Genomic DNA, 72,089 nt, shown 5'->3' on the forward strand with positions numbered 1-72,089 from the left:
CCAGGGAGAAATTATAGGGTGTTACAGTCACTGAATTGTAGTATAATAAAAAGGAAAGAAATTATCGATACAACAGAAAAAAATAGATAGATAGATAGATAGATAGATAGATAGATAGATAGATAGATAGATAGATAGATAGATAGATAGATAGATAGATAGATAGATAGATAGATAGATAGATAGACAGACAGACAGACAGACAGACAGACAGACAGACAGACAGACAGACAGACAGACAGACAGACAGACAGGGTGGGGAAGCAAAATTTACAATGAACATTTACTTGTTTTTTCTCAGCAGGTACTACGTCAATTGTTTTGAAACCAAACATATACTGATGTCATAATCATACCTAACACTATTATCCATACCTTTTCAGAAACTTTTGCCCATATGAGTAATCAGGAACGCAAACGTCAAAGAGTGTGTGATTTGCTGAATGCACTCGTCACACCAAAGGAGATTTCAAAAATAGTTGGAGTGTCCATAAAGACTGTTTATAATGGAAAGAAGAGAATGACTATGAGCAAAACTATTACGAGAAAGTCTGGAAGATACTATTAAAGAAGAATGGGAGAAGTTGTCACCCCAATATTTGACGAACACTTGCGCAAGTTTCAGGAAGCGTGTGAAGGCAGTTATTGAGAAAGAAGGAGGACACATAGAATAAAAACATTTTCTATTATGTCAATTTTCTTGTGGCAAATAAATTCTCATGACTTTCAATAAACTAATTGGTCATACACTGTCTTTCAATCCCTGCCTCAAAATATTGTAAATTTTGCTTCCCCACCCTGTATGTATACCAAATATACATATTAAAACGCTCTATTAACCCATAAAGACCCAAACATCCACCATCGACCAAAACCATCTAACTATCTTTTCATGGTCATCAGATATGACCCATTTGGACATTTAGAGGCTCCGTAGTGAATGTGGAAACACTGTCATCTTCAACAACATTGATTCACCAGTAAAACCCATGGATTTGGATCAGTGACACTGGATGGAGACATTTGGTTGATATTGAATTAATGATCTATTTTTTCTGAAAGAGTCGCTTTTTCTTCAATTTTCTCTGTTTTGATATAATAACCCTCTGCTTTAATCTGAGCTTTAAGGGACATCTATATGATTAGTAAATCAAATATAGGAAAATATCTGATTTTCACTGAAAAAACACAAAATAAAGAAGATAATATTTCAGTAAATGGTGATAATTCCCTTGCTAAAATGTTAAATGTGGAGAAAAATCCATTTGGAAACTGCCAGAAAAGTAGCACTGGGTTAAAACACAAATTGAAATCAATATGATGAAGAAATATACATACTAAGTGTGCAAAAATATAGTTGTGTGTGAATATTTTTATGTGGCTATGGGGTGTTATACTTAAACAGTCTGATGGATTTCCTGTGTTGTTCAGAGGTGCATTTGAACTCCGCAATATCCTGGACGCTGATGTGCATGAAAACAGTCAAAGAAGAGGTGAAAAAAGCTTATTCTGTAAATTATAACATCAACGTTGCAGTGTGAAAAGTAGATTTAAGAGTTTATTAGCAGTGCAGTGCAGCATTCTTTTCTTCTAAATAACTGCAAGAACTGTATGAGGACTGGCATGAAAAGGCAGATGTTGCAGGATAATAGTCTACAGCACAAAACTCAATGAAAATACATGAGTCCGCTGCAGCCTACATGTTGACAGGATAGACCTCTTTAGTGAATCAAAACTCCCACATTCTGTCTGCACCCCTTTATTTAGCTCAACTCAGTATTAAATGACGTAAAAGCTGCCTTCAGTGCACATGTTTTTCAGAGCTCCAGTTAACTCAGTACTAAAAGGACAACAAAGGAGAGTTTAGACCCGCTGTTACTAAGGTCATCAACATGGAGCACAGTGGTACAGTGTGTGGGCAGATCTTCTGTTCAGGAAAAGTGAGTCATCGTTGTTGTTCATGATTTATTGTCTGTTTATGTTGAATGCCAAAACCGACAGTCTTTTGTGAACAGTTCTTCTTGTTGTTGTGCAGGGATACTTACTGACACATCTAACACTTAAAGACGAGGCCATTGAATGAAAAGGAATTTTACAGAATTGTACATTTTCAAAGAGCTCTGATCTGGTTCACATGTAGGCGGAGGATTTGTTTGTTGGATTACATTTTTTCTTTCACCACATATTTTCCTTCTTGTCATGATATGATTTGTAATCTTTCTGATTAGTTCTAACATCACAACCACACTCATAGATCTGTACTGTGGTGTTGTGGTGTTGTAAATGGAAGGGTCAGCATTAAAACTGATGTGTCTGTTGTTCCTGTGTTGCGTTTAAGGCCACGTCCACACAAAATGGACGACTCCATTTCCATTCTAACATGCCTGAAACGTATATATCATGTGACGGGGGGAACATGGAAAACAACACAAACTGTTAAAATAACAGCTTAGGAGTCATATTCACATGTTGACCTACCTGCTGATAGTTGTTTCCAAAAGTCTCCATTATGATACCATTTTAATTTGGTGTTGTGATTTCCACTCCTAAATTTGTCTTGCCATTTTCGTATGTGAGTGATGTCTTAATAACCATGTTCTATAATCAGGCCTGAATGGGCAGATACAGATTTTTTTCTGACTTTGACAGACATGGGCTTGTGAAAGTAAATGCACAGTAGATAATAATAATAATAATAATAATAATAATAATAATAATAATAATAATAATAATAATAATAATAATAATAATCATTGTAGGAGTATAATCCCTTTTCTTCCATGAATATACTTTGCTTTGTTTTGTTTTGCTTTGTTTTGTTTTGCTTTATTTTGTTTTGTTCACTTAACCCTTTATCGGGCACTCATTTAACCTCCTAAAACCCAGGAAATGTCAGCAAAGTACAAGCTTTTTTTTTGTTTTTTATTATATAAGTGCCTATATTGGAAACATCATGATGCAACAGTTTTTTCAGATGCAGTTTTTACAGTTTTTATGGAATGTCCTTTGTGGTGGACAGTTTTCTTTTCTTTTCTTTTTCTTTTTTTTTGTATAAAGTTGTGAAACTCTTGTCCACAAATATGGACAGAAAACCCATAGCTGGGTCTTAGGAGGTTAAATACTCTGAAATTCAAATTTTCAACCTTAGTGTGTAATTGGACATCATCATCTCCCTCCTCTTGCCATAAAACCTCTGAGCAGCACCAAGGTTGTTATCGTTAACGAAAATTAACAAAATGACGAAAAATACAATTGTAAAAACATTTTCGTTAACTGAAATAAATAAAAACTATAAATAAAAGAAAAAAAAAACAATAACTAACTGAAACTGTATTGTGTGCTTACAAAACTAACTAAAACATACAAAAATTCTGGATAAAATTACCTTCGTTTTCATCTTTGTCAATGTCGGATTGATATGAAATTGATTTATTTCCCTCAAGCAATTTTAGCTGCTGGCACCATATGATATTTAATGGTCCGTCACTTCTTGTCACTTGTTGGTTAGTCGTCTTCTGGTCCCCACTCTACCTGGAGAATTCGAGGATGAAGAAGAGAAAAGATATTTTTAAAAAAAATTAAAACTAAGCATTTAGAAAATAACAAAAACTAATAAAAACTAGCAAACCTGCTCTAAAAACTAATTAATACTAACTGAATTAGAGAACAAAAAGTCAAAACTAAATAAAATTAAACTATAATGAAAAATCCAAAACTATTATAACCTTGAGCAGCACTTGCTAAAAGTAAACACATGCAATAAAACAATTGTTATAAGGTCATAAACTGACAAAAATCACCCATCTTCATTATTTACAGCTCCAAAATGTCTATAAAATCTCTCTGAATCACAGTATAATGTTAAAAAAAACCAACATGGTTCTGGACCTCACTGATTGGCCCCATATTTAATGCTTGAGGAAATTACTAAAAACATTCACTTGCCTGATAAAGGGTTAAAGTTAAAGCTAAAGGGAAGTACAGGGGTTGGACAAAATAATGGAAACACCTTCACCTCAAGATGATAATGCCCCAATCCATACAGCTAGAATTGTTAAAGAATGGCATGAGGAACATTCTAATGCAGTTGAGCATCTCGTATGGCCAGCACAGTCCCCAGACCTCAACATTATTGAGCATTTATAGTCAGTTTTAGAGATTCAAGTAAGATGTCGATTTCCACCGCCATCGTCTCTAAAAGAGTTGGAGGGTATTCTAACTGAAGAATGGCTTAAAATTCCTTTGGAAACAATTCACAAGTTGTATGAATCAATACCTCGGAGAATTGAGGCTGTAATTGCCGCAAAAGGCAGACCTACACCATATTAAATTATATTTTGTTGATTTTTTAAGGTGTTTCCATTATTTTGTCCAACCCCTGTATATTATTACGCTTCTCCACATGTTTCTATCTTGAGTCTTAAGTGTCCACCTATAGACCTATGCAGTATATACATGAACTACCATGTTCTAGTGAGGACCACATTACACCCAAAGTCATGATGAATGTGATAAACATATGTGTAGATATAACCCAAAGTAGTGTCTGAGAATTTTTTAAAAACTGAATTGATGTTTTTACAATGCAGGTAATTCATGTGTGGTGAACCAGAGCACACCAAAAGGCTCAACCTTAAACTGGAGTCAACCGTCTTAGGTATAATATTACACAAACACCACAAAGGCAACAGTATCAGAGTTTAGAATGAGGCAGCTTTAACAATCGTCAGTCTGTCCCACAGTGATCACCGTGAAAACATCCCCTGCAGTGTCTGTGATACAAGCAGAGCACCTGGAACAGCTGGAAGCACTAGACTGAGCCTCCTCTGCAACTGCTTGACCTATTTTCCCCAAGTTGTGTTTTTTTTTTTTTTTATTTCTTTGCCAGATTTTCAACATTTCTCCATCACAGAACAGTCATATACAGGTGTGTAGAGGCCAATAATGTAATAACAACCAATAACGTAATAACAGCCGATAACGTAATAAATTTGCCATTTTTAAAATATATTAAGGCAGTAACGTAATATCTGGACAATAACGTAATAAAAGTCCTGAACTGATAACGTAATAACTTATTACGTTATTGGCTGGCTATGACATTATTGCCCTATTAAATGCAAATGTAAATGCAAATGTAATAACTAAGCCAAAAACATACTAATATATTAATATCACTGTATTTAATTTTCATTTATTAGATATAACTGTGATAAAATCTCTCTCTCTCTCAGTCTCTCTCGGCCTCTCTTTTTCTTTCTTTCTTTTACCAGGTCAATAATGTAATAAGTTATTACGTTATCAGTTCAGGACTTTTATTACGTTATTGGCCCACTACATTTCAAAAATGGAAAATTTATGACATTATTGGCTGTTACTACATTATTAGCTTCTACAAGGTGCATCTAAAAAAAAATCTACAGAGTAATAAGTGTGACCTTTTTTGTTCTAATTTTAACTGTCATGAAAATAAACCCAGTATCTCAAAATATAAGAATATTTCATGGGATCTGTTAGAAAATGATTTATAATACAAAATGTTAAACTTCAATAAATGAAAATACATACATTTTTCATTTTTTGAAATAACTGACAAAAAATATTTGAACTTTTCCATGATATTTTAATTTTTGGATGTACGCCTGTAGTATTAGATGCAGACTCAACCTCAGTTTCAGAATCATCATTGAAGTTGGTTGGATTGAGCACCTGAGATTCTTTGTGTATTAGTTTTCTTGGCATTATAAGATGTTTTATATTCTGAAACTAAAGCCCTGTGAACTGCTCTAAAAATCCTCTTTGTTTTACTTTAGAGCCTGATTCTGTTTCTGCAGAATGGAGCATCAGAGCAGAAAAAAATGTTTGACATTCTATTAGTTCCAAAAATGCAACTTTGAGAACAAGTACAGATAAATTGTTAAAATTTCCTGTTACTTCAAGAGCCTTTGTCCTCTATTTTTTTCCCCATTGAAACTAAATTTAAATCATCACACCAAACAATGCAACATTTATTTTTCTTTCTTACTATTGTGCAAATACTTATACTGTATTATATGTATAAAAATCCACATTCATTTATTAGTCCAGAACAAAAGACGCAGTTTAATCTCCACTTTACGTTTTACTCACCTGGATGGACTTGGATGTGCACAGTCCATTGAACATTTTAAGTCTCTTTTAAAGATGAACCTATTTGCACTGGCTTTTAATACAAGTGTGTGACTTTTATTTGTTTTATCTTGTTGTGTTTTTAGCTACTATTTATCCTATCACTGTGTGTCTGTTTTATCAGTTTTAGTCGATCTTATATCTGTGTAAGTAACAGAGTCAATTATTTTGCAGCAATGTGGGTATGCAGATGGTATTGTGTATTGGTTGTTATAATTAAACAAAATCTGTTCATTTTATTTTCATTCGTTTTGGTTAATGCCTAACATTATAGGCATCTGAGTATGTGGAAATTTTAATTTGAGTCTGTTCCCCAACGAGTACTTTGTAGTGTGACACTACCCTCTATAAGTAGCATTTTTGTGCCTTTACCTCTTCCCTATTGTTCCTGATCTCTATGGGAGAGGTAAGCAGCCATGCAGTCGGGGGAAATTTCTGGTTTAGCCTCTGCTAATTTAATTTTTAAATGAACTGGCTAGTTCAAACTGTGTATGAGGCGCTTATGATGTGCTGAAACACAGTTCTGTATCATTTGGTTTGTGTAGGGGCATGTTTTGTGGGGTTCATTGACCGGAGGTTTTTGTGTCTGTGCTACTTTTGTCAGGAGCGAAAAAGAATAAACAGAGACTGCCTCCAAAGCTGTACGTGCGGGTCTCATCCTTAAACACAACACAGACACCCCCAGTTACATACATATTTTTATTAGATTTATCATATCTTGTATTTTTACCAGTATCTTTGTACAGCACTTTGGGCACTTTATGTTGTTGTAAATGTGTTATAGAAATAAACCTGACCTTGACTTCTTTGCAGTCAAGCATAAATCTTGTGTTATACCTGAATAAAGCTCTACAGCTGAAGTTCCCTTATGACCTCACTCATTTACATGGATCAGCTGTTACATTATGACTGCTGACAGGAGAAGGTTTAAGGTTCAAGGTACCTTTATTATCCTCGAAGTGCAATTTGTTTTGCAGCCAGCAGAACAATCATCAAGCAGACAACAGACAAAAAAAATACAAAATACAACAAAACAGGTATAAATAATTAAATGGTGTTATTAACCAGCCGGATAGCAGATGGAATAAAGGACTTTTTGAACCTAATGGTTCTGCATTGTGGTTGGTTGTACCTACGACCTGATGGAAGCAATCTGAATTTTTGATACAGGAAAGCAGGTATGATTTCAGAGGTGCTTGTTTGTTTACCGTACAAAAAGCCATTAAATGTATTAAAAGAAGATGTACCTCTGTAATTGGAGTTACATTATGGAATGACATAAATATATATTTAAAGATGTGTAAGTCATTAAAGGTTTTCAAAACATTGGTTTGTAAAGATATTTTTGAGGGATTCAAGTAAGAATGATTTTTGATGTTTTCATTGGTGCCTGAAACTGATTTAGATTTGAATGTAGGCGAGGTGAATATAAGCGTTTAGCTTCTACCTAAGCCTGTTCGGTCTCAACAGAATTCACAGTTGACTTAAAATCAACCTCACTGATTATATGTTTTGTATTGTGGAAGATGACTGAATAAACTTAAACCCTCATCAGATAATGGATGGCAATGGAGAATGGAGAAGTGGCAATGTGGCAAAATCCAATGGCACCTTTCACTGGGTTGCATATATACACTCACAGTCAGTGAAAATTTTGAGACCGTATTTTTCGACATAATTTTTATTCTGAAACCCTGAATTGGAATTTTTTCATATGAATCATTTGTTTAGGATATTGGCATACAGAAACAAAAATCTAAAGTTTCAAGAATAATTTCAAAACAAAAAACGTAACAAAAGAAAATGGCACCTGCCAAACACAAAGTCACAACAGTAGCGGTCCTGGTCTGCAGTTGTCACTCTCTCTCTCCTTGGACGTGGTCTATGGTCAACAGAGCCTGTGGTGTTGTGGCGTTCAACCAGGTTTCTGATCGTGGGTTTGGAAACAGCCCATACATAGGCCTGGCTATACCACTGGAGCTCAAACGGGCGTCCACCATACCCAGTGCCTGGAGATGTTGTTCATGTGATAGACGTGGCATGATGCCGTTCACTGGACTAACAATGATGGCCTTTTTTGGGCCTTTATATACAGGGTGGGGAAGCAAAATTTACAATGTTTTGAGGCAGGGATTGAAAGACAGTGTATGACCAATTAGTTTATTGAAAGTCATGAGAATTTATTTGCCACAAGAAAATTTACATAATAGAAAATGTTTTTATTCTATGTGTCCTACTTCCTTCTCAATAACTGCCTTCACACGCTTCCTGAAACTTGCGCAAGTGTTCCTCAAATATTCGGGTGACAACTTCTCCCATTCTTCTTTAACAGTATCTTCCAGACTTTCTCGTAATAGTTTTGCTCATAGTCATTCTCTTCTTTCCATTATAAACAGTCTTTATGGACACTCCAACTATTTTTGAAATCTCCTTTGGTGTGACGAGTGCATTCAGCAAATCACACACTCTTTGACGTTTGCTTTCCTGATTACTCATATGGGCAAAAGTTTCTGAAAAGGTATGGATAATAGTGTTAGGTATGATTATGACATCAATATGTTTGGTTTCAAAACAATTGACGTAGTGCCTGCTGAGAAAAAAACAACTAAATGTTCATTATAAATTTTGCTTCCCCACCCTGTAGGCCTTCAAAACCAATCCTCAAATTGTGCAGATACCCACTGAGTATTGCTCAATGTGTATTTGGTCCATTTTTCAAAGAGACCAAGCCATGTGCAATGAACCGTGACAACATGACAACTCATCATTATGTCAACTACCCAAGCACTAAGTCATCAATAAATCCACAATGAATAATTCCAACCCCCCTACAAGTAGAAATATGCAGACATTTCTACCTCAAAGTTTCTATTGACTGTCAGTATATATTATGCAACAGCTGAACATTTAGTTCAAGGTCCATACTGTAATGGTGAGGACTGGGTCAGAGCATCTCCACAACTGCAGGTCTTGTTGGGGGGTCCTGGTCTTCAGTGGTTAGTACCAAATATGAACTGAGGAAGGACATCCCAGTCTCAGGTCTATTGATCATCTGTGGGAGGGGTTGGACAAATAAAAACAGATCCATGGGGGTCCACCTCTTTACTTGCAGGACTTCATGGATCTGCTGTTAACATCTTGGTCCAGATACCACACACATCTTCAGAGGTCTGGTGGAGTCTAGGCCTCGAGTCAGAGCTGATTTTGTGGAAAAAGGGGAAACTACACAATATTAGACAGGTGGTAATGTTATGATCCATAAATGCTCAATTGGTTGTTGTTCAGATACTTTTGGTACGTACTAACTACTTTACACTGGGAATGAACAACAACATCTGGAGATACTCTGACCATCAAATGTTCTCTCTTGTCAAAGTTGCTCAGATCCCTACTCTTGCCATTTTTTGCCGTTTCCAACACATCAATGTCTGAGGTCTAAATGTTCATTTGCTGCCAAATATATCCCACTGACAGGTCACATTATAATGAGATAATCAACATTTTCAGCATTTTGCCTGACAGTGGTCCTAGTATTATGGTTGATCAGTGTAAATCTATGTAGTAACCAGTCGTTTATCTAATATTTCTCGTGTGAATGTGGTTCAAGCTGGTTTCATATGTTGTTGTTTTTTTAATTAATTCTTTTACATTTGTGTTGCTCCTTTGTGCTGATTATGTGATTGTGGTTCTTTTTCTGGTTCATTTAGAATACCAGAATAAACTATGATTAAATAAAGAAACATATGCATAAAATAGATAAATCATTGCCTTCATTTTAATTAACATCAGCTCAAATCATTTCCATGAATAAAACTAATTTGTTAGAATTTTAATTAATTTTCAATTAGTATTAAATTAATTAGTTTGGGGTCATGAGGTCTCTTTACAGTAACTTTGATCACACTGTCATGCATAATTGTTGAAAAAAACAAAGCTATAAACTACTAAATGTATCATATAAAAATATACTATAAATAAACTACTGTCTTATCAATCACACAGACAAAGCGTAGCCATTTAATTAATGTGAGAAAATACCAAATTGTCAATGCTGGTCAAGTTATTTGGAGCCCACAACATCATCATATTAATCATTTATTCATACATGTAAATGAGATTGTGTTTTACTTTGTACAAGGCTTTATTGAAACTAACTGAAAATACTGCTGGACGCCAAGAACACACATATAACGGAACCACAAGGTCAGAATAATTGTACATACAAGAGGATACTTCATGTTAAGCAGAAAATACATTTGTGATGACATTGGTAAGAATCTCATACATTCTACCATCCTAATGTACAGTAACGGAAAAAAAAAATTATTAGACCACCCTTGTTTTCTTCAATTTCTTGTTCATTTTAATGGCTGGTACAACTGAAGGTACATTTATTTGACCAAATATAATGATAACAACAAAAATAGCTCATAAGAGTTTAATTTCAGAGCTGATATCTAATCATTTTCCATGTTTTCTTGATAATAACCAAAATCACTTCAGTTTTTACATCAGTAGCTATGGCATTGTACTGACAAAAACAGTGCTTTTAGGCATTCCATGTTTTCTTTTCTGTCTGTTTTAGTCACATGAAACACACAGGAGTTAGTACTTGATTGCATAACCATTGTTTTTGATTACTTCTGATATTCTAATATTTTTTTCCGTGACTGTATATTGGTCAATGTGATAATAATGAATAAATGAAGCACATTCAATAGCAACAAGTGCTGCGAATAGTGATTATCATGACTGTCATTTCCTTTTATTGAAAGCCCAATGATTTCATGCCCTAATAAATAAATTAAAAAAAAACCTTTTGAATCCAGTGACATTAGAGGTATTTTTATAGTACTAGAAAAACTTGTCATGTATTGTGGCACATTATGAAGTCTATCTACCATCAACCATGATGACATTCTATTAATGTGAGTGCCTTAGCTGCAAAATGTTCAGAAATGTTACTTTATTTAACTGACTTCCTCTTTATTGGCAATTTATGGCTGCTTAGGATGGATGGCAAAAAGCCCTATGATTTTCCTTGCACAGCACTTTGAATAGAGCCTTGATGACAGTATCTACAGTATCTACAATTCAAATGAGATATGTTCCATAGAAAATCTGAACATGCATAAGTGAAATTATGATTTTCAGTCTGCACAGGATGGACACAAAGTGACTGGGGATTTAGCAGGGGTTATGCAGACGTATTGACATTAATGCAAAGTACTCACATTGTCAAAGATCTACTCCCTGAACAGGCTCTGCTTTAACCCTTTCATGCATGAATTATGAGAACTTTAGTCAAGATTTTTTTTTTTTCTGGAGTGTTTTTATACCTCCTTAGGCATAAAAAAAATTGCGATCGGGTTTTTTTTTTCCATGGAGTTACAAAAATGTCCATGCATTTCATTTTTTAAGTAAAGAAATATGTACAGGGTGTCCCATAAGTCTCCATAGGAGGGCTGTTCAATAAGTTCATGGCCTCACCCAGAACAGAACAACACAGACTGATAATTTATATTTTATTTTTCAACATAATCTCCATTTACAGCAATGCACTTGGTCCATCGATGTTCAAGCATCACTATCCCATCACGAAAGAATGTAACATCCTGTATTATAACAACCAGTATTTCTGGGTGAGGCCATGAACTTATTGAACAGCCCTCGTACATAGGAGACATAATACATATGGTTCTAACATGTATTTCTTTATATTTCTTCTTTATAGTTCTTCAGCAGTGGAGGACACACATTGAAATGTGTTCCCGACAAAATGGCAGTCATATAGAGCATATTATATAAATAAAAATGGATTATGTCAAGAAACGTTTATTTTTCCTATGTATGGAGACTTATGGTACACCCTGTATTTAAAACCCAATATCAGAAAGTAAAATGAAAACAATGAAATAAAAACATTTTTAAGGCTGCTAATTTGATGTTTTCTCACATTTTACCATACTCTAATGCTAGTTATTACCTCATATAATATGCAAAAAACAACTCTTTTTGTCTAACAAATAACAACTGATTTACACTCAAACATGTCACTGCGGATCAGGTTTATCAAGAACAGCAAAGTTACAGTAATGGTATGAATTGCAGTGTATTATGGGATGTTGCATAAGTGTCCACTGTGTTGGCTCATATGGAACTAAAACAACAAAACCTATGAATATACAAGAGAACAGCTGGAGAAGAACTGTGCACTGGAGTGACCACAGTGCATGAAAGGGTTAAAATACTTTGTCACAGGGCGAAGACGACACGGGTCATCTCTACAAATTGTTATGTTCAGGAGGTTTTCAGTGAAGGTGTGTTCCTAACAAACAACACCTGGACTCTGTGGGTAAAAGCACGTGTGTGACTGTTTGCATGTTTCTAAAGTTGAGTACAAAAGTGCATGTCAGGGAACATTGTGAATGTTTGTGTGTTGGACACAAAAGAAAGGCAAACACTATTTTATGCTTCGTCATTTTTAACCCCCGCTTTAACCAAGATCACACACATCACATTTAGCAGCAGAAAACTGGATCCTAGCTTGTTTTTGTTTGAGGCTCACTGAACTTTAACCCTATGTTACCCTGAGCTAACTCGTTCATAGCTGGTAGGATGAGGCAAAGAAGGAAGAAAAAAATAAATAAATTGAATTTTTTTGGACATCAGCTCTTCCTGACCTCAGTCACAGTTTGTTCAGTTTGTTGAGAAAGACAGCGATTAGGTTTGCTGCACATTTTTTCTATTATAAATTTTGCACTGAGCAACAAGAAAAGAGGGAAAACACGAGCTGGGGATTAGACAGAAAAGAAATGTTGCCATTGTAAGTTTCTGCAAAACTATAGAATGGTTTATCTGTGTTTTTCAACCAAAATTCTGTTTCATAGCAATATTTGTGCATAAATTGGATATCCATGTTTTAGTGTTTTACCTGGTTTCAACAGGCAGGATGGTGGACTTACAAAACCTGGGATCTTCTGGGACCAGACACGAGAATTTATATATCAATAAAAACCGTCATGATACTGTTGTCATTCCCCTCCTCCATTTCCCAACACGGAACTCTGTGGAGTGGGAAATATAGCTACAGGTCTGTATCTCAAGTGTTTACTGTAAAAAACTAGATCTTTCAGTCACTCCTGCCTCCTCCATTCTGCCCTGTTTTAGGATTCTCTACAGCATTTCAACTCTTTTTTTTTTTTTTTTTTTTGGAGAACCTACTTTTTACTTGGTCAGTCTTTTACAAACCTCTTCACCATAACCTAAGACACTGCTGGGTAATGGCTGGGTGGAATATATTAACATTAGAATGGATGAAGGAAAACCAAGCCTGTGACCATCAGTAGATCATCCTCACTGTGTTGTTCTGTGTGTTTTTAGGATGTTTTGCATTTCTGTCTACTGTCTTTTTATGATGTCTTTTACAATATTTTGCCTTTTTGTCAACTGTCTTTCTTGTCACCTGCCTAGGGACTACAGATGGAAATTAGCACTGCTGCTACAATCTGGTATATTTACAGCTGCAATTGTTGTAGATGTTCATTAATATGCACTGTCCCTATTAAATAAATTAAATAAATAAATTATCTCGCCCCCCCCCGAAGGGGAGGCAAGGGGTATTGTTGTTGGTTCAGTTCATTTCTTTGTTTGTTAACACTTTAGCAGCAAAACTACTGGTTTAATTCATACCAGATTGGGTTTACAGATTGCCAGAAATGCAGAATAGATGTCATTACATTTTGGGAAAAGTAGATCAAAGTTCACATTTTTTATGAATTTTTTAAAAAATTTTTTTTTTCCTGTTTACTTATAATGGGCGAAATTTCACATGTCTGTAGCAGCAAAACAGTTGGTTGAATTCAGACCAAATTGGGTTTATAGACTGCCAGTGACCCACAATAGATGTGGTTACATTTTGGGAAACGTAGGTCAAAGTTCAAATTTTTAATGAATTTTTTCAATTTTTTCCCCCCAATTTACTTATAATGGGCAACATTTCAAATGTTGATTAAAAACATCAATTTTGTTTCAATTTACCTCAAACTTGGCACATATATAGAGGCAACTGATATGCTGACATCACCACACGCATAGACATGATGACATCACACTGACTGATGCCAAAATAAGCTACAATATGTGCGAGGGGTGGGGTTTGTTGTGCCTGGCACCACTTGTTTACAATTTCTTTTCAGTGCTTGGCCTTTAAAAGGAAGCGTTCCAGTTAAATGGTCTTCTTTTGTATAAGTTATAACTAATGTCTATTGCTCCTCACCAGGAAATGAAAAACACTGTTATCTAAAACCATATTTAAGAAGAATAGAAAATAGTAATTGGGCTATCCATGTGCAGTTGCAAAATGGAGATGATCCCCCCCGCTGTGTGAAATAGAATGGAAAATCCTGAGATGCAGACCTTTTTTTTTTTTTTTTTTTTTACCATGTATGTTGCTATTTATTATTCCGTGGTTTCTTGAAATTGAAAAACTGGAGTTGTCAAATGTATCTACAGATGCCCTGGAGATTCATTGTGAGTCATATATTACCACGTCTTTTCAGTGTCTATCAAGTGTTGACGGTGCCTGAATGTGACCGTTAAATCACGTATGAATGCAATAATTATCTGACAAATATAGAAAAGATGATATTTTGGTTCGGAAACATTGAGATTATGTATCCATGGTGTGCAGAAATGTACAATAGTCACACTTATTTCTGGTGTTTGGGGAATGATTAGCTGAGTTTACAAGCATAGAATTCAACATCCATTATACTTGAATAATGCACTTGAATAAACTAAACCACATCAAATGATGGAATATATTTCATATTTCAAATATAGTTCAGTAGCCTTGTACGAGTATTGTGCATTTATGAGGCTGTGAGAGTTTTGGACTATAAATCCTCATATGTGTGAGCATAAATTACCATCACTGTTCACATGCCAAGTAGTTAATACCAAAGCTGCAGACCTTATCAGCCGTCACCTTACAGGTAGTGGCAGATAGTTTCTTTTTTGATATCAGCTCTGTGAGTCTGTCCTGTTATTTGGCAGATCAGTGGGTGATGTTTTGTGCCAACACTGCCTGGCCTTGGCAGGGAAAGTGGGTTGCACATCACGCCAAACACTCCTAGGGTCCATTGATTTAATGAGTCTGTGTTTCCCCACCTCAGTGTGTTAATTAGATGTATTTAATAACATAAATAAAACATGTCTGCCAAACACAGCACGTCCTTTTTCAGATCAGCCAGTTGCTCTATTAACACTTTCGCACAATGAACCCTGGGCCGACACATTAATTCTCTTGATACAAAGACGCTTTTCATTTTCAGTCATCAGATTCAGTTCCCCCCGTGGTTATTGTTGCCCTCCTCCGCGGCAACAAATTTGATCTCAGCATTGGCAGTCCTGGAGGCCATGCTGCTGTCTCTGACCTTGTGTTTAAACAGAAAAGGGAAGGTCTTCCTGAAGGACTTCTGGAAACTGGCTCCCATGAAACCATACACTATGGGATTGACGGAGGAGTTGGCGTAGGACATGCAGTTGGCCCAGGTTTTGATCTTATAAGTGGCGTAGTTTGGCCGGTAGTTTGGATAGAAAGACTGGAAGAGGACGAAGATCTGGATGGGACCCCAGCAGATGGCAAAGAGGAGGACGATGACCACCACCATCTTGGAGACTTTACTCCTGATGCTGATTGTTCTCTCAGACAGAAGGTTTACCTGAGGAAGAAATAGGAATATTTTTACAGAAAACACAAAACTGATTGAAGAAATGTGCTCCAGAACATTAATTCCCAAAGATAGTGTTATGATTCATACAGGTACGTGAGTTGTAGGAGATTTCGTTTGGGTTGCCAAAGAAATTTGCATTTCAAGGATTTCAGAAAGCTTTCATCAAGAAGCATGTTTTTGATTGAACTGGGGTGAATCTATTATAGAAGGTGTAGGTGTTCTTATTGTTTTACTGAGAGAGCCTTTTAGGTCCTATTACATGTATTTATTTTGTCTCATTCTGACAGGTTTTCATCACATGTGAGTCCCTTTGAAATGTTTAGTTTAACTATTCAACATAATCCTCTTTAAAAGTTTGTGGAATAAAAACAAGTAGGAGTTCATAGACAGTCGACATCAAATGTATTATAAAGTGGAATCCAAGCTCAAAAGAAGAAAAGAAGAAAGAGTCTTTTTTAACTTTAATTAAATGAAAATAAAGGCTCGGCAGTTGTATTTTGTCAAAGATAAGTCTTGCAATTAAAGCCAATCCGTGTTCTTACTTGATAGTTGTTGTCTACAGGTTCGACGGTGGGCTGGCCCACTCTCTTCACCATCAGAGTGTAGCAGAATGAGATGGTGAGAACAGGCAGCAGGTAGGCAGCAATGAACTGGTAGAGGATGAAAGCCCTCTCATGTGTCTTAGATGGAAACCTCTCCATGCAGTACTGCCTCGGGCCATACCAATAGCCTTCTTCAATCCGTTGGTACATTAAAATTGGAGTAGACAGGATAAGGGAGCCTGTGCAAGATATAGAGTCTTGTTGGTAAAAGATTTTCAGGTGTTTTTTTTTTTTATGCACTCAGTATGACTCAGTGATGAGTGGTTGAATAAAAAAAGTAATGGATGCAGTGTAATGTAGTGTGAACCCTTTCGTGCATGAATTAAGAGACCCTCAATCAAGATTTTTGTTTTTATTCCTCTTTAGGCATGAAAAAAACATGCCTAAAGAAAATTTGGTAACACTTTACTTGAAGGTGTAGTTTATAATGCATGAAGCGCACATTCATAAGACATTATAATGCATTTATAAGCCATTATAAAAGTCATTACAACAGTTTATGATAATATACAACAACTTATACCAAGGTTAATAAAGTATTATAAGTGTAGGTATAATGTATTATAAATTCAGCTTTCATAATGTTCTATACATCCATATCAAAGCAGTGGGAAGGAATTTATTTTTTTAGGTGGAGAACTTTTGTTAGGTTTTGTCATTGGTCCCTATACCCATCTATTTTAGGGATTTCATATTTATTAAAAAAAATAATAATAATAAGTATGTGATTGAAACAACAAAGATTTAGAGCTGCCACGTTATTTTTTATTTATGTATAAAGCAACATGTAACACTTCTATTTACTGACTCTGTTCTTTTAATCAAGGTTCTAACAGTTTTGGATTTTTCATTATAGTTTAGTTTTATTTAGTTTTGACTTTTTTTCCTCTAATTCAGTTAGTTTTAATTCATTTTTAGAGCAGGTTTGCTAGTTTTTATTAGTTTTCATTTTTGTCTAAATGCTTAGTTTTAGTTTAGTTTTAGTTTAATTTTAGTTTTGTCGTATCTTTTCTCTTCTTCTCTGTCATATTCAAATAAATCCCAGACAGGACTCTGCTGCTTTCTCCCAACTTTAGTCTCCATGTTTCCAGGTAGAGTGGGGACCAGAAGACAACTCTACACAGGAAATTTGCCTGAGAAAAATTTACTCAAACTGAAGAAAATTTTACTCTACTCAGATAACATTTGGCCCCTTCCTTAAATAGAGTAAATGTTACTCTTTGGGTAGAGCCCTCCAAACTCAATACAGAGCCAAATTTACTCCTTTTGAGGAAAGTACTTTTGACTCTGGAAAAAATGCTCAGTAATTTTTCCTGTGTAAACGACAAGTAACGAGAAGTGACGGACCATGAAGTACTGTATGATGCCGCTAGCTAAAATTGCTAGAGCGAAATAAATCACTTTCGTATCAATCTGATGTTGTCAAAGACGAAAACGAAAGGAATTTTATCCATCATTTTTATACGTTTTAGTTAGTTTTGTAAGCACACAATACAGTTTCAGTTAGTTATCATTTTTCCTTTTAATTATAGTTCTTATTTATTTCAGTTAACGAAAATGTTTTTTCAATTCTAGTTTTCGTCATTTCATCAGTTTTCGTTAACGATAATAACCTTGCTTTTAATGTTTTGTTTTTGCAAAATAAAGTTATTAAGAACACTTTGATGTATAATTTTTGACTTACACTTTACTTAGAGCCAGCAGACACTGCTCGTAAGTCATCATACTTGTGTTATATCATACAATTGATAATGTGTTCTGTAACCCAGGATTTGAGATTCTTCCTACAAACACTGTTGTCACTTTGGTATGGATGTATAAAACATTATGAAAGCTGAATTTATAATACATTAGGCCTACACTTATAATACTTTATTAACCTTGGTATAAGTTGTTGTACATGATCATAAACTGTTGTAGTGACTTTTATAATGCATTATAATGTCTTATGAATGTGCGCTTCATGCATTATAAACTAGACCTTCAAGTAAAGTGTTACTGAAAATTTTCATATGAACCTATTTTTCATGGAGCTGTGAAAATATCCACTCAGCTGGACACCATGCGTTTAATTTTTGGAGCAAAGAAACATGTATTTACTGATATATTGTGTGAAAACTATGAAATAAAAATATTTTGAATGCTTATTTTAGGAAATTCATTTATCAGACAGGGGTAGTTGTTTGTTTACTTGCTTTACTAGTTTGTCTGATAAACGAACTACTAACAATAATTATATGTGGAAGACAGTATGAACCTTTACCAGACATTTATTTTTAATGCTGCTAATCTAATGTTTTCTCACATTTTAACACTCACACCAGTCATTACTCACTCCGTGGAGATAATATGCAAAAACAAAAAAAATCAACTTTTTACAAAAACTGTTAATTACAGATTAATAACAATAACAAGCAATTGATTTACACTTAAACATGTGACTCTAGATCAGGTTTATCAAGAACAGCAAAGTTACAGTAATGGTATAAATGTCAGTGTATGGGATGATGCTTAAGTGTCCACTGTGTTGGCTGATATGGAACTAAAACAACAAAATCCATGAATATACAAGAGAACAGCTGTAGAATAACTGTCCAGTGGAGTGACCACTATCCATGAAAGGGTTAAAAGAGCAGGACAGACCGATCCAAATGCAGACGCTGACAATCATGGCTACTTTCGGTGTGCGGTGGCGGAGGGATTTCAGTGGGTAGACGGTGACATAACAGCGGTCCCCACTCATCGCTGTCAGAGTGATGCAAGTGGCTTGCACTGTCACCTGGAAAATGAAACAAAACATCATACATGATTTATGATGAGCCTGGATCTGCAGAGACATTGACATTCACTCTCCTCAGTCCAGTCCAGTTCAACTCACACAGATTTAGAGAAATAATATTTTGAGCACATTCACTTTTTGCAGCTAAAACAGCACCTGGCCAAAAAAGTCACACACAATATTCCAAAAACCAGACTGAGATCTATTAAAAAACATGTATTGTTACATGACAAACGCATCATTGTTAAAAGAAGAAAAGAAATCCTGCAACTGTAAACACCGTAAATGTCAAGCAATGCTGTTACATTGATGTGTTTGTGTGTGTGTGGCAAAATTCACCATGTGTAATATGTGAAATTAGTAGAAGATTTTTCCACAAATTTCCACGATTTCATGGTCGAAATTCACATTGCATGGTAATAATTCATTAAGACTTCTCTAAAATGTTATAGATGTATAAATGTCAATTTGTGAGAGATTGTGTGTTGCTAAAATGAATGTTGATAAATAAAACAAGTGAATCCAGCATCATAGAATTTTTGTTTTTTTAATTTTATATTTATATAGATTTATGGCTTGTGACAAAAAACTGCAGGATATATTGCAGAGAACTTTTAAGCAAAAGTCCATGAGGGTACAGTCTAAGCAAAAATGCATTTAAAAGTAGTGCCCAGACATGGGAACGAAAATCATTTTCTAGCCACTTTTCATGGTTCACCTTATGGCCTATTGAACCACCTTTAGCTTTGATTCTTGGATCCATTCACCATGGCATCATTTATGTTCTATAATGTGGATGACATTATATTGTGACACTAAATGTCACAGCATTTATTTCCATCTTCAGTTGAGTTTTTGGCCAAAGTCTTGTTGTTAGTGGCTGGTTGATAGGTTTGTTATTTTAGATTTTTCTTCTTTTTTTTTGTTTTTATTTTTGGTTTCTGTTGGATTTTCTTTTCATTTTGGCTTATTGTTGCCACACCCCCTTTTGGGATATAATGACGCTGATTGCCACACACCTGTTTTGTCGTATGCATTTGGGTTGCCACACAGAGCAGAGCAGGATTGTGCTGAACAAAGAAGTGAGGTGAGAACAAAGAACATTTGAGTTTGATTTGTTTGACACATTATTTTGAACAAATATCAAGTTTGACAGTCATGTGGAATGGGTTGGTTTTTTTTGTTGTTAAAGCGCAGTTTGGTTCGCATACCTGTTATACATTGGATGAGTGAGGAGTTTGCACCCTTGGTAGGTGGAGCAATAATGTGTTAATTAATTGTAGTGGCATGTTTTGGTCTTTTGTTTGTTCTTTTGTTTGAAATGTGTGTATTAAATTACAATTTTAATGAGTAATATGTTCAGTTGTAATGTCTGTGTCTTTAAAGAAAATGTAACCTAAGTAAACTTTGTAAAATAACTTACATACAAATATTTGTGTTTTAGTTTCACGGTGCATGATGATGAAGTAAAGATTTGCACCAGTCGAACTCTACGCCGTTTCATTGATGCCAAGGGCTGCTATACTTGTATTAATGGTAGAGTCAGACCACTGTGTGAAGTCTTCTCAGTGGGGTTCAGGTGTGGACTCTGGTGGCCAGTCCATGTGTGAAAATGATGTCTCATGCTCCTGAACCACTCATTCACAATCTGAGCAGATGAGCCCTGATATTTGTCATCTTCAAATAAATCTGTTTCATCAAGGAAGAAAAATCCGTGGATTATGAGACGTGGTCTGAATATTCAGGTTCAGTTGAACTCATTTTCTGGACATATTATGTTACCAAACCTAGACCTGAACAACTGAACCAACCCCAGATCATAACACTGCCCCCACAGGCTTGTACTGTAGGCACTTGGCATGATGGGTAACCACTCATCTGCCTCCTTCTCACTGATGCATCAATTTGGAACCAGGTCAATCTGGACTCATCAGACCAATCTTTATGTTGACTACAAAACTGAAGGTTGTTAAAGAAACAAGAAGCTCCTCACTGTATCTGTTAGGGTTAAAGAACATGTTTCCAGCTGAAACACATTAATCACTGCAGGAATTATCCAATGGAAGGATCTGAACTTCTTGCATGATCCAGGTAGTGACTTTTTGGCTAGGTGGTGTATGTGGCACAATCATGAAATCATATCTGTTCTTGATCAACATGCAATTTATCGAGCAGCTTTAATGTGGTTTAATTCAATTTCAGTTTGATACTTTGTCATTTAAAGAGGCATTGTGTGAAATTTAGTGACATCTAGTGGTGAAGTTGCAGATTGCAACCAACTGCACACACCCTCTCTCATCTACGATGGTCCTCATTACTGCCTCTGTTTGTTACCCCTCCCCCAAAGGGGGAATAGGTGAAATTTCACAGATCTGTAGCAGCAAAACTATAGGTTGAATTCATACCAAATTGGGTTTATAGATTGCCAGCACCCAGAATAGATGTCATTACATTTTGGGAAAAGTTGGTCAAAGTTAAATTTTTTTAGGAATTTTTAACATCTTTTTTTTTTCCCATTTACTTATAATGGGCAAAATTTCAAATCGCTATAAAAGCATCCATTTTTAACTCAATTTACTTACAATGTTGCACAGATATAGAGATTAGTTTTAGACATCAGCCTGCAAATATCTAAGTGATAGTTTGTTTTGGAAAATTTTTGTTAAAATTTTAAATCTTTTTCTTTTCCCATTTACTTATAATTGGTGAAATTTCAAATGTCTATAAAACATCAGTTTTGTTTCAATTTACTTCAAACTTGGCACATATATAATTTATGATTTATAATTTTTATATTTGTTGGCATCTGGTGGTACTGTTTCTGTGTATGTGTTTCTGTATATATGTTTATGACCCCTGCTGCACACTAAATGTCCTTTCTAAATTAACCCTTTCATGCATGAACAATGAGAACCATAGTCAAGATTTTTTTCCCCGAGTGTTTTTGTTCCTCTTTAGGCATGAAAAAAAAACAATGCAATTGAATTTTTTTTAATGAACCTATTTTTCATGGAGTTACAAAAATGTCCACTCAGCGGGACACCATGTGTTTAATATTTGAAGCAAAGAAACATGTATTTAAAACGCAATATCAGAAAGTGATATACTGCATGAAAACTAACTTAACTAACATTTTTAATGCAGTTAATCTGATGTTTTCTCACATTTTATCATACTCTAATACTAGTTATTACTCAGTTCATGGAGATAATATACAAAAAAAACCCTTTTTGTTTAAGAAATCTGTTAATTACAGTCTAATAACAATTAGGAATTGATTTCCACTCAAACATGTTACTGCAGAGCAGGTCTATCAAGTTAAAGTAATGGTATGAATTGCAGTGTTTGAGGTGATGCATAAGTGACCACTGTGTTGGCTGATATGCAACTAAAACAACAAAACCCATGAATATATAAGAGAGCAACTGAAGAATAACTGTCCACTGTAGTGACCATGGGGATGTAACAATATGAAAATTTCATATCATGGTTATTGTGACCAAAATTATCACAGTTATCATTATTATCGCGGTATTGTTGAAATTGTGCTCAAAATGTTCAAAAAGTACTAATACACACACTGAAATAATTTAACCAAGTTGTATTTTGAAAAAAAAAATAAAAAATAAAAAACTAATAAAATAATAGGCACAATGCATTTTCTCTTGGCGGGAACATTCAAATATTAACCCTTAGTGGTCTGAGTCTATTTGTCCGTTTTTCAGTTCTTTTGATTTTGCCTTTATATACTATATAAACAAATGTTTACTATACCCATGTTTGGGATCTTTTTTTTTTTCAGCACAACTTCATTTACATCACCTGCCTGTTATTTTTTTCACTTTAACCTACTATATCAACATGAAAGGCCAGAAAACACAAAAAACAGATAAAATCCAATTTGAAAAATGAATATAGTTTATTGCATAAATAACACAAAGATGCTTAACGAACCTTTTCAAAAACTTTGAAAGTGAAAATTGGTTCCAAGTATTAGGTATAGAAAATTAAAATTCTAATACATTAAAACTATACTCAAATATTTGACATAAAAGCAGATCTTTACATGGGGTTTTTCCCCCTAAATGTGCAGTAATCAAACACAGTTATCATGATAACTAGAATTTACACGGTGATACTAACCGTCTGCAATTTTACCTTGGTTTATCGTTATACCGGTAATCGTTACATCCCTAAGTGACCACTATGCATGAAAGGGTTAAGTTGAAAGTTGAAGTTGAATATGGTTGAAAGGGTTGATCGATGCTAAAATAAGCTACAATACGTGCGAGGAGTGGGGTTGGTTATGCCTGGCACCACTTGTTCTGTGTGTTTTCAGCCGTGTAAATGTAGATGATACATATTAACTCTGGTCCACAGCCATAGTAGGTGAAACTAAAGTACATTAATGCTGGATGCTATCCATTATAAAACAGAAAAAAGAAGTCATAGTCATTCTGAGCTATTGAAGAAACATGCCAGTGTCACATAATGGATTTGAAACCCAACAATTCATATTTTGTGTAATTACTCACTAATGAAACTATAATGAATAATACAGTTAGATCCTCTTAAATCCTCTTAAATCTCACATACTGAACCCTTAACAGTGATGACTCATTATATTTGATCCTTTCTCCAATAGAAGGGGATTAAATAGAAAACAGCACCTCTCTTCCATCATCCTATTAACAAAGATGAGGTTTTCTTTACATGGGCCTCAATGCATCACACTACTATGTGTGTCGATAAACTAATGCATATTGCTTTGAAATACATGCCCAAAGCAAAGAAAGAGGAGGTCAAAAGTTCTCTATGCTTTTTCCCCAAATAGAATCTAATTTGGTCCCTCTTTTGTGAGTGTGTGCCTCTGTCTCTGTCAGTCCACCTCTTATCTGTGATCATGAAGCCGGCACCCATTAGTCTTCAGAGGTTTAAAGGTATACATCAGTGTGTAGAAGGATATGATGAAAGAGGCACAGTGGGTCATTTCCAGTTCCATGTGGAGGTCAGTGAGGAGCTGTACCATGGTCCTGGTGTTGAAGAAGCCTGGGGCGTCAATACTACGGAACTTTTTTTATCTTTACTGCATCTTATTCACTCAGAAGAATATGTTTAGGCATTACAAAGAGAATATATTCACCATGAACAGTTCAAGATGAATTTCTAAGTCATTTCACATTTTTATGTAACGGTTAACTGGGAATGATATATACAGTATACAGTAGGATATGATTGTGTTTCAAAGGTCTGCACTGCAAAAATCTAAATTTAACCAAGTGTATTTTTCGCATTTCTAGTCAAAATATCTCGTCACACTTAAAATAAGACATAATCATCTAAAGAGCAAATTAGAAGTAAGATATAAGAACTTATTTTTAGACAATAGATCTTCAAAATTTTATTTCAAGAAGTCTTACCAAGATAATTTTCACTTTTTTTTTTTTTTTTTTTTGCTTGAATTAAGCAAAAAATAAATTAAAATCTTGAATTAAGCAAAAAAAAAAAAATCTGCCAGTGGAACAAATAAAAATTATCTTGGTAAGATGCCAAATTGGGTTTATAGATTGCCAGTGACCCAGAATAGATCTGATTACATTTTGGGAAAAGTAGGTTAAGTTTCAGTTTTTTATGAATTTTTTAAATTCTTTTTTTTTTTCACCCATTTACTTAAAATGGGTGAAATTTCACATGTCTGTAGCAGCAAAACTATAGGTTGAATTCATACCAAATTGGGTTTATAGATTGCCAGTCCCCAGAATAGATGTCATTATATTTTGGGAAAAGTTGGTCAAAGTTAAAATTGTCTAGGAATTTTTTTTTTGTTTGTTTGTTTGTTTTTTTAATCTCTTTTTTCCCCATTTACTTATAATGGGCAAAATTTCAAATCGCTATAAAAACGTCAATTTTTAACTCAGTTTACTTACAATGTTGTAGTTATAGAGATGAATTTTAGACATCAGTCTGCAAAATACCTAAATAAGATTTTCAAGATCTATCATCTAAAATTAAGTTCTTATGTCTCACTTACAAGTTATTCTTTAGGTGATTATGTCTTATTTTAAGTGTGACGAGATATTTTGACTAGAAATGAGAAAAATACACTTGGTAAGATTTTGATTTTTGCAGTGTGTGGTCTTGAAGATATCAAATCCTTTATTTAGTTTTATTTACCAAATAATTCCATTTTCTTGCCTTCCTGTATTTCATTGTTTTTTCCTTCAGACAGGGTCAAAATCAATCAAGTCAATATCCTTGTTTACCTCTATTTCCAAGGTTTTTTTTTGTTATATTTTGTAGCGCCTTGAAATATAAATGAGTATATCAATAGTGATAGAGTTACTTACTACGGCTGCATGTTTGGTACTGATGAAAAGGAAAAAGAAAATTACACAAGGGCAATAAGTCTCCAGTCTATTCCCAGAGTAGTTCTGTTATTTAGAGGAGGAGGTGTCACCAATAACAAAAAGAGAAAACATGGACGAAAATAGGATTAATGAGGAAAACAGTTAAAAATGACCCTGTGGTAACAGATAAGCTACAGTCCATAAATAGTGAGAAAAAACACTTGCTATAGAGAGCTGAAGTCCCACCCCTTCTGATACAGCCCATCGGCACAAACGTCAGAAGAACAAAAGTCAATGGAAAGACAAAAATAATTCATAATCTTGTTTGAATCATGTCACTGTTTACACTTATTCTGTTTGTCTGCTTAATTAGTACATTTATGAGTTTAGAAAGTGGCAGTTTGTGGTAGATAGCAGATAGTGAAGTAACATCAAGATTTGTGTTTTTTTCTCCTTCTTCTCTCTCTCTCTCTCTCTCTCTCTCTCTCTCTCTCTCTCTCTCTCTCTCTCTCTCTCTCTCTCTCTCTCTCTCTCTCTCTCTCTCTCTCTCTCTCTCTCTCTCTCTCTCAGTGGCACCACTAGGCCTATTTTAGGGGGGGCTGAATAATGTAAATATTGTATATTATTGGACATAAGTTTCCTTGTCACTTGGTATTGCTTAAATAAAGGTTTTATATATATATATATTTTTTTTTTTTTAAAAAAACAAAAAAAAACATCACATCACCATTACCGAAACGGTCATTGCCTCATCATATTTTACTTAGTTTTTTATAGATTGATTTGAAAAAGTATTAAAAGAAATGAAAGTCACTACAAGTCTGGCCACATTGAAGCTGCAGAGACATATTTATTGAAACTGGAAATTAGATGAAACTTTCAGGTGTGTCATTTTCCCATTCATGTATTTTCATAATCTGGTACCTCATCATTTTAATACCAAACTGTGATTTTCTTGACCTGTAAAATTATCTCTTAAACTATCAAACATTACATGAGTAAATGATGGCAGAAGTTGAATTAAATAGGATCAAAACATTAGTATTTTCTCACCGTTGACCGTAATACAATTTGTTTGTATAAAAGTGTTGGTTTGAAAAGGCCATGTTCATAGTGCAGCAACCTTTTTGTGTGTGTGTGTGTGTTTTTTTTTTGTCTGTTTCATCTGCCTATTATGCTGCCTCTTGGCTAGGTCATCATTGTAAACGAGAACTAGTTCTCACTTGACCTACCTGGTAAAATAAAGGTTAACTCATAAAGACCCAGTGCTACTTTTCTGGCTGTTCCCAAATTAATGTTTGTCTCTATTTAACCCTTTCATGCATAGTGTTCAATACAGTGGACAGCTGTTCAAAGATGTTCTCTTGTATATTCGTGGATTTTGTTGTTTTAGTTCCATATCAGTCAACATAGTGTCCATTTATGCATCATCCCATACACTGACATTCATACATTACTCTAACTTTACTGTTCTAGATAAACCTGATCAGCTGTAACACGTTTGAGTGTAAAAAAAAAAAAAAAGAAAAGATAATTGTTATTAAACTGTAATTAACCTTTTTTTTTTTTTTTACAAATAATTTTTAGGTTTTTTTGTGCATATTATCTTCATGGAGTGAGTAATAACTGGTATTAGAGTATGTTAAATGTGAGAAACATCAGATTAGCTGCATTAAACATATTTTTATTTTATAGTTTTCACACAGTAGATCAGTAAATACATGTTTCTTTTCTTCTAAAATTAAATGCATGGTGTCCAGCTGAGGGGACATTTTTGTAACTCCATGAAAAATAGGTTCATAACGAAAATTCAATCACACTGGGGGTTTTTTGTTTTGTTTTGTTTTTTGTTTTGTTTTTTCATGTCTAAAGAGGAATGAAAACAACTTGGGAAAAAATCTTGATTAAGGTTCTCATAATTCATTCACGAAAGGGTTAACCTTTCCAAAGTGATTTATCACCATTTATTATAATATTGCCTTCTGTATTTTGCATTTTTCACTGTAAATCATGTATCTCACTACATTTAATTTAGATTCTCATGAAAACTTACAGTAAATTCAAAGGTTATTATATCAAAACAGAGAAAATTTAATTCAAAGTGACTTTTTCAGCAAATATATCCTTAACTGAGCATAAAACAAGTGTCTCCATCCACTGTCGTTGATCCAACTCCATGAGTTTTACTGATTAATCAATGTTGTAGAAGATGACGGTGTTTCCACGTTCACTACGGAGCCTCTGAACGTCTAAATGGGTCATATCTGATGACCATAAAAAGATGACAAACTGTATTTAACACCAATTATTTACATGTATTGATAGGATTAGTGGATCAATGGGTATTAGACATTTTAGATCAGTAGATGTTTTTGGTTGCCAGTGGATGTTTGGGTCATTATAGATAAATAATAGAATTAAGTTTAACATCTCAATGCAAATTTCAGTCTGAACGGGGCTCAAATATCATGATCATATCTATTATAACGTCAGTGCCTGCTGCAGTAACACCATAAAGACTTGCAGATGAAAATAAACTGGCGACCAACAAACTGGGGACATAATGCATGGTGTGTTTATGTTGTAACTTTACACTTAAGTGTGGTCAGAGTTGTGTAACAGCAGTGGATCAAATTTATGGGAAAGTTACTCAGGTATATCTTCACATTTTCTTTTATTATTTACCATTTGCAGGCTTTGAGATTATGATTCATTCTGGCATTTTCTTCAAATATTAATTAAAATAAATCTATAATTCAGTCAGTATATTCTAGGGGGAATTTATCTAATTAGTAGACCAGCTCTGAATTCCTGAATTTACTGAAACTTGCAGCAACACCCAAATGGAAATGTTGATACATTCTCTATTTTTAATCACAATAGACTGAAGCTCCTCACATTCAGTGTAGTATGAAACGTATGAGATGAGTGCAGCATAAATTATATGCCTATATATGCCTCTCTTTTTCTCTGGAGATAAATAAGGATATAAAGAAAATGTACAAAGGAGTCCAGCATGGGCCTACCCGTCCATCAATGTGCACACAGAGGAAATACGTTACACTTTTTTTTAATTTGTTGCAGTAAATAAGCTGTTAGAATTTCTTTACTTCTGAGACATGCCCATTTCAACAGGGAAATAATATGAACAGTATTTTTCTAAGACAGAAGATGAATGCAAGATAAACACAACATGTCATATCATGTCACCCCTTCTTCTATCAGCTCCAGGTGTCAATATTATACATCAACAGCCAGTTATTATCTGCAATTACTTCAACAGGTGTCTGCAGCAATGTATAATTGTGTGGTTTTAAATCATTATAGGTCACAAAGTGATTACAAAACATAGGAGGGAACAACATTGTCTTTAGTTTGAATTTTAAGTTTAATTGGCATCACAAAAGATAAAGATATGAACCTTAGGGTGTTTTCACATCTGAATATCATTCTGATTCAGGGAGTAATGTTTTACAATGTGTTACAGTGTCGTGTACAGGGTGCAATTTGTTGGGAGGAATGGGGGGAGATCAACCGTCCTCTGGTTTTTACATCCCTACTTCTGCTCATTGAATTTCATCCTCGTGTGTGTGGGGGGGCAACCAACCAATTGAAATAACAGGCAGGTTGTGACAGTTTTTTCACGCCTATATCCTACATTACTGGCACTAATGTTTACCAGAACTGAACTGTCGGCAGTCTCAGAATTCACGAATGGGGCACTGTAAAAGGGGGGGGGGGGGGTCAAATTTATGAGGGGCCCATAGAGCAACGGAGGGGGTTCAGTGGACACAGGTTAGAAGTTGTGAAAATTTTGTGTAAGATCCGCTGTATAATAGAGCAGGGGTGTCAAACTCATTTTAGTTCAGGGGCCACATCCTCCCAATAGGATCTGAAGTGGGCTGGACCAGTGAATTAAGAACATAATAATATATCAATAATGCCAACTCCAAACGTTTCAATGTGTTTTATAGCGAAAAAAGTAAAATTACATTATGGAAATGTTTACATCTATGAACTGTCCTTTTAAAAATGTGAATAACATGAACAACCATGAAAAAACTGACATTTTATTAAGAAAAATAAGTGCAATTTTAACTATATTTTGCCTCTGCTTATCATTTGTAAATGTGCTTTACAACATACAGATCACAGTGGATCTGCAAATTTACAAAATATTTTAGTAACTGGCAGAATATTAGTAGAATTGCATTTACTTCTCTTAACACATTTATTATTCATTTGTTATTTGTTCACATTATTTGGGAGTGGATATTTAAGGAATATTTTCAAGACACAATTATGCATTTAGACCAGGGGTGTCAAACTCATTTTAGCTCAGGGGCCACATTAAGCCCAAATTGATCTCAAGTAGGCCAGACCAGTAAAACAATAGCATAATAATAACTTGTAAATAATGACGAATCCAAATTTTTGTCTTTGTTTTAAGTGCAATCAAAAGTAATTATGAAAATATGTACATTTACAAACTATCCAAACAAAAATGATGTGAATAACCAGAAAAAACTGAGATTTCTTGAGAAAAATAAGTGCAATTTTTAACTATATTACACCTGAACTTACCGTTTATACATGCATATTATGGATTGGATCTACAAAGGCACAAAACATCTAATTACAGGAAGTATAATGTTAAAATTTTACTTACAAAATTTCAGGTTTTTCATATTTTATTGATAAAGGGTAGTTTGTAAATGTTAATATTTTCATAATTTAATGTAAGTTTTTACACTGAAACAGACAAAAATATGGAGTTGTCATTATTTATAGATGTAATGTAATATTAGGTTTTTCGCAATAAACAAAGAAAATTTGGAGTCATTATTTATAGGTTATTATGCTATTATTTTAGTTGAGATCACATTGTCCTGTATGTGGAACCTGAACTAAAACGAGTTCGACATCCTGGATTGTTAATATCTGAAGTGTAATTTTTGCAAATTCATCCTACGGGCCGGTTTTGGCCCCCGGGCCGCATGTTTGACACCCCTGATTTAGGCAGTTTGCTTATTTCAGTACCATTAATTTATATTATTGCCCTGTCAAGCATGATTAAATTTATACACCTGTAGTAAACTGCAGCCTTCACATCGTTACATCGTCTGCTAGCAGTAGAAATTTCATGAATGGCAGCTGAACCACTTCCGAAAATGGAGTATGGTGGCAGGAATGAAGAATTCAAAGTAGAGAGAGGCTAAAATCACCCAGCATACCTCACAACATTTGAATACGGACATAAAATTGGGCCTGGTAGATAGTCAGGTAATGTTTCTATTCATTTGGCGAGTTTGGCGGCGATCGGGCCTGTGAAGGCTGAGGAAAATCTGTACAAACGCCGTCCTGTGCTGCAACATCGATGGGACACAGAAGGTGTATTATATAGTAGGATATAATATTGGCCCTTGGTGGTTAAAATGCTGTAAGCCTTTGCTGCAGGAATATCCAATCTGTTGTCAAAACCTAAAAGCATCTACTTGGAGTGCGCACATTCCTCATAGAAATTCATTGTCATTGCTTGATGAATCTTGCATTTAAGAAGTTGCACCTGAAAGAATCTGCAGCGTTTGAAAGTAAAACTTTTTTTTTTTCCCCCAAGTCATTAATAAATAAGTAAGTTGAGTCATTATAATTTCTCACTTGTTACTTGTAAACCGATCATTAAAACCTCCTCTGTGTTCAGAGTCTGTAAAGACAGGTACACAGTAAATAAGGAGTGGGAGCAGCGGTAATGAGAAAAAGATGTGAAACTGACAATATACAATGTTATTTTCTGTCTTGAGGAAACAGGTTAAACTTGTTAACACCTACACATAAGCTGAGGGAAAGCTTGATAGTTTGTTTTAGCAACATTTGTCTGAAATTTCCTGTTGATCTTTCTACATATTGTAATTCAAATGGTCTGGAAGGAAATGAGACACCTGCACCTGCACCTTTTCCACATCTGTGTTTTCAGGCTGTAAAAACAGATTTGGGTTGATTACAGGCATTTTCAGATAGGTAGAAGCATTCAGTGATTACAGTTCACTGATCAGATTCTATCAGATGTCACCTGGACACAGTTCTACAGCTCTGCTAATCTCTGACCTCAGAAAAGTGGTCACACATTTCCGTAATAAACCAGCATCAGGTTCATCTATATTTATATTCAGTTTTTTGATTGGATGAACGGTGACAAGTTAAAGCTTCCCTCTTTCGGGAGCTGCAGAACAAAGCAGTGTGTTCTTAAATTGTGGAGTTTGATTCTTCAGAGTTGAGCTCCTGCAGCTTTAATATTCACATTCTCACTGCCAATTCATGACATACAGAGGCTTGGTCACAACATCGCATTTTGACACATACAAGGGTACGACTAGAATATCATTGGAAGCATTATATTGTAATGTGTGGCTGGTCATTTAAGTTAAAGCAGTGGTTCCCAACCTTTTTTGGCTTGTGACCCCATTTTAACATCACAAATTTCACATTTTTTTTGCTAAAATTATGATTTTTTGATCATGTAATAGTTTGCTATACTGTGTTACAAATAAATGTTAATTTTGGACAACATTTAGTCTATATAATGTATATTATTCTGGACGGAGGCAGAAAAACCAGGTGTAGATTACTGCACAAAGTGAGAATTTTATTTTCCTTGGTCAGGATATGTACAGTCAGTTAGAATAGTCTTTATTGTCATTGTAACATGAAACATGTACAATGAAATTAAAAAAGTGTCCACCAGTCAGTGCATAATAAAAACAACTACAACAACACAGACACAAATGTCACAATACTAAATAAATAATTATAAAAATAAAAACAAACACTCACAGCCATTCATTCAATCATTGAATCATTGCATGATCTCCATTACTGTATGTATGTATTATGTTACAGATTGCTTTTTATGGCATTGAGGGTGGTTATTGCTGTTGGGTAAAAACTGTTTTTGAGTCTGATCTGATTGTCCTGTATCATCTGCCTGATGGCAGCAATTGGAATATGGAATGTCCAGGACGGAGGTGTCCTTCACAATGCTCTGTGCTTTTTTGACACAGCAGGCACTGTGAAGTTCATCTTGTATTTACAATCCAGCAAATTAAAACTGAACAATCAATAACTCAAACTATGAATTATGAAAGAGCTGCAGCATCTGAAAGTGACCACAATGAACATTTGACAGATAAACAGTACCACAGTGCTTCAGTTTCAGCTTCAGAGTTTATCTTTTACGTATTGTGATTGTCTTTTTCAACTCACCATATATTTTTTATTAGCAAGTTTTTATTTTTTTATTTTTATTAATTACTAGAAATTTCAGGGGACCCCAGTGGAATTCCAGTTTGAAAAACACCGAGTTAAAGCATAAAAACAACCTGGTTAGGGTAAGGATAAAGAGTCAGTGAAAAAATAAGTGTCAAATACAGAAAACATGCAAATAAATGTATCACGAAACAGCATGCAGATTATGGTCTCCACAACTTTTAATATTTCACCGTAGCGAACTCAACAACCTCTTCTTGGGGTTTCTGCAGTTTCACCTGATCCATGTCATCATGTCTAAGGATTAACAATGACTACATTTTTCTCATCTTCCAAAATACAATTTTCCAAATAAGCTTAACTAAGATGAGATAAGATAAGATGAGATGAGATGAGATGAGATGAGATGAGATGAGATAGAACTTTATTGATCCATTGGTAAAATTCAGGTGCCTTAGGAGGATATAACATTCAATGATGGTGAGTAAAGTGAACATGCAGAAAGGGACTGATAGTGAGATAGTATGAAGAAAAAATATACACATATGTGTATAATCTGTACAGATATTACTGATGTATATTTTATTCTTTGCATACACAGTGAAAATGCATATTCTCTTTATAAAATATTAAAATTCTCCTGTTTACAGGCAGCCTTGCATACCCCATTAAAAAGAATATTTTTTCACTAGTAGCAGATGTCCCACTGCGTGAACTCAGCCTCAACTCTTTCCGTCCTTTTAACACCTTCTGGAAAAAGGTTGGTTTCTTGGTTTTTGCTCTATAAACCTGCTGAGGTCCAATGTCATACTGACTTATTACACTGTACTTGTCCTCTCCACCAAACATGAGGGCATTTCTTTGGTGTATCCATCTCTGCCAGAGAGGACAGAAGCTGTATGTAGAGACTTGTGCAGAAACACAAATTAGCTTCATTTTCTGCTGTGTACATGTCCAAAGAATCCTCATAAAACCAGAGTAATGTCAGTATATCTCACATGTCTGAACTAGAAAATTCTCCACTCACAAAAGGCCTCATTCAGAATATCCAAGTGGAATATGTTGCATAACCAACACCCATCAAACTCAGAATAAGTTCAGAATATTGGTGTTTGTATGAATGTATTCAGTGGCTTCTCTCTGGTACCTGCATATCGAAAATCGGCACTATGGAAGTACCCTGGGTATTGAATGTGGACATCAACAGCTCAACCAAGTGTTACCGTAAGTAAGCCCTGAATGTTGTCTTGCAGGTAAAGACACCTACTGCGCTCAGAGATTAAAGGAAAGAGAGGAAACAGCAAGGTAACCAGAGCTGGGGTTATTGGCTTTAGGTATACATTCACACCTAGTATAGTCCTGAACACAACAAAACAAGTGGAAAATAGGAAAATACAGGCTCAGATCTGTGTCTGCAGGTAAATCCACCATCACACACATCTAATGGGTCATTAGTGATGATTGAGAAGGATTAAAATATGAGTCTAGTGATCTTTTTATATCAAAGTGTTACAAATTTTACACTGAACTCTCTGGGCGGCCATATCTGATATGGTATTAAGTAGTAGAAGAAAGTTCATCTGTGGCTTTGACAGAGACAAACACCACAGGTAATTGGTTCGCTTCAACTGCTCTTTCCTTTTAGTTGTTTTCATTGAACTGCAGATATTTTCAAGCTAAATGATCACATTTCCGCCATTAGACTGAGGCAAAAACACAGTCTGTTCCGCTGCCTCATTATAAGAACTAAAAACCCAATTATCCTTAAGCAATGATAACCAAACCCCTTTCACTTTGACTGATTAAATCACTTCTAAATACTTGGAAAGGATTTTTTTTTCTCTCAGAAACATCCCATTATTTAATCCTGTCTTAAAATATATTTGTCTTTGTGTCTGAACAAATGCCTCCGTGGTCATAGTTATAAATGTTTTCACCATCTGCCTGGATGACTGCACCTGTTCTTTTCTGCCACCTGAGACATTTTACTCTTTTATGCTTCAACTTGACATTGCTCATCCAGTCGTTTGCCTTTCAAAGAAAATCTATGCTTTTTTCCCCTTACCTGCACATCACATCATCCTGTCCTGTTTTAATGAAGTATAAATACACTCACCTACAGTGTATTGTGTCAAGAGCCCACTCATTGTCAGACGGTGCATTTGCATGGTGCTCTAATTGCTTTCAATAAGCTCTATGATGGCCACTCAAGGCTTGTGTTGAGACTCCCTCTGATGGCTTATTTGTACAGATTATATGCAATACATACAGACACTTCACTTACTATCCAGGGTCATGAGGACGTATTGAATATGCATAACATCCTGCAAAACATATGTATGCTGCAGTTCTTAGACAACAAAACCAAAACCTGGGTAAAGACAAAACACAACTGTTCTCATCTATAAATAGTGTGTATATTGTGTGGGAGAGTGAGTGAGTAAATGAATGCCTCATGTCATATAAATGTAACACTGGATTACTGAATTGTATGGTATGATTGTTTTAAATGATGTGTATTTTATATTCTACTGCAATGTTGTGGAACAGCCCAACTGGGGACTAGCTATAAACTCCATATGCACAGTAAAAAAATTTTTTAGAAACTGTAAAAAAAAACCAGTAATATTCCGGTAGCAGGGGTACTGAAAAAATACTGTTAAATAACAGAAAATAACCATCTCATAAAAATGCGGTAATTTTGTCATATCAGTCCCCGGACTTTTACTTGTTTTGTCTGTCTTGTGTCTCATTTCCTGTTTTATTTTGTTAAGTTTCCCTCATGTGTCTTGTCTGGTGTCTTTACTTCCTCTTTGTGTTCACCTTTTCCCTGATCCCTGACCTTTTACCTGACTCCTCCCTAATTGTCTCCACCTGTGTCCAATTGTCTTCCCGCCCTCTTGTGTATTTAAACCCTGTGTTCTCCCCTGTTCGTTGCCAGTTCGTTTTCTCCCTTTGGTGTGATAACTTACCAGCGTTTTTTGATCCTGCCTGTCTGTTGTGACCTGTTTTGCCCACCGACCACCGACTCTGCCTGTTCCTCGTCCGCCTGCTCGTCTGCCTTCGACCTGGTTTGTCCATCACACCCGAGTATACGCCTGACCCCTGTCTGTTCTTCCGCCTCGGTGCCTTATCCTGGTTTTGACCCCTGCCTGGACTATCGGTACGTGAGCCTGCCTTACCCTATGTACGTTTGCCTGTCTGATTGTCTGCCCGTGTATGACCTGGCCTGCCCTCTGACTCTCCTTTGCTCTCTCCTAGTCGGGTTCCCCTCGTGTGCTCCCGACCTGGGCCGTAACGTGGTTCACTTAAGATCCGAAGCCGAGACGATTCCCCAACTCAGTCCAGCTGAAGACATATTCATTACTATCCTGTGTGAACCTGTTACTCTGACTATTTCTAATAAATCCCTTTTAACTGTATTCCTGTCTGAGGGTCTTGCATCTGGGTCCAGTACTCGTACTATCTGTCCTAACAAATTTTCCATAATTAAAACATAGTTTTTTGCCCTAACTTTACATGAGATTTTGCACATTTTTTTGACTTTTTCATGTTTAATAAAGAATATTTACATGTATTAAAACAATCAAATTACTTAAATATAATTTTCAATGAGACTTAGTTGTACAATCCACTGATAAAAACTGTATTTGGACAGTTTATCAGTGCTTATACATGTTATACATTCACAAAAATACATTTATTCAACATTTTTGCTGTGAAACCTCCTGTAATTACACATGATATTTGCCAATTAACAAACAGGTGTTGTTAAACTTACAGAACAAATACTTCTTTTACGGTTAAATGTCAGGAATTTTATCTTGGGTTTTTTTTGTTTTTGTTTTTTTTTTACAGCATTAAACTTTAAATTAACAGTTTAGTCTCATAAATAGAAAAGAAATATATGTGAAATACAATACATTTGCAAATGTATTTTAACTGTATATTTCTGTGAAAAAAGAAAAAAAATTCTTTTAAAAAATGAAAATTTTTTGGTTATTCACAGTTACAGTTTTTTTGTGTTTTTTTACATTTGACATGTAAAATCAGACTATTTTTGTCATTTCATTGATATCTTCCTGTATCTTAAAAATACAGGAAAAATCTGTAAAATAAACAGTGAAAATTCTGTTAAACTACAGAGGTTTTTTTTTTTTACAGTGTGCATCAAATCAGCTGCTACTATGTTTGACTGCATTGTCCATGTGAAATAAATAAATAATAGTTGTCGTCATTAAGAGTCCTTTTCCTTTTTATTCTGTTGGACTTCTTTCCTTAAAAACGCTCCATGAGTTTGTTACTTTGAGTTACATTTTGTTTTTCAGTCCACTGTCAGTCGGGCATTATTCATAATTCAGTGGTTCTTGAGATCATCTCTTCATGCAGTAAACTTCTGTAGATTCTCTTTGTTGAAAATGAGTGTAACGGCGGTCATGGCCCCTTTTAAAAATTGGAGCCTTCTTGAGACAGCCTTTAAAAGTACTTTGCACAAAGATAAGCACTGTCCTCCCGCAGTAGATTATTAAGAGTTTGTTCTGTGAGGGTTGAGTCATGAAATTAAACCATACTGGGAGCTGAGGCTGAATGTCATTTCATTGTAGACTTTCTGAAATAACCATAATTAAAGACTTGTTTAACCCATAAAGACCCAAACAGCCGCCAGCGACTAAAAGCATCTACTCATCCCCTAATATTTAATACCTGTTGATCCGCTAATCCTATCATGTCAATAATCGATGTAAAATGTTTTTTGTCATCTTTTCATGGTCATCAGATATGATCCATTTGGACATTCAGAGGCCCCATAGTTACCGTGGAAACACCGTCATCTTCTACAACACTGATTCACCTGTAAAACTCATGGAGTTGGAACAATAACAGTGGATGGAGATGCATGTTTTTATGTTAAGTTTTTTAGATCTTTGCTGAAAAAAATCACTTTTTCTTCAGTTTTCCGTGTTGTGAAATAATAACCTTTGAACTTACTCTGAGTTTTCATGAACTCCTGTATCAGGGGTGTCAAATTCATTTTAGTTCAGGGGCCACATTCACCCCAATATGATCTCATGTGGGCCGGACTAGTAAAATCATACCAGTGAAAAAAGTAAAATTACATTATGATAATGTTTATATCTACATCGTTTTCTTAAAAATCTGAATAACGTGAACAACTTGAAATGTCTTAAGAAAAACAAGTGCAGTTTTAACAATATTCTGCATCAGTTTATCATTTATACATGTGCATTAAAACTTACATTACAAATACACAAAGCAGTTAGTAACAGGTATAATATTAATGAAATTGCATTTACTTTTCTCAAGACATTTCACGTTGTTCATATTTCTTCAGGTTATTCACACTTTTTGTAAAAGGATACTTTGTTAATGTAAACATTTTCATGTAATTTTACGTTTTTACACTAAAACAAAGATAAAATCTGCAGTTGTCATTATTTATAGGTTATTCTGACAGTATTTTTCTGGTCTGACCCAAGTGAGATCTAATTGGTTTATATGTGTATGTATGGAACCTGAAATAAAATGATTTTTACACTACTGATTAATATCTTCAGTGTAATTTTTGCATTTCACAAATTCATCCTATGGGTCAGATTGGACCCTTTGGCGGGCCGGATTTGGCCCCCGGGGCACATGTTTGACACCTGTGAGCTTTATGATCAGCGAATTAAATATATGGAAAAATACATGATTTACACTGAAAAATGCAAAACACTGAGGATAATATTATAATAAATGGTGATAAATCACTTAAGAAATTTTGCTTAGGAACCGCCACAAAAGTAGCACTCGCTCTTTATGTGTTAATTAAATATCTAATCAGATGATTAATGTTTATTTTGGAATAAGGACAAAATAGCGTCAATGAGTAAAAGGACATCGTTTGTGTTTTACCTGCTGCAGAAAGGCAACAAATTTGCACATAAAGTTGCCGAAGATCCATCCGGGTAGAGGGTAGAGCGTGGCGGTAAAAGGGACGCAGCAAACCAAGAAGATGATGTCGGTGGCGGCCAGGTTTGCTGCACAGACAGAACACACAGGATGTCAGGAGTTATAAGGCAGTGTTTGATACTGATCTCAAGTCGATTCAGATGGAGATCAGATGTGTTTTTCTTTTGAGCAACATGTCAAACCATGTGTCCATCCTTCTTGGTGATAACTAGGATTATAAAGGATGCACCAATGAGAAGCAAGATGTTGCAAACAGCATATTGACAGTATGAGCAGGTTTAGTGGGTCTCCATGTTCACAATTCACCCTGGAACCTGTATAATACAATATGATGGAATTTGTCACTACATTCTATCACAGATAACATTTTTGCTTCTTTGAATCTAAGTAGATTTTCATCTTCGTAACAATCATCCTCTGACACATTCTCATTCCCACTCGTCACATGTCCGTGCATTATGTTTCATTGTTCAATGTACCCACAGAGCATAATTTTTCATCTTGTGTGTGAGGTGTTTTGTGACATATGGGTTACTCAACAGACATCTAGACAGTGTCATGGTTATGGGTTGGTTAAGTTTAGGCACACAAAAAACTTGGTTAGAAGATAAAGAAAAAGAGCTGTGGCTGAGGTTAGGGGAAAAGACTGTTTAAAAATAAGAAAAACAAGGAGAGAAAAGACACAAACAATATGAAACAGGACATGAATTATTACCTTCTGAGTGTCAACAATCTTTTGTGTTCTACCACAACCATTTCAATGGCCTCCTGTTGAGGTTTTTGCTCCTAAATGCCATCACTTGACTTGTGTTGTTAATGTTTGACCTCTAAGGATTTACACTGACTATTCTCTGGTGCTGTGTGCATTGAAAACTGATGCTGTATGGGTAACTTGGACATTAGAAAAGGGTGGTAAGAAGTCAAGAAAAGTGGTATCATGTGACAACTTTGGAGTTTTTTTTATTAACAGTCACATGTAACCCACTGGAGTACAAATAGGGGTGTAAGAATGCGGTTCTGCAATATATCGCAATATTTCATTTCACAATACTGTATCGATATTAAAAAGTACTGTATCAATATTTTTAGGTATTTATACAAATGCAGATATTGTGGAGGTTCATTTTTGTTTTTTGTTTTTCTTTTTTGTTTATATTTTATTTATTATTATTTAACACTCTTTTATTAAATAATGTTAGTTCCTTTGTTGGGATTGCACAAAAATAATGTTCTGGTGTTAGTTCTGAACTAAAAGAATATGAACATTTGAGCAGGATGTTGAACTGTAATGTCTCTAAACCATAATTTAAGTTTTAACACAGGAACATTTTGTGATAACGCAGTAGGTCTTGTTGTGATCAAATAAAAATGTCTTTAGTATTTGTGCAGATTTATGGTGGAATTCAATTCTTCAAGGAAATAATCATTTAAAAAAAGAAACAAACAAAAAATTGCCTTTTTAACAGTATCATGATATATCGTGATATATTGTATCGTGATCCTAGTATTGCGATTTGTATTGTATCACCAGATTCTTGCCAATACACACTACTAAGTACAAACTTAGTTCAATACATACCCTTCACTAATGCTCCACAGATCTGTAATTCTACTAATTCCCCTATGTTAAGGAGTTATATGAAGTATTTCTACTTTCAAATATTTTAAAATGACCTAAAAGTATCATTAGTATTAAGAATAAAGAGCTCTGAAGTTATGCCAAAGATGCCAATGTATAAGACTGTAGAAATGTGAAATGAATTTACGGATTGATGTGACCACTAGAGGGAGTAGCGAAAACTAACACCACAGAGCCTTTAAGCAAAGTGTCAGAAAGAGACCAGATGGGATGAGAACCACTGAGAAACAACTTTTAGAGTCACAGAAAGTGATTCTGCGATAAACGCTGGAAGCACTGCTGTTGTTTTCACCCCTGGACACAGATATAAAGGAAACAAATGGAGTTTGCTGCTGAAATCACAGCGTGTTCAATTATGAGGCTTATGAAGGTATACAGTATTATAGACGTTCACCATTTATTGGTCCACGGTTCAGACTGTTTAGTCTGAACAGACAGTTCTGACCTTGGATGACAACAAGCAGGTCTTTAGTGCAGCTACTGACAACAGAACTGTACAGAAAACTGAAGAGGAGAGGAGAGGAGACAATAAGAGAAGGGACGAGAAGAGACGATAAAAGAAGAGATGAGACGAGAAGAGAAGAGACGATAAGAGAAGAGAAGAGACGAGAAGAGACAAGAAGAGACGATAAGAGAAGAGACGAGACGATAAGAGAAGAGACGAGACGATAAGAGACGAGAAGAGAAGAGAAGAGAAGAGAAGAGAAGAGAAGAGACGAGACGAGACGAGACGAGACGAGACGAGACGAGAAGAGAAGAGAAGAGAAGAGTCTTCTGCCTTTAACCCATCTCTAGATCATGCATCACACACCACATGCTAGAAGCAGTGGGCTTGCCATATCAAGTGCCTGGGGAGCAAATGAGGAATTAAGTGCCTTGCTCAAGGGCACATCAGCCAACAACTCTCCACCAGTCCAAGGAATCGAATCAGTGACCCTTTGGTCACAAGCCAACTCTCCAGCCATCTAGGCCACGGCTGCAGAGGTGATTAGTGTTTTTTCTGCCTAAAAACAGAGCTAACCTCACTACTGCCTACTGGGGGGTTCAGCACCCCTTCTCACACATAATAATGTAAACTATCAGCTGACACAGTATGTGACATAATGACCGAATATCAAAACCACCCATGAGTTTTAGTTTGAAGAAGAAAACTTGATCATACTATTGTTTGAGAACAGTTAGATTTATACTTGTTTTTGAATGATTACCTCCGCCAAGGAGGTTATGTTTTTGCCAGGGTTTGTTTGTTTGTTTGTTTGTCTGTTTGTTTGTTTGTTTGTTTGTTTGTTTGTTGTTTGTTTGTCTGTCCGTTAGTGTGCAACATAACTCAAAAAGTTATGGACAGATTTGGATGAAATTTTCAGGGTTTGTTGGAAATGGGATAAGGAAGAAATGATTAAATTTTGGTGGTGATCAGGGGTGGGGGGGCCCACGGGGGGCCCATTTCCAACAAACCCTGAAAATTTCATCAAAATCTGTCCATAACTTTTTGAGTTATGTTGCACACTAACGGACAGACAAACAGACAGACAGACAAACAAACAAACAAACCCTGGCAAAAACATAACCTCCTTGGCGTGGGGGGGGGCCCATGGGGGGGGGCCACTGATCAGCCTTGGCGGAGGTCTGCGCTCTCCAAGTGCTTCTAGTTTACAAGTAGTTTGCGATACTTTTTATTTTTTAATGTAAATAACTGTGCCTTTTACTGATATTTGTTATTATTTTACTCATATTTGTTGTCTGTCTGTAAATTCTTGCACTGACTCTGAGAGCTCTACCTCAATTTCATTGTACTTGGTGCAATAACCATAAAGAGATTCTGATTCTGATTTTGATTCTGATTCTGATATGGGCAAACACATGTGGGGCTACCATGGAAACTGCAGACAAACCCACATGGGACCCTTATATGCAGCCCAATTGTAACCCTTCTGGGGCCCACATGGACATGCTGGCTGGGATATATACCCCCTTTACAAAGTGAGCAGCCCCTTCCTATAATGAATCTGCCCCAGTGTTTAACAAGTGCCCTATGATTTTTCACTGAGTTTCATAAAATTTGAGAAGTAGCTTTTGCATAATTCTGTTAAAAAAAACAAACAAATAAAAAAAAAAAACACTTGCGATTACATAAACTCTGCAGCAGAGGTAAATGAAGGTTAAAACTGAAGGTAATGATTGTGTTAACACTGTGTCAGGGATGTTTTAATTAAACATGTTGACTAACAGTTGTTCATGTGTTATTTGGTGAATGAAAGGCGTAAAGGTCAGCCAGGATAACTCGTGTGCGTCTGTTAAGTGCTACTTCACAGACAGCATGTGTTTACTCTCACGCACTGTAGGTGTTTTCAGAAAAACAAGCCCACGTGCTTTGATTGACAGCCATAAACGCAGACACACATGATCAAACACAAACATAACACTTAACCTTGCATTACATTCCAGTTTTGCACACATGCACATTAGAATTCATTACACAAAGTCATGTTTAGATATTAAACGCGTTCACCCTGTCATTCTGTCGCAGGCAATTTCTTGTTTGTATCATTAAGATGATCCAGTAGCTGAACCCGTAATGTAGGAAAGGTGGCCAGATGGAGCAGACACCAATCTAATGATGCTGAATATTAAATTCTTTTCAGCGCTGTGGACTTGGAATATTAGCGAACATCAAAGTCAGGTCACATGCGCGGTGCCATATGAAAACCCACAGAGGGTCTTCGACGACAAACCCCACCGAGCAAATTGAGATGATTTCTCTTGAAGTGACAGCTGACGTCACTGCTCCATCAGACCTGCTGTAATAGAGTTTGCCAACAAAAATCAATCACCCTGGTTTGTAGTCCGTGTGAACGGAATAGCAAAGCAGATGTATACGGCAGGATTGTGATTAATATGCCCCTTTGATTCAGTTGTTTTTTAATGTGATACATCCAGATGAAATCCATTTTAACACAAAATGAAAGTCTTTTCTTTGGACTGAAATACTTTCGGTGGTACTGATATTATTACAAACATCCCCCTCAGGAGAAAAAAAAACAAAGAAACACTTAAATCTAATTTTAATCCATTAATGGTGATTTGTACAAATTATTTCCAGATTTTGTAGGAGTCCCTGCACCTTTTGAAGTAGCAGATAATTATTACACTGCCTTGATAAGTTGTTTCCCAAGGTGCTATTTGCAGACACTTATATTTCATCCCATATTTGGTATCTGCGTCAGTCTGTTTCAAACTGATACCTGTGTTCAACACAAACAAGCTCAGTGATATTCTGTTCAGGTAAACGGATAGTGACATGAATTGACATGAACTGAGTTTCCTGGTGAAGCGATGATGATCCTTTGAACTCACTATTGACATACGGTAAAGCATTACGGAACAGATGAAAGACAGGGGAAAAAATATGTGCAGGGAATTTATAATATATAGTATATGATACATCTGTATCACAGCTCCTGTGTTAGATTAGATTTGTACCTGCTCTTGTCTTGTCATAATTTTCACAGATGTGGTTACAGTGGCATAATGTTATTGGGGAAAATACTGAATGGTTATTACAGGGTATATTAGGAGTAAATGCAACAGGGTGAGAAGAAGGGTTTTTTTTTATCTTATGTGTATGCTGTTCCAAAGGAAGTACAGTCTGACTCATCTGTAGGTATTGATAATTTCTTTACTCCTACTTTTTTATTATACTTGCACGGAGCAACTGTAACACAAAACAAAATAATTTCTCCTGGGATTAATTAATAAAACATTCTGATTCTGCTTTATTTTTATACAGATACTGCTTTGCTCTTGTTTTCTAATTCTGACATATACAAATGTATTTTAATTCATTTATTTGTAAAAAAAAAAAAAAAAAAAAAAAAGAAAAGAAAAAAAAAGCAGCCTTTCACACATATCCCCCATGAAAACAAATGGTTTTAAGTTTCATTACAATAAAACACAAAAATTACCAAATGTGTGATATCCTCCTGAGACCCAGTAAGTAATCATTTTTTACCATTTTACGTATTTTTAAATAACTGCCTTAATTGGAAACAGCATGATGCAACAGTTTTTTCATATACTTTTTTTTTTTTCTCAATATAATGTCCTTTTCAGTGGACATTTTTATTTATTTATTTATTTATTTATTTATTTATTTTAACCCTTTCATGCATGAATTATGAGAACCTTAATCAAGATTTTTTTCCTGAGTGTTTTTATTTCTCTTTAGGCATGAAAAAAAAAAAAAAAAAAAACAATGCAATTGATTTTTTATGAACTTATTTTTCATGTAGTTACAAAAATGTCCACTCAGCTGGACACCATGTATTTAATTTTTGAAGCCAAGAAACATGTATTTATTGATATACTGTGAGAAAACGATGAAATAAAAACATTTTTAATGCTGCTAATCTGATGTTTTCTCACATTTTAACATACCTGCATGGAGATAAAATGAAACAAAAAATACTTAAAAATAAAACAAAACAAAACTGTTACTTAAAGTCTAATAACACTTAGCAATTTTTTTTTTTTACACTCAAACATGTTAGTGCAGATCAGGTTTATTTAGAACAGTAAAGTTACAGTAATGGTATGAATGTAAGTGTATGAGATGATACATAAGCGTCCACTGTGTAAAAGAGAACAGATGTCCACTGTAGTGACCACCATGCATGAAAGGGTTAAGTAAAGCTATGAAACTCTTGTCCACTACAGAGGACAAAAATCCATTGCTGGGTCTCAGGAGGATACAACAAGTATTTGGATATTTTCTGTCATATTGAGAAAATCTCCCAAATAAAGGATGTCACTAATGTAACTGGTAGTTTTTTTCCTCTTACCTATGTAAAAGTTGGTGGCTGTCCTCATCTGCCTGTGTTTAGAAATGACATAAATAACCAGAGAGTTGCCCACCAGTCCAACCAGCATGATGAGAGAGAAGAAAAGTGGGACCAGCCAGGCGTCTGTGAGGAAGGGGTGCTGATTCCCCCCGTCATCATCCCCATGACGTTCCATGGAGAAGTTCGCCTCCGAGCCGTTGATCCACACCTGCTCCGTGGAGTTCCACAGCTCCTCGGAGGAGTACATTGTGACGGGATCTGAGTGGTAATTGCGTCTGGAGTGAGCGGGAGAGCGACTGGCGAGGAGAGCGGGATTGTGAAAGGTATAAAAGCAGAAATGGCAATTAGAGGAGAGAGTGTGTAATGTATGGGAGCCAGTGAAACCAATATACCCTTAGGCTAAAGAGGGGAAAAAAGAGAATAATGGAGAGTTTGAGAGATGAAAAAGAAGAAAAAGGTGAGGAAAAAATCAAGCAGCAGGAATGAATGAGTGAGTGGAATAGAGTGAATTGAAGTGTAGCAGTGAATGTAAATGAAAAAGAGCAGACAGAGGTAAAAAGGATGATGAGGAGGAGGGTATATACAGTAGGTGAGTGTGTCAGACAGGAGGAAAGGGGAGCAGATTATATACTGGAGGAAAGTTAAAAGAAGAGAAAACAGAATGAATTATGGACAGAAAAGATGAGACAGAGGCATTTAAGTTGCAGAAATCTGCTTGTTATGAAGTCTGATAAGCAGGAAAAAAAAAAAAAAACAGAAGGTGACAACACAAAGTGACTCGTTTCTTCCACTGCAATCCTCCTCAGCTTTAAAGAATGTTGTGTTTCTGACTGATAAAAATCCTCCCAGCAGCCTTAGGAGTCAGAATCTGCGCTGAGAGTTCGGTCATCGTTTACCCCAAGGTAAACAATCCATTGTATGTGCAGCCTCTCGTCCTTGGCTTCGTTTTCACCTTTGCTTGCTTTGCTGCTGCTCTGGTCTGGTCTGCTCCTGTGGTTTCAGCATCGTTTCATTCAGTTTCTCAACCTTCCACAGAGGACGTGGCTGTAGCGAGCAGCAAAGTAACTTGACTGAAAAAGACGCAGACCTGAACAGGAGTTGATAATTACCAAAAGTCTTCCAGATGCTTATTAACACCAAACATCCGTTATGTATGCAGCTGAATGCTATAATTTTAGGCTTCAGTGGAAACAGCTTCGGCTATCCTTGAATACAGAGAGCAGAGTGAGTGGGACGCTGACGGCTTTAAAGTAGGAGAGGAAGAGCAAGGAGTGGGGAGAGGAACTACACACACACACACACACACATACACAGACAGTGAGTCGAGATGCACGTGGGCTACTGCATGATTCTGGGATAAATAGCTGATGTCAGGGTTTCCTAGCAACGTTATCCCTCCGTCCATCTTTCTGAAACACCCTCTCTCACCCCCTCCCTCATTTTGCGCCACGGGGGGGAACATAACTCCTGTAGGTAACATTAAACATACCATTAGAGGCATTGAATACGTCACTTTGCACTAATCCATTCATAGTTAAATATCAAAACAACACACAATATAAATTATTTATTAAAAAAACAAGAGCTTTATTATTAATGTTTCAACTCAATTACACAGCAGCAAAAAATCTGCATGAAGTAAAAGATGTTATTTTAATCCTTCATAGAAACATATGAAGGACTATTGATTATTTGATCAGTATATGATTAAACAGGACATGCATGCACATTTATGAATATTTATAGGTGTATTAAATTTGTATGTAATGTATCAATTGGTGCAATATATGGTAGGAAGAAAAAGTATGTGCGCTCTGAAAATTCAGTTTTCTGCATGAATTTGGTGATAAAAAATTTGATGTGCCACATGTTTGGACAAATTCAATTTGATCCGATTTTATGATCAATTCATATAGAAAACTATGAAACATACCTTTAATTTCCACTGTATGCTGTACCTAATAAACACGCATACCTTTGGTTGTTGATTTGTTTTATTACATGCACCTAAAGATGACAGATAAATTTGTGTTCATGTCCTGTTTAATCTTATACTGAACAAATAACCAACCACACTGTTTATGCATATTTAAATTAGTTGTCATAGATAGATAGATAGAGAGAGAGAGAGAGAGAGAGAGAGAGAGAGAGAGAGAGAGATAGATAGATAGATAGATAGATAGATAGATAGATAGATAGATAGATAGATAGATAGATAGATAGATAGATAGATAGATAGATAGATAGATAGATAGATAGATAGATAGATAGATAGATAGATAGATAGATAGATGTAACTGATTCTTTTTTATGATTTAAGTTCAGTCTATATTTTTATGAACTCCTTTAATATTGTCCCACATTTTAAATAAATAAATAAATATATGGCATGAATGACCACAGTGTTATTGCCAGGTAAAGATGCTCTAATGTCTGCGTTCCAGTGTGAATCCCTTCCACAGATAATCCTGCTCCTGGTTTTCACTTTCTCTCCCCCGTCCTCCACTCGCCCCTCTCGTCCAGCTCCATTCCTCCGCCTCTCTCTCTCTCTCTCTCTCTCTCTCTCTCTCTCTCTCTCTCTCCTCAGTAGTTTTCCACCTTCCTCCATCCAATCCTGCACTCCGCTCACCTGCAGTTCCCCCCCTCCATCGTTCCAGTCTCACCTGTTAACACCACATACATTCGACTTCTTTCTCCTTCTCCTTCTATTTGTTCCATGTTGGTTTTTCACCTGTGTTTAATTGGATTCTGACCGACTTTCACCTACTTTTGACCTGAGAAACCTGTCCTCCCTGTACTTGACCGTACTCTCTTGTCAAACATGTGAACTTCTACCATGACCACACCACAAATATGTACACGTGTATGTTTTATCTCTTATGTATGATCATTCCTCTTGATATGAATATGACTGATAAGAATTAGAAATCAGATGAAGACTGTTTCCTGCTGCTGCTGCTGCTGCTGCTCCCTGCTGTGCTTGTTTCTGCATCACAAAGGCTTCGTAAGGAGTAACGGGACACTGGATATATCTGGAATATAGTGGCATACTTCTCTGCTGATACAAAATTTTGTGCTATAACTGCTGTTTCTGTCCAACCTTACAAAAAAAATAACCTTGAAGTGAAAATTGTCACTGTTCTGTTCTGTGTCAATGTTCTGTTTCTTCTGTTAAACTTTGAAAATGAAGTTTATGTCCAGATCTTTCAGTTAAACCAAACAGAATTTACAACATTGCATCCACTCATCTTTATAAAAGTGGATTAGCAATGAATCACATGCCTGCATGAATCATTCTTAAATAGATCAAGCGTCCAAGCCCCCCTCTCTATCATTTTACTTTCCTGAATATCACACTGTGCCTGCCTTTGTATCTGATTCTTGGTTGCATCATGCCTGCTACGAAGATCTGACAGCTCTCCACAGCAAAACTAAGTTAAAAAAAAAAAAAAGAAAAGACATAAGAAAAAAGAAAAACAAGGGTGCTATACATTCTATGCAATTCTCTGTACAGTCATTTCCTAAGGGTCTATATAAAATTCTGCAGAAAATGAAAAGGGGTATTTCCTGAAATCCTCGTGGAAATGCTTCCACATTTGCACGCTGATGATGCATAACCCCCTGCAGTGTCTCTCTCCATTTTCCCTTTAACAAAAACCTCAGTCCTCTCAGCAGCTTATAGTTCCAAAAGCCGTCACGGTGAACTGAGATAAACTAACACTCCCTCCCCCTGTGTAAGTAAAACCCAGAGTACTCAGCTTTGACTTCAAATGAGTCATGTCCAATAATGGTGAGATCTCCGAAATGTCATTTATTTCTCTTAGACAATCACTAGTATTAAGTATCTTAAAGACAGTCAAATAGCTGTGGCTATTCTGAGCCAGTTCTACAGGTTGGTATGTAAGAGACAAGGTTATAATAGTTTTGGATTTTCATTATAGTTTAGATTTATTTAGTTTTGACTTTTTATCTCTAATTCAGTTAGTTTTAATTCATTTTTAGAGCAGGTTTGCTAGTTTTTATTAGTTTTATTTTTTTGTTTTTTCTAAATGCTTTGTTTTAGTTTAGTTTTAGTATTAATTTTAGATTTGTCGTATCTTTCATCTTCTTCACCGTCATATTCAAATAAATCCCAGACAGGACTCTGCTGCTTTCTCCCAGTTTTAGTCTCCATGTTTCCAGGTAGAGTGGGGATGAGAAGATGACTAAACGACAAGTGACGAGAAGTGACGGACCGTGAAGTGTTGTTCGGTACCATTAGCTAAAATTGCTAGAGCGTAATAAATCAATTTCATATCAATCTGACGTTGACAAAGATGAAAACAAAGGGAATTTTATCCATAATTTTTATATGTTTTAGTTAGTTTTGTAAGCACACAATACAGTTTCAGTTAGTTATCGTTTTTTCTTTTAAGTATAGTTTTTATTTATTTCAGTTAACGAAAATGTTTTTTCAATTCTAGTTTTCGTCATTTCGTTAGTTTTCGTTAACAATAATAACCTTGGTAAGAGGCATGGCAGTCTAATGCTGCCTTCAAGAGCTATGAAGGGAGTGCTTTTATTACTCTAAGGCACACCGCTATAGCACTCTGTTATTCCATCGCGGAATACTGTGCACCAGTATGGTAAAGGTCGTGCCATGCTCGTAAAATAGACCCAGAGCTAAACAGGTCATGTCGGATAATTACTGACAACCTAAAAGCAACCCTGTTACCATCCTTTTAGAGAGCAGTCCAGTGTTTTTCAACCTTGGGGTCGGGACCCCACGTGGGGTCGCATGGAATTCAAATGGGGTTGCCTGAAATTTATAGTAATTGATAAGAATAAAAAAAAACAACAACTTACTAATAAAATATATAGTGAGTTGACAGAGACAATCCCAATCCATAAAAGACATGACAAACTGTGAAGCTGAAACTGAGGCACTGTGGTTCTGTTTATCTGTCAAATGTTCATTTTGGTCGGTTTCAGATGCTGCAGCTCTTTCATAATTTGAGTTATTGTTTGTTCAGTATTAATTGTCAGCCTTGTAAATCCAAGCTGGACTGACTGTACATATCCAGACCAAGGAAAATCAAATTTTCACTTTGTGCAGTAATCTACACCTGGCTTTTCTGCCTTCATCCATAAAAATATACATTATATAGACTAAATGTCATCTAAAATTAACATTTATTTACAACTTAGTATAGCAAACTATCACATGATCAAAAACAAATTAATTTTAGCAAAAAAAAAAGTCTCTGTTTTGAATGTCTGGGGTCGCCACAAATTTGAGATGTTAAAATGGGGTCACGAGGCAAAAATGGTTGGGAACCGCTGGAGTTGGTATAGCACCACCTCATATCCGCTGAGAGGCTGTAGAAAAAACTAAGAAGTTCAAACAAACTAATGACCTGAGACACTCACTCCACGGCCATCAGGAAGTAAGATGCCAACTCAAGTCTCGGAAAAGCTTTTCAACAGCGGAGGGGCTAGAGCTATCACAAGCAGCACCCTACAGGCTTGAGAAGTGGTGCAAAAATGACCAGCGGCCACAAAATGAGGTAGTACTAAGCATCTAAGAAAGCTTGCCCAGTGGAACATCCCTTTCCAGGAGGGATTGGATTGCACTGAGTAGGGCAAGAGTAAAGGTTGGCCGAACTAATGACAACTCCCACAAGTGGGGATTCACCACCAGCCTTGAATGCCCCTGTGGTGCAGCGGTCCATTCAATGGAACACATTTTGCATTAGTGCCTGTTGGGCCCTCATTGCTCCAACCAAGACCTTCAGGAGGCAAATAGCAGTGCCCAGGAATGGATTCAGCATTGGTGTGCTAAGATATGATGATGTCCTATGGGAATTATGGTAAATACTAGATACAAACTTGCAAATTGCACATGAACACCATGTCGTGTTGTATTTTCCACTGGGGAACTGGGAAAAAAATTGGATACATGAGTTGCAGAGATGAAAATAACCTTTTAACTTTTCAACATGGTGGAGAGTAACAAGCTATTAATCGCGAATAATAAACATTGCTTTTATTGACATTCTGCTGCTGTTAGCTGATGATTTTGCACATTTATAGAATACACAATTTGCAAAAAAAAAAAAACAAATTACCAAAAAATAAAGTCGAGTTTGCATGTTCTCCCTGTGTGTGAGTTCACTCTGACTTCCAAAGACATGCATTAATAGGTGAATTGGTTAGGCTAAACTGCCCATAGGTGTGAAAGTGAGGGTGATTGGTTGTTCATCTCTATCAGTGTATACATTTCCCTGGGACCCTCTCCAGGATAAAGTTCAGAAGATGAATGAATAAATGGAAAAAAATGCTGTATCAGATTAGTTAACATGTCCAAAACTGTATTACCCAAGAACCAGGTCACAATAAAATGTGCGTCTGCCATTTTTCATTTTTCTTTGACAACAAAAGCACTTGAACACAACACACTGGTAATTTGGCCCATGAGTGCCCTCAGTACTCCTATTGTATACTATGTGCTAATCCATCCATCCATTCTCTTCCGCTTATCCGGGGCCGGGTCGCGGGGGTAACAGTCTAAGCAGGGATGCCCAGACTTCCCTCTCCCCAGACACCTCCTCCAGCTCTTCCGGGGGGATCCCGAGGCGTTCCCAGGCCAGCCGAGAGACATAGTCTCTCCAACGTGTCCTGGGTCTTCCCCGAGGTCTCCTCCCGGTGGGACATGCCCGGAACACCTCCCCAGGGAGGCGTCCAGGAGGCATCCGAAACAGATGCCCGAGCCACCTCAGCTGGCCCCTCTCGACGCGGAGGAGCAGCGGCTCTACTCCGAGCTCCTCCCTGGTGACTGAGCTCCTCACCCTATCCCTAAGGGTGCGCCCAGCCACCCGACGGAGGAAACTCATTTCGACCGCTTGTATCCGGGATCTTGTCCTTTCGGTCATGACCCAAAGCTCATGACCATAGGTGAGGGTAGGAACGTAGATTGACCGGTAAATCGAGAGCTTCGCCTCTCGGCTCAGCTCCTTCTTTACCACAACCGACCGGTACAGTGACTGCATCACTGCAGACGCTGCACCAATCCGTCTGTCAATCTCACGCTCCATCCTTCCCTCACTCGTGAACAAGACCCCGAGATACTTAAACTCCTCCACTTGGGGCAAAGACTCCCCACCGACCCGGAGAGGGCAAACCACCTTTTTCCGGTCGAGAACCATGGCCTCGGATTTGGAGGTGCTGATCCTCATCCCGCTCGCTTCACACTCGGCAGCAAACCGCCCCAGTGCACGCTGAAGGTCCAGGTTCGATGAGGCCAACAGGACAACATCATCTGCAAAAAGCAGAGATGAAATCCTGTGGTCCCCAAACCGGACCCCCTCCGGCCCTTGGCTGCGCCTAGAAATTCTGTCCATAAAAATTATGAACAGAACCGGTGACAAAGGGCAGCCCTGCCGGAGTCCAACATGCACCTGGAACAGGTCTGACTTACTGCCGGCAATGCGAACCAGGCTCCTGCTTCGGTCATACAAGGACCGGACTGCCCTTAGCAAAGGGCCCCGGACCCCATACTCCCGAAGCACCCCCCACAAGATACCACGAGGGACACGGTCGAACGCCTTCTCCAGATCCACAAAACACATGTGGACTGGTTGGGCGAACTCCCATGAACCCTCGAGCACCCGATGGAGAGTATAGAGCTGGTCCAGCGTTCCACGACCAGGACGAAAACCGCATTGTTCCTCCTGGATCCGAGGTTCGACTATCGGTCGGATCCTCCTCTCCAGTACCCTGGAATAGACTTTCCCCGGGAGGCTGAGGAGTGTGATCCCCCTATAGTTGGAGCACATCCTCCGGTCCCCTTTTTTAAAAAGGGGAACCACCACCCCGGTCTGCCAATCCAGAGGTACTGTCCCCGACCGCCACGCGATGTTACAGAGACGTGTCAACCAAGACAGTCCCTGCACATCCAGAGACTTAAGGTACTCAGGGCGAATCTCATCCACCCCCGGTGCCCTGCCACCGAGGAGCTTGCCAACCACCTCGGTGACTTCAGCTTGGGTGATGGACGAGTCCACCTCTGAGACCTCAGCCTCTGCTTCTTCTATGGAAGACGTGGCAGTGGGATTGAGGAGATCCTCGAAGTATTCCTTCCACCGCCCGACAACATCCCCAGTCAAGGTCAGCAGCTCCCCACTTCCACTGTAAACAGTGTTGGTGGCGCACTGCTTTCCCCTCCTGAGGCGCCGGATGGTTTGCCAGAATTTCCTCGAGGCCGACCGATAGTCCTCCTCCATGGCCTCCCCAAACTCCACCCAGACCCGAGTTTTTGCCTCCACAACCGCCTGGGCTGCAGCACGCTTGGCCTTCCGGTACCCATCAGCTGCCTCGGGAGTCCCACGGGCCAACAAGGCCCGATAAGACTCCTTCTTCAGCTTGACGGCATCCCTTACTTCCGGGGTCCACCACCGGGTTCGGGGATTGCCGCCACGACAGGCACCGGAGACCTTGTGACCACAGCTCCGAGCAGCCGCTTCGACAATGGAGGTGGAGAACATGGTCCACTCGGACTCAATGTCCCCAGCCTCCCCCGGGATCTGGGAGAAGCTCTCCCGGAGGTGGGAGTTGAAGACCACACTGACATCGGGTTCCGCCAGACGTTCCCAACAGACCCTCACAACACGTTTGGGCCTGCCGAGTCGGTCCGGTTTCCTCCTTCGCCAGCGGATCCAACTCACCACCAGGTGGTGATCGGTTGACAGCTCTGCCCCTCTCTTCACCCGAGTGTCCAAAACACGCGGCCGGAGGTCTGATGATACGACAATGAAGTCGATCATCGACCTCCGGCCTAGGGTGTCCTGGTGCCAAGTGCACTTATGGACATCCCTGTGTTGGAACATGGTGTTTGTTATGGACAAACTGTGACTAGCACAGAAGTCCAGTAACAGAACACCACTCGGGTTCAGATCAGGGAGGCCGTTCCTCCCCATCACCCCCCTCCAGGTCTCACTGTCGTTGCCCACGTGGGCATTGAAGTCGCCCAGGAGAACAATGGAGTCCCCAGTCGGAGCACCATCCAGCACCCCTCCCAGAGACTCCAAGAAGGCCGGGTACTCTGCACTGCTGTTCGGCCCGTAGGCCGAAACAACAGTGAGGCACCTGTCCCCAACCCGAAGGCGTAGGGACGCGACCCTCTCGTTCACCGGGGCGAACTCCAACACATGGCGGCTGAGCTGAGGGGCTATGAGTAAGCCCACACCAGCCCGCCGCCTCTCACCGCGGGCAACGCCAGAGAAGTGGAGAGTCCAGCCCCTTTCGAGGGGTTGGGTTCCAGAGCCCAAGCTATGTGTGGAGGTGAGCCCGACTATATCTAGACGGTATCTCTCAACCTCCCTCACAAGCTCTGGCTCCTTCCCCCCCAGCGAAGTGACATTCCATGTCCCAAGAGCTAGACTCCGTGTCCGGGGATCGGGTTGTCGGGCTCCCTGCCTTCGACTGTCACCCAATCCACACTGCACCCGGCCCCTATGATTCCCTCGATGGGTGGTGAGTCCGTCGGAGGGTGGGCCCACGTCGCTCTTTCGGGCTGGGCCCGGCCGGACCCCGTGGGCATAGGCCCGACCACCAGGCGCTCGCATACGAGCCCCAACCCCAGGCCTGGCTCCAGGGTGGGGCCCCGGCTGCGCCGTACCGGGCGACGTCACGTTTTTTAGATGTTTCTTGTTCATAAGGGCTTCTGAACTGCTCTTAGTCTGGCCTGTCACCCAGGACCTGTTTGCCTTGGGAGACCCTACCAGGGGCATAAAGCCCCCGACAACATAGCTCCTGGGATCATTCGGGCACACAAACTCCCCCACCACGATAAGGTGGCAGTTCAAGGGGGAGACTATGTGCTAATGCTAATGCTAATGCTAGGTACTGTGTATGTATAAGGATGAGGAAAATGCAGAGTCCAGATTTTCCTATAGGGATAATAATGTGAGTTAACCTTTAACATACTTAATTAGGAACCTATTCATTTCATTATTCTAGTAATGCACTCCCCAGCTGGAAGAAGGCCCACAACTGAAGAGACCTGTGTCACAAACATATCTCCTCCAGAGAATTAGTTTCTAAAAATTAACATCATTGAACATCCTTTGAATACCCCTCATACTTCAGACAATTACAGATAATAATCAGTCTGGAGGCTAGGCATTAGTGACACACGAATCACAGTTGTATGAACGACCCTGCGATTAATCCTGGGGCTTGTCATCAAAATTAATAATGTTATTTATTTATAGGGGCTCTGTTGCAGGTGGGCGACATATTAGGCAACAACATTAATGAGGAAAGTATTAATTATAGCTGCCTTCTGTTTCCAGTGTGTTAAATACTTTATAGCAGGCAGGGTTGGCTCAGTGTGTTATTAACTGTGTCATTCCACTATGTTTTGAATAGTTCTTAAAAAATGATAAATAAATCAGTTCCTTGACACTACACACCCTGAAATATGGATTCATATTTCATGTCATTGTCTGCTTTGACATTACTCTGGGTGGATTGGACAGGATTTCAGTGCTAGTGTTGTCACTTACATTGTCAGAATATGAGCAGGTCTCATATGCAAAGGAAATAAATAAATGATAAATCTGAAGTTACTGTGAAAAACTAAGGTAAGACAGATTTGGAATGAAATCCAAGTATGGTTTCAGGTCTGGATCATCTTCCGGATCAGCAAGAAATGTGTCTTACTGACAGGTATATGGTGTGTGTCTGTTTTCAGAGCAATAACTGCCTTTCTTTCCATGGAAATTATAAAAACAATGTTTAAATGTATCTTGCATCTCCTAGTGATGAAGGGGGAAAAAAACTAGATCAAGATTATCCTCTTGTGCACCTACTTTGTATAAGTCAGTGTGTCGTGGCTTTTGAGTTACAGGTGTGAACAGGCTGACAGACGGACTGACCTAATTACAATATCCTCAAGAGAGCGAGAGAGAGAACGAGAGAGAGAGAGGGTAAAAATACATGTGACAACTTATGCGGGTGGTTCTATTATGAAAAAAGGTGAGCTCTGAACAAACGGTTTGTTCCCCTCAATGATTCATGCGACACATGTAAAAATGCAAGTGTCCTGAGGTGTCCTCAGGAAAAACAGAGCCCTTGGTAGCATTTGAATATACTGACATTACTTTCCAATTGTATCATGACCCTTCAGTCAGAAATGAGTGGTGAAACTATGGATCTATAATTAAAACTGAATTCCAGGCCCCACCCCCCAATAAAACTTCACTCAAAGCAAAGCCCTTGTTTCTAACTTACTGTTTTCACATGAAAATAGAATAATTTTATAGTGGCAGTTCACTACTTCAGATATAATGACACCAGAAAATCACAGGTCAAGTAAAGCCACTTGTAACATCAGGCAGGTGTTTTCTACACTGTTTAGCAACAAGCGGTCTTTTTTTTTCCTTTTTTTTTTTTTTTTGCATCCCCCCAAGAGTAACAATTTAACTGCAAAGCATCCATCCATCCATCCATCCATCCATCTTCTACCGTTTATCTGGCACCAGGTCGCGGAGGCAACAGTCTAAGCAGGGACGCCCAGACCTCCCTCTCCCCTCTCCCCTCTCCCCTCTCCCCTCCCTCTAGCTCTTCCAGGGGGATCCCAAGGTGTTCCCAGACAAAGTCTCTCCAGCATGGCCTAGGTCTTCCCCAAGGTCTTCTCCTGACAAGACATGCCCGGAACACCTCCCCAGGGAAAATACACTTAACTGAATGATTTGACCCAATAGAATGCTTATTTCCACAATAGCAGTGTGAAATACCTTTAACCTTCAATGACCCAAAGATCCACCATCGAACAAAATCACCTACTGATGTAAACGGTTTAATACCTGTTGATCCACTAATCCTGTCAATACATATAAATAATTTGTGTAAAATACAGTTTGTCATCATTTGGATGTTCAGAGGCTCCATAGTTACTGTGGAAACACCGTCATCTTCTACAACATTGATGCACCAGTAAAACCCATGGAGTTGGATCAATGACAGCGGATGGACACACTTGGGTTATGTTCAGTTATTAAGATATTTTATTGAAAAAGTTCCCTCTGTTTCTGATACAATACCCCTCAACTTTAAGAGTTTTTATGAACATCTACATGATCAGTGAATTAAATATAGCAAAATAAAGGATTTCCCCTTGAATAATGCAAAATACAGAGGATATTATCACAATAAATGGAGAAAAATCCCTTAGGAGAGGTCAAAAAGACAGAAAATTCATTGGAGAACTGCCATAAAAGCAGCACTGAGTCTTTATGGGTTAAAATCAATCCAATACAGATTCCATGTTGTTTGACAACCTCATCAGAAAATACATAATGCATTTACTTTAGGACAGGATTGGTGAAGAACAATAACTAATATGTACCATGCATTGTATGTGACAAATTGCATATGACCTTTTAAATACATTAATTTGACAGCTGACGTACATGTAGTGAAGTAGCTCCGTGGATGAGTGAAAACAACAACCTTTGCCGTACATTTAGAGCACATCCCACATATCTTTAATGTAAAGGGCAAACAGACAAAGAAACCTTTAGACGAATATAACTTGCAGCATGTTTGATCGAGAAAAAGATGCCACAAACGAATCATTGATTGGTACTTTGCTATGATGGACACTGAGACTCTATTTGGCATTCTGAGAACCAAGTACCTGAACTTTTGGATCCATCCTTCCCAGACACACAGGAGAAAAAAGGAGAGGGAAGGTGTAAACAGAGACGGTGGGGTGGAGAGAGTGGATGGAAACATAAATAAGAGAGTAGAGGAGGTGGTGTGAGGGGGTGGAGGATGGAGACAGAAGTGGCAAAGTTGCATCGGAGGAAAGTGGTTGTGTTTAAGGGGCTATTGAAGAAGATGTGATTGGTTTGTGAGCAGAGGAGCACCAGCCGCCTGCAGATACAGATTCAAGTGCAGAACAAACAACTTGACTTGACTTGACAACCCAAATGCATGATGTGAATTGTTATTTTCACCTCCTGTGACTTTTACTTAATCCAGAATGCAGGCCTGAGAATACATTTAGAATTTGTATTGCTGAAGCACGGGTAAGCAGAGCACTACTCAGGGCAGAAGACAACCAGAGGGGTATCCAGAGGAGGCAGACCTGCACCAGTCTAGTCTAAGCTTTATCTACAGGGTGGGGAAGCAAAATTTACAATATTTTGAGGCAGGGATTGAAAGACAGTGTATGACCAATTAGTTTATTGAAATTCATGAGAATTTATTTGCCACAAGAAAATTTCCATAATAGAAAATGTTTTTATTCTATGTGTCCTCCTTCTTTCTCAATAACTGCCTTCACACGCTTCCTGAAACTTGCGCAAGTGTTCCTCAAATATTCGGGTGACAACTTCTCCCATTCTTCTTTAATAGTATCTTTAAGAAAGTCGACATTGCTGTGTGATGTTCTATTGGTAGCATGTTCTAAAACACCCCAAATAGCATAATCCAGAGGGTTTAGATCTGGGCTAGAAGGCGGCCATGAACATGATTCCCAAAAATTGCTAAAGCTGGATTTGTTGCTGTTGTCAACAAGTGTTTTGGTGTTCTTGTGTAAGATTTTAACTTCAAATCATATTTTACTGCATTTCTAACGGTCTTGTTGTCTACCTCAAGTTCAATTGCCATTTTTCTCATGGATTTGGTTGGATCCTTTAGGATTTTGGATTTGAGAGCTTTAATAAAAGCTTTGGTACATTTTTTGTTGCTTCCTCCGCTTCCAGACTTTCTCGTAATAGTTTTGCTCATAGTCATTCTCTTCTTTACATTATAAACAGTCTTTATGGACACTCCAACTATTTTTGAAATCTCCTTTGGTGTGATGAGTGCATTCAGCAAATCACACACTCTTTGACGTTTGCTTTCCTGATTACTCATATGGGCAAAAGTTTCTGAAAAGGTATGGATAATAGTGTTAGGTATGATTATGACAGCAATATATGTTTGGTTTCAAAACAATTGACGTAGTGCCTGCTGAGAAAAAACAACTAAATGTTCATTGTAAATTTTGCTTCCCCACCCTGTAGTTCCCCAATATTGTGGCATGTTTGCCACAGTGCATTATGGGTAGTGGGTATTTTGTTGTAAATGTGCTATTTTTATGTGCAAGAATTCAGCGGGGTTGTTGTGTTAGTATTAGTTTTGACTTAATATGTGTATGGCAATGCTTATTGGCCTTTTTGTTTATTTTTTCTGTATTTTTGTAATTTGTAAAGTTGCACCCTGAGTGAGAGCCATTGGCAGAGCAATCGCTATCCTTTTGTGATCAGTTCAAGCTACACTTTACTGCTTGTCAAATTAATAGTGTAATTTCTACTCACACTTGATACTAAAGTAACTTCCTGCCAAACTTCCATTTATGCCACAATCTTACTAACCCACTAACATAACTACAGATTATTCCCCCCACTTTTTGTCAAGTGGTGGGTGCTAAAGGTATTCTAAGACAAGAGACTGTATTTTCTGAGTGTCATGACACAGTCTTGGGGTCTGCAAAGTCTTATTTCTAAAGAGATTCTGGTGAGAGAAGTGTTTCATTTCCCTGACCAAACTCCTACTTCTGAAATGGTTGGTTTCACAGAAATCAGACGACCCCCGATGACCTTTCAACACCTTTTTCATTTTCATTTTTTCATTTTTATTTGACATTAATTGCATTTCATTTTGAAATGAAGGTGATGTGGTGATTCAGAGTCACCTGTTTATTCGATATATTGTTATTGTGTTTCTCTATAAGGGCTCTGTATGTCATATTTTAGAAAACAGAATTCCATCTAGTGAAAGATTTCATGTTAAGGGAAGATATTCTATACTGGTACCTGGTGTGAGTCAGCACCTCCTTTGAGTCCAGTTAAGTTTAAGAGCTGCAGTCAGTTTTTTTTTTTTTGCAGATGTTTTATTGCAGCATATAAGTAATGCTGCACCAGAGACGTGGGTTCAGCTTGTGTTGGATATATATTTATACTGGATTATAGACAGTCATTACACCTGTGTTATGGTAGTTTTCATATAGACATGGATCCATGAGGAGCAGCAGACATGACAGCATGGTTTAAAATGAATGATAAACACATTCTGCACTAAAAAATAAAAGGGACAACAAAAAAATAAAAATAAAAAGCCAGGTGGACCAGGTGTCACTGTGGATTTGTAATAGGCAGTTTTGCTGTTCTCCTGCACTTTTCTCTACAACCACCAGATAGCTGGATGGCAGGTTGTGTCACAGTTGACCTGAGTCAGACCCCTGTCATGTGTTCCTTCTGAAATGTAGTACAAAGGAGGAAGAGGTGAGTATGTGGTATATATACTGACCTCTTACCAGAGGGAGTGAGAGAAAGAGAGAAAAAAATGTTATTTTAATCCTTCACATAAACATATAAACAGTGCGGTTGGTCAGTATATGATTAAACAGGACATGCATGCATGTTTATGAATATTTATAGGTGTATTAAATCTGTATGTAACAAATCAATCGGTGCAAAATATAGTAGGAAGAAAAAGTATGTGCACTCTGAAAATTCAGTTTTCTGCATGAATTTGGTGATAAAATCTGATGTGCCTCTAATCTGATGTGCCTCAATTCATGTAGAAAACTATGAAACATACCTTTAATTTCCACTGTATGTCGTACCAAACAAACACATATACCTTTGGTTGTTGATTTGTTTTTATTACATGCAGGCTGCACCTAAACATAATACATAAATTTGTGTGCATGTCCTGTTTAATCATAAACTGAACAAATAACCAACCACACTGTTTCTTTATGCATATTTAAAGTAGTTGTCAACTTTGCACTTATATGGAAGAGATGATAAGTGGTAAAATGTACAGATTGAAGAACTTATTTTTAGACAATAGATCTGGAAAATCTTATTTCAAGAATTCTTTCCAAGTTAATTTTCACTTGTTCCATGGGCATATTTTTTTAAATTTTTATTTATTTTTTTGTTTTGTTTTGTTTAATTCAAGATTTTTTTTTTTTTTTTTTTTTGGCTTAATTCAAACAAAAAAACTGCGCATGGAACAAGTGCAAATGATCTTGGTAAGATTTCTTGAAAAAAGACTGTCAAGATCTATTGTCTAAAAATCAGTTCTTATATCTTACTGAAAAGTTACTCTTTGGGTGATTATGTCTTATTTTAAGTGTGATGAGAAAATTTTGAGTAGAAATGAGAAAAATGCACTTGGTAAGATTTTGATTTTTTGCAGTGTAGATAGATAGATAGATAGATAGATAGATAGATAGATAGATAGATAGATAGATAGATAGATAGATAGATAGATAGATAGACTTTCATATATTTTATATATATGTGTGTGTGTGTGTGTGTGTGTGTGTGTGTGTGTGTGTGTGTGTGTGTGTGTGTGTGTGTGTGTGTGTGTGTGTGTGTGTGTGCATTTCAGACTAATATTTTCATTCAACTTGCACACAGACAGGAAAAATAATTTGTTGCAGTGTGTGTCCTAAGTACGTTATGTGTATGTGCATTCTTCATGACCTTTCACACTGCTCCCATAGGACTGTTCCGGATTGAAAATGGAGGCAAGGTCCTCACAGGAAGCAAGGATATGTCTGTGTGTGTATGACAATAAGGCAGGAAGGCAGAAAGGCAGAGATGTAGCATACATAGTAATTTCACATCCATGTGCAGGCCTTGGTGTGACCATCAGTATACAGTACAAATCAAATAACTGGCTTTTTATTTCCAGCTGGTTGGACATTGGTTGCTACAGACACACAAACAGTGGCAGCTCGTCAATAGAGGACACTAGGACGCCACCCCAACTGTCTCACATGAAGAAGAAGATGATGGGAATCACGAGCTATACACGATACAGCCAGTGAGTTCTGTGTATAATCTGCATTTGAGTGAAGTTTCAAAATATTTTGGATTGTTTAATGAGCACTCAAGTCACATGTTTCCTGTTTGTTTCGCCGCCTGAAAACTCCAGAACGCACTTCCTAAGAACTCAAGTCTCTCTGTAATTGGAACAGCTGCGTACTTGTGAACTTTCCTCCCAGTCTCTGCTGTATTTCTGTTATCTGCTCCCTAATGTATTTCCCTCAAATCACCACATTGTCACTCGGTTTGATTTCATTATATTTATACTATTTACATCTCATTTATACATTTTGTGTATTTTTCAAAACTGTAATACATTTCATTGAATCCCATATCGTGATAATATAGACATGTTTCTTGCTATTCTGCCTCTCACTTGTGTCCTAACATTGTTTATACAAAGGTTATAATAGTTTTGGATTTTTCATTATAGTTTATTTTTATTTAGTTTTGACTTTTTTTTTCTCTAATTGAGTTAGTTTTAATTAGTTTTTAGAGCAGGTTTGCTAGTTTTTATTAGTTGTCGTTTTTTCTGAATGCTTAATTTTAGTTTAGTTTTAGTATTAGTTTTACTTTTTTCATATATTTTATCTGCCATCCTATTCAAAGAAATTAGTGAGGTTACCCTGGACACTTTATTTGGGGGTGGGGTTAGGGCATCTCTGACTGAGCACAGACACAAACATATGTATAGTACCATGTATAAATTCCCTATAGCAGGTTGGAGGGGGTAACGTAGGTGGGGGTGCGATCCATACACAATGTCACTTATGTGAAAATGAAACTGAAACTTTCTATACTTTCACTGTTGGCCTCCTGACTTCTATACCTCTCTTATAATACTGATCTTAGACAAAATTTTCACATGTTCTATCCTATATCAACATTGACAAAGATGAAAACTAAGGGAATTTTATACATAATTTTTATTTGTTTTGGTTAGTTTTGTAAGCACACAATACAGTTTCAGTTAGTTATTGTTTTTTTCTTTTAATTCGAGTTTTTATTTATTTCAGTTAACAAAGATGTTTTTTCAATTTTAGTTTACGTCATTTCGTTCATTTTCGTTAATGCTAATATCCTCGGTTTATCCTAGCGGAATTGTACCCGTGGTGCCATTGTACGATAGCACCCTCCCGTGGTGCAACAGTGGCATTGTACCCGTACGCCCTCTGGTCTGTGGTGAACTGGGACCCTGTTAAAATCGCCCAGTATACCTCACAACATTTGAATACGGACATAAAATTGTGCATAGTAGATAATGAGGTAATGTTTCCATTCATTTGGCGAGTTTGACGGCGAGCGGGCCTGTGAAGACTGAGGAAAACCTGTACAAATGCCCTCTGTGCTGCAACATAGATCACACATCGATGGGACACGGGGTGGGGCCAAAATATGCATTAGTAGTAGGATGATCCCCATTAGCTTCCACCATAGTGGTTGTTACCCTTCCTGGGGTCCGTTAAAATACAAATACAGTTACAAAATACATTCATAAATCAAAACAAGTTTACAATTCATTGTTATCATCAGCAAGCTGAACATTTCATCTCAACACATACACCATAAAATATTTAACCTTTATCTTTACAGCAACTTGGACTGCGAGAGTCAAAACAATCATTTGCATTCCTGTAATTCCTTTAGTAGTCCCTGTTTGAGTGTTTTTTTGAATGAATATCTCATCACAGTCATCTAGTCAAAAAACATTTCTGCATTAAGTTATCACAGAAGCCACCGTAGCATTTGAGAGTAGCATGAAGTGCATCTTGGGATGTTTTCCCACCAAGTCTACACAAGTCACCAACCAGTGCATCCTTGGTGTAAGCCAGTAAATAAGAACAACATTCGGGTATTCTATGTGTTTTTGGATTTATGCGAACTTTTAATTGGAACAGTACTTGGGCCATGACTGATGATGTTTCACGAGAACGCAAGAACAGAACAACAGACAAGAACGCATACTGAGAAACGACCAGACTCCCGTTCTAAATGGTGTGTGCTCAGTGGTCCCACCAATACAAGACATAGGAAAGCCTCGGGGCACAAAAAAATTGCACCCAAGCACCACCCACAGGAGTAAACGCCACATTCCGAAAAAAATCAAGACTTTCCTTAGGAATGGAATCAGTGAATATGTTTGTAATTAATATTACTGAGCAATGGTTAAACAGTTGGACAGCTCAGAGATTATCACAATGCGGGGAGTCACAGAATCGACTCCTGGTAAGAGTCTTATCAATGATAGGTTTTAACCCTTACGTTGATTTTCTATTTTTCCAGTGCCTTCACCCCTGGTCTAAATGGAAAAGACACTTGAAAGGGACATGCCTGACTTTAACAATAGAGTTGTGGAAAAATGTGTATATTTGAAGGATAGACAGGTGAAATTTACATATAAAAAATACATGACTGAAAACACACACTATTTTTATTTTAATTTAAAGTAGATAGATAGACAGACAGACAGATAGATAGAGCCCGGATGGTTCACAACTGCTTTTTTTTTAAACAAGTCAGCTCGGATGTTATGATTTTAGTGGATTAAAATAGCACTTTTTAAACATCACACACCCATATAACAGGGACATATTACAATAAAATTGTGTAAATAAAATAAAAACAAAACTAAAACGTATCGATATCTATAATTGATAACCGTGACTGATTGTTTACACAAGTAACTCCAGATTACAAGTACATAGTCATAGGCTATATCTACCTAATGTTTTTATTTTTTTATTTTATTTTTTGCAGTATTAGAGTAATGTAGTAGAATAACATTTATGGGTCAAAACACAGTAATGTCCCATTAGAGAGCAAACTTTAATTGATTGCCATTCCAACATTTATTTCAAAATAAAGTAGCTCCTTGTTTTGCACAATCCCTTATGGTCCAACTAAAGCAAAAATGAATTTAAAAGTAAAAATGTGGGTCATTTAGCAACACTAATCTGTCAAATTGTCTCTAAAATGTCCCCACAGAGACATTTCGAATACTGTGTTTTGACCCTTATCAACTGATGTAATTTAACCGTTTATTTTTTTTATTTTTTTTTTTTAATGAATGAAACCAGTAAATTTATTTATGATAGATAGATAGATAGATAGATAGATAGATAGATAGATAGATAGATAGATAGATAGATAGATAGATAGATAGATAGATAGATAGATAGATAGATAGATAGATAGATAGATAGATAGATAGATAGATAGATTTCCTTTAATAATCTTCAAGGGGAAATTCAAAATATGGTAAAATATGGTCATATTTAAAATAGTGGTGCATGTACTTTGGTGTAACCTAGTGCTGATATGTGGTTATAGTCCACCTGAAAACTGACTTGGATACCGTGCCCCACCAAAAAATTACTTCACTGCATACAAACATGAGCAGATGAGCTGGAGGACTGGTCGTCCATATCTGCCAAATGAAGGGTTACGAGTTGAATTCCAATCAACCATCTCAGGCTTAACAGAAATAGCTGAAGCTGTTGTGGATGACAATAAGAGGCTGAAGATTTTGGGCAAACACTAGATTTGGCATAAATGAATGGATCAGCAACACTTATTTATCCAAGTCCTGTTGTCGGTGTGAAAAAAGTGTTACTTGTTTTTGAGCTAAAAGAAAATGGCTCCAGAATTTATTATGTGAACTGTCTTTAACCTGCTGTCTAAAAAGAGATGATCAGAGATTGGTGGTTTTATTTCAGGCATCCTTTGAATAGTAAAAGAGTAGATGATGACCTTGTGCAGGCGGGTATTTCATTTCAGATATTTCACTTTGCAATGTTGAAATCAGAGGTTTTAATGTAACCTAGTTCTCAGCACTAGACAGTTAACTCTTAGTAGTCTGAGCCATTTATGGTGTCGCATTTAGTCTGCTCCTGTCAGCAGTAACAAAGGAATGACTCATTATAATTAAAAAAATAAATACGGCTGAAAGAAACACAAAGACCGCAGTCAGCGCTTTAATGTCGCAGTCATATGACAGATAAGGAATCAGTATTCCAAAGTGCTTGACAGATAATGGAACAGCCCAAGTCCTCCCACACATTTTGTTAAATTCAAAGGTCTTTGTGAGGCAGTTTCCATGAATTTCCAGTAACATGTTTTGAACATCTTTGTGTAGCAATGAGAATGCAGGAATTTGGGTTTTTCCTGGCGGTTCTATACTGGTTTCTGGTGATGTTGTTAGCTATTTTCAGTATTTCAGTGTTCTTAAAGGCAAACTATATAAGATTTTATGGTTAATTTTTACAGACACATGAGTAAATGAAGTGAAGGAATGGCGGTAGTGTAATATGAGGGTTTGTTGGTGGTTAATGGTTCATTCTTTATAAAATAAGACAGCAGGATGGAGACGGATTTCTTCTTAAACAGTGCTTTTCTTTTTCACACACGGCAACTACCGCCACAACACTTCCTGACATATCTGCTCACATGACTGAACTAACCAATCAGGAGCTAGCAGTACTTAGATCGGTAAATGTACATCATTTAGAAAGGCAGATTCAACAGATTATATTAGCTGCTTGTACACTACAAATGAGAATGTTTAAATGTGTACATATGTAAATAATAATTCCGCTAACGTAAATGTAAATAGTTAATTGGGTAAATACTGTCAATATATTTTTAACGAATACATGCATTAACTTATTCCCTGTAATTTATTTCACTGTTAAACCTTACATTTCCTCAACATAAATTACTTTAACTTCTGAGCCTTACAGTAGCAAGGACAAAGCCATGAAACAGACAAAAAAGAAAACATTTACAGTTGTGTCACAGTGCTTGTATTGTACATCTATATCATCGCACAACACTGCAGGAAGGTTTGGAGTGAATGCAGCCAAAGCACTGGCCTTATTATCCACTATGGTGTCTATAGAGGGTATGCATGTGACATCACCGCTAGCGAAAGTCACCACAGTTCCGCCCACTGAGTGGCAGAAAGAGGGAGATGAGTAGCAGCGTTGGCTTCAATACTGTCTAAACTTAAGAACAATATTTAATAAAAATGGGGAAGAGCTGTTGTGTGATTGATTGTACGAATAAGTTTGAAAAGCAGTCGGAGCTATCGTTTTACAGACACCGAAAGACAAAGAAAAGTAGATGGATCCACAAATCCAGGAAACCAAACCTAGATCTGTGGATCCTGTTTGGTGTCAGCTAACATTAATTTATGCTGTATTTTTGGGTAAAATCATACCTTAAATGACGTATTGTTTTGGCTAACATTACTTCTTAGTGCAGCTCTTGGTTTCATGACCAGATCTTTAATGGTTTTTGTCTTCATTTTGTGATTCTGAACCTTGTGCTCCTACATGATTTGTAAACTAACTTAAACTGAGGCTAACCCAGTTTTTCAAATACGGGGGAACTGGAGCATAAAGCTACGACAGTGTATTAGAAACACGTGAGAAAATAAAAACACTTGTCACTACGAGTATAAAGTCATAAAATATCGATATAAAACCTTTAATTTTATGAGAATAAAGTCGAATACAAAAAGAATCACAATGTTATGAGAATAAAGTCATAGTTATAAAAAGAACTCATAATTTAACAAAATGAGATTATGAGATTAAAGTCGTCATATTCCGACAATAAAGCCATAATATTACAAGAATAATGTTGTAATTTAAAAACAGGTGGATAAAATATCATAATTTACAAGAATAAAGTCGTACCCTGCTTGTCCACAGCAGTAGTATCTGTGTTGGATAAAGTACTTGATCTGAAATAGACTCAGTAAATCTCCTCAGTCCCAGTAGATCCTGCATATATTCACTGGGGTCAGTACACGGTCTACTGTAAATGCACTTTGGATCAGCTGGTTCTGGGCCCTAGTTTTGGACCCTGGTTGTCAGTGATGATGAAACCATGTATATTTGTTTTAGGTAAAAATAGCAATGATCCCCTACACCCTGGATGTCAGGATACTCCATTTCTGTCCACGTCAGTGTTCGTGGACCACTTGTTCTTTGGTAACTCATACAGATCCATGTCCAGTCCAGTTGTCCTTCATTTAATTTCATATTTCACATTTTCCCGGTCTGGCTGTGTTTACTGCTATACTCTGTCATGTTGAGCAGGTTGGTTTTTGCCACTCAGTCTGATTTAGAGGGGCGTTGCCTGGGGGGAAGTGACATATATGTATACCCTCTATAGTTCTGAAGGTGTAGTTCAGCTCACATAGACCTGCAGAGAATTACAAGAGGTTGTGGAATTGCTACATCCCTTCTGCACACAATATGTGACTGTAACAGGAAGGTGAAGTCCCATGAAACCTTTATATCAGAAAAATAAAATTATAATGTAGTCACTGGCAAGAGGCAAGTATTTGTGATCCCATTTGAATCATGTCATCATTTACACATATCGTTAGCCTCATAGCATAATTGTCCAAGCCATGTTTTTCTCGAAATTGTCACATCCATGTAACTTTACTCTCCTAACACTGCTGCTTCATTTTACTTTATTGACAACATCCTGAAAAAAATATGACTTCGGCATTTATGCAATGAAGCAAACGATGTGGTATCTGTCAAAAGTGTGCAAATCAAGAGAATCCTAATTTATTGTAAGACTGTTGAACTATCAGGCTGTGACAGAAGTTACAGAAGCAGCATCATTGCAACTTTCTCAGCATGACCAGACTGTAGTGATTGTCACTTCTTTTAAAACCTTTCCACTTCACTCTCAAAGAAAAAGGTATTTTGTGCTGAAGTGACTGATTTCCTGATTTCCTGTTTTTTTACGCTGTCCAAAAGGTCCACACCCAGAATCTCAGATACATCCTAAATATAGCAGACAATGAGAGTCCCTGTATGTAAGTACTTCCACACACTATAAGTTTGTGATTACTGAGAGGGATTGTTATTCTCATGAACCTATATAGTGTTTTACATCTGTAGGAAACTGTATACTGTTTACAGCGCGTTAAAATTATTGCCCAAAGCATTTGAGTGATTTCTCAGGAGTTCTATTAAATTGTCACTGTTGCTGATTTTGTCTTACTTATGATATATAATAATAAGGCCACTGTTTTTATGAATCAACTTGAAGTCTTTATGTACTGACCTACCTACTGACCTACCTGCTAAATGTTGAAATATTGTTAATTAGACCTGTCTCTTAATCCAGTCATGTCTGCATTGCTTTGCATTGTCTATGCCCATGCCCCAGGTTAATACTGTCATTGTAAAGCTGAAGTGTACCAGAGGAGGCTAGAGCTCCTATATGCATATAAATTATTTGACCTCACAAATTATCCTTTCACCTGTTGACTTCAGGCAGAAGGCAGCAGACCCTGTTGTGTAGCTATAACAGAAAAAAAAGTTTTAAAACCTAAACCACTATGGAATAATGAAGCTGTTAACAAATTTGAAAGTACTTATCAAAAAAGTCAAGCACAGATGGAAGAAAAGTTTTAGAATATAATAAGGCACTGGGAAATGCCAAGCGTCAGCATCCTGCTGAGTCAGTCCCCACAGACCCCCACTTTAAAATCCATAACTTTACTGCACAAATAAACATGTTTCTCTCTGAACAGCCTATTTCCCTGTTCATAACAACAGTGTGGGGAGTGAAACTTTAAATGATATTAATGCATAGTAAAGGGTAGAACTGCTTTGAGTGCAGTCCATGTTTTCTGTGTGGGCTTTGATAAATGCAAACTGGTCTGCTGAGTTAAACATGTAGAACTCAGAACATGATATTATTTGGCTGATGTAGAACTCTTCTGTAGCTGTTACATTTTCACATAGGATTCTGTCATGACTGGTAGTCAAGTAGCTACATTAGCTAATGTTAGCATTTATGTATGTATGTATGTATGTATGTATGTATGTACGTATGTATTCATTCATTCATTCATTCATTCATTTATTTATTTATTTAATTATTTGTTAGGATCCCCATTAGCTGATGCAGTACATCAACTACTCTTCCTGGGGTCCTCCCATTCCAAACAGACATACAGTATCCATTTCTAAGCATAAAAACAATGGGATTCACCCTTATATTTCCTTCTTAAGAACACTCAACAGTCAAACAAAACAACATTAACAATAATAACAATACTACAAGATCAAATTAAAAACAACACAAACAAACAAACAAAAAACTAAGTAATAATATTAAATAAACCTAATTATAATTGTGTGTGTGTGTGTGTGTGTGTGTGTGTGTGGGGGGGGGGGGGGGGGGGGGGGGTTATTTGATGTTACTTCAGTTGTCTTTTAAACCTCGCTTTTGTGTGTTCTTTAGTGATCTGTTCTGGAAGAGAGTTCCATTCCACTATGGCTCGATATAGAACTGTTCTTTGCATTGATTGTGTTCTTGCTATAGGAATTGTATAGCAGCCTCTGGTGGCATACCTCATGTGGTATGTATGTATGTCAGAGCTATGTGTCAGTTGGTTATATAAGCAATTGGGGCTTTTCAACATATTAATATTTCTAACAAAAACAAAGTATTAACGCATATTACATTGTATGATCTTTCAGCTAGCCTGCTAATTAGGTTGACAAAATACACATTATTATCAGTGTGTTTAATTTGATATGGTCAGAGTCAGCATCCCAGCAAAATGTGAGGATTTCAGAAACAAAACCAGCTCAGAACATCGTAATGATCCCTCTGCACCTATATACCCCTGGGGTGAATAGTTTGTAAGACCAAGGGACTAAGACACTGTTGCCAAAGGCTGAATTTAATGCATTAAATTCAGTTTGACTGCCAAAGAATTAATCCAAGACCTTTCCAAGTTGCACCTAAATGCCAAAGATAAAGGAGTTTGGTGAAGAGTGAATGTGCTGACGTTGATGGACACACAGACGGTATGACAATACCCCCTATACCCCCTGGGCCAGTGGTTAAGGAGTGAAAACAAGACACTGCAGATGCAAAAAAAGGCTTACAGAGGGTTTTTCTGCTGTTTACATACAGTCTGGGAGCAGTAGCCTATGGGAAATGCAACTCATTTCTCTAACCTCTAATGAGAAACAAAACAATCCTCAGGTGATTTTACATCTAGACAGCCTAATAAATACATACCCCCTATTTCAGAGTTCCAGAGTTTCACAGTTACAATGAATATTCATCAGAGAAGATTGCAAAATGTTTTAGTATAAAGCACTTTCCAAATACTTAAAATCCTTTCACTTTGGTGGGTTCATCATGTCTGGGTCCACCAGAGTAAGAGAATCCTTAAGTCAAAAACAAGTCTGCAATAAAGTTCTATGTTTTTCAAGTTAACAGATCCCTCAGATCCTGCACTACTGGCCTCCTAGTTGTCTGGAGGATTTTATCAAATGCATGGTAGGGAATCAGCTTTAAGCCACAGTCTGTCAGAGGATTTAGGGGACATTTTTAAAGAAACATCAAGTTATGCTGTATCTTCTTAACTCATTCTTCTTCTTCTTCTTCTTCTTCTTATTATTATTATTATTATTATTATTATTATTATTATTATTATTATTATTATTATTATTATTATTACCTCCGCCAAGGAGGTTATGTTTTTGCCAGGGTTTGTTTGTTTGTCTGTCCGTTAGTGTGCAACATAACTCAAAAAGTTAAGGACAGATTTGGATGAAATTTTCAGGGTTTGTTGGAAATGGGATAAGGAAGAAATGATTAAATTTTGGTGGTGATCGGGGGTGGGGGGGCCCACTGGGGGGGGGCACTGATCAGCCTTGGCGGAGGTCTGGGCTCTCCGAGTGCTTCTAGTTCTTATTATTATTATTAAGGTGACTTGGCATTTATTGCCTTAATCATCATCTGCGAACTTTGTCAGTCATTGCTTCTATGAAACTGACATCTTGTGATTGGATTTGTTATGAGAGCGGTAGAGC

The 72,089-nt window shown here is 37.1% G+C and overlaps 1 protein-coding gene across 1 annotated transcript; it reads right to left on the reverse strand.

Annotated features, from left to right (window-relative positions):
- Positions 1 to 15,087: 15,087 nt before the first annotated feature.
- kiss1ra (KISS1 receptor a) lies at positions 15,088 to 46,007 on the reverse strand. The gene is made up of 5 exons (XM_030160777.1): positions 45,347 to 46,007; positions 38,813 to 38,937; positions 19,151 to 19,286; positions 16,448 to 16,686; positions 15,088 to 15,893 (listed from the first exon to the last, which is right to left on the reverse strand). Exons 1-5 carry the CDS (start codon positions 45,591 to 45,593, stop codon positions 15,513 to 15,515), a joined length of 1,128 nt encoding a protein of 375 aa, XP_030016637.1. The 5' UTR covers positions 45,594 to 46,007; the 3' UTR covers positions 15,088 to 15,512.
- Between the last annotated feature and the right edge of the window lie 26,082 nt (positions 46,008 to 72,089).

This window comes from Sphaeramia orbicularis, chromosome 17, assembly GCF_902148855.1.
Source record: "Sphaeramia orbicularis chromosome 17, fSphaOr1.1, whole genome shotgun sequence".
NCBI lineage: Eukaryota > Metazoa > Chordata > Actinopteri > Kurtiformes > Apogonidae > Sphaeramia > Sphaeramia orbicularis.

What these genes read in the sequence shown, in the direction of transcription:
- kiss1ra (XM_030160777.1), bottom strand. Translation starts at nt 45,593, where the DNA reads ATGTACTCCTCCGAGGAGCTGTGGAACTCCACGGAGCAGGTGTGGATC. An exon ending in TTGTTGCCTTTCTGCAGCAG is followed by an intron (nt 19,287 to 38,812) that starts GTAAAACACAAA and finishes TTCATTTTCCAG; the next exon opens with GTGACAGTGCAAGCCACTTG. An exon ending in CTGTAGACAACAACTATCAA is followed by an intron (nt 15,894 to 16,447) that starts GTAAGAACACGG and finishes TTTCTTCCTCAG; the next exon opens with GTAAACCTTCTGTCTGAGAG.